At 39.1% G+C, this 72,089-nt stretch overlaps 1 protein-coding gene across 1 annotated transcript; it reads left to right on the plus strand.

Annotated features, from left to right (window-relative positions):
• The first annotated feature begins 392 nt into the window (after positions 1-392).
• Positions 393-862, plus strand: LOC145050280 (uncharacterized). Its single transcript, XM_078998556.1, has 2 exons — positions 393-518; positions 620-862. Exons 1-2 carry the CDS (start codon positions 393-395, stop codon positions 860-862), a joined length of 369 nt encoding a protein of 122 aa, XP_078854682.1.
• The last annotated feature ends 71,227 nt before the right edge of the window (positions 863-72,089 follow it).

A 72,089-nucleotide genomic window follows, 5' to 3' on the forward strand; every position in this document is an offset into this window, starting at 1 on the left:
GGGCCTAGGGATCATACTAAAGTCGCCATAGGTGGACATCATACCCCATACTGTTAGTTGTGAAATCAACACTACCAACAACGGAGCAGAATACGAAGCACTCATCATGGGACTATAATTAGCTAAGGACCTTCAAATCAAGGATTGTCAGGTCCATACCTAAGATTCTTTGCAGATCCTGAAGCTGCAGAAGTCTTAAAGGATATACATGAAGGAGATTATGGCAATCATATTGTGGGAAAATTCTTATGCTACAAAATACTAAGAATAGGATACTACTGGCCAACCATGAAGAAAGACTCCTTTCTACATGATAAAAAATGTGATGCTTGCCAAAGACACAACAACATCCTACATCAACCGGCAGAACCTCTCCATTTTATTATCTCCACATGGCCATTCATGAAATGGGGATGGATATTGTAGGAAAATTTCCACTACCCCCAGGAGGAAAAGTCTTCATGTTGGTGATGACTGATTACTTCTCCAAATGGATCGAAGATGAAGCTTTCTCCCAGGTAATAGACAAAGAGGTAGTATCATTTATTAAACGTAATATCTTGACGAGTTTCGGGATCTCGGCTGAAGTCATATGCGACAATGGATACCAATTTATTAGCAAAAGAACAAGAGACTTTTCCATAAGATGGGGGATCAAATGATAATGTCCACTCCCGTTCATCCCCAAGCTAATGGTCAAGCGGAGTCGAACAACAAAATCATTGTTAACAATTTGAAGAAAAGGCTAGACAAAAAGATGGGAAGATGGGAAGAAGAACTTCCTTTCGTTTTATCGGCAGATAGAACCACTTCCAAAGTAGCCACAGGTCAAAACCCCTATTCCTTGGTGTTTGTGACATAAGCAATAATACCTACTGAAGTAGTGATCCCGACGGCAAGATACTTACTACAATACCAAGAGAATAATGATATGATCCTAGCACAAGATCTTGATACTATTGACGAGCTTAGGGATCTTTCCAAAATACGCATCACTACTCATCAACAAAGAATCACCAAGGCTTACAATAGGAATATAAGGGTCAGAAGGTTTCAAATAGGAGACTTGGTATTAAGGAAAACATTGCAAAACACCAAGAATCCTAGTGCAGGAAAATTGGCACCCAAATGGGAAGGACCATATCTTATAGATGCTAAAGCAGGAAAAGGAGCATACTAGCTAGGAACACTCGAAGGAGACATTCTGCCAAGATCCTGGAATGCCATACATCTCAAAGCATACTACATGTAAGTAGGATCGAATGATCCACAACAAAACCAAGGTACACATGTTCTTTACCTTAAAACTTTTATTATTACTGATTTTTTCTTTGAACACATTACTAACTTAAGAATCAGATTGGTGTTAGGTAGACTAACGCCCACCCTTAGCTAATGTTTTCCATGCAGAAAAACGTACAGTTAAGGTTTTTCACGAGTAGAGATCCTAAAACATCAAGATCCTCACAATTAAAGATCCTGAAATGTCCGATCCTCAAGTTTGAACACCCCAAAGCACAAGGATCTTGACACTTAAAGATCTCAATACTTGGTAAAATCCATTATATTTAACAATGTAATCTCTAAACTATCATGTACACAAGCTAGAGACTGATCATCTCTCCCACGCCTAAGGGCACTTAATCCCCTCTAAGGTTTAAAGAGTTAATTACCTCTTTCACACGAACTAAGATTTATACACCTCACTTGGACGCATGATATCTAACTATGGGATATGGGTAAGGGGATCATTTCACGGTTCAGTGGCTTGGCAAGCCTCTTATCATTGAACAAAAGTTGAGATCCTTAAGGTTTATAACATTTTCATGTTATCCAGAAACCGAGATCATACCCCAGTGATTACTCCAGGTTTATAACATTTTCATATTATCGAGATTTTACCCTACTAACTACTTCAGGCTTATAACATTTTCATGTTATCATGGATTGGGATTTTGCACCAGAAACTACAAAAGACCTATAACATCTTCATGTTGTCACACGTTGGGAATGTTCCCCAGAAAATACGGTCAAATTGTAACATTTTCATGTTACCTACCCGATGAATTATATCACAAGTTGGGATCCACCCTAGAATATTGATGGGTTTTGAGCACTACAACATTCCTATGGTGTACATGCAACCCTAATTCTTTGGATCTACGTTTTTCTCAAGTTATACATGAAAATAATCATCCAAAGCATAAACCCTAATCTAGCATACATTTTTTTCGAAATTGATATCATAAAACAAAGTTAGATGAATACCTTTTCCTTATAGTTCGTAGATCTTGACCTTCTAGGGCTTAGTGCCTCAATCGTTGCACCTCCCATGAGTCACAAACACAAAGTAGCAATTGGAAGAATATGAGAGAGGTTAGGAGGCTCTAAAATCGGCTAGGGTTTCCTCTATGGATCAAGTGGCTGATTTCAAGGATCCAAGGGGTTCCTTATATAGCTAAGATACTAGGGTTTCAGGTAAAACCCTAATCTGATTGCTTAAGCCTTAAGCAGTCCAGTAGATCCTTCCAGAAGGTCTCCTTGGACGAAATCTATGTAAGCTACACATAGAATTTTGTCCACCCCTTCCTAGGGATCCACAAACCCAACTTGCAACTATCATATAATTGCAATATTAGTCCCTGCAATTTAATCAGTCTCTTTTGATAACCAAATTAAATCCAAATTAATTTCTTATCAATATTAATTAAATAATATGATTTCTCAATTAATATATTATTCTTGTAATATATTAATAAATCATAATTAACCTCTTTTTCTATAACTCATCCTATCAAATTGCTATGGTGAAGGAAACCCAAAAGGACCATGCTACTATCGGGTCAAGTACATACCAATTATAGTTATGGGCTTAGACACCTAATCCAACAGTCTCCCACTTGGATAAGTCTAATAACTATAACTGCAAGTATGACTTCAAAATCCGATTAGCAGTCGTAGTTCTCAAAAGCCGCTGTCAAACTCTGACCTAGTCAATGACGCGTCCTTTAGATAAGGGATCATATAATCCTCCGGTCTGCAAGATATCGTGTGGACAATGACATGGAACATAATCATTCTCAATTTCCAATAGTTTGTTTCCTGACTTCTGATTTGTTTGACATAGAACTTAAATGAACACATCAATTCAGTCCTGACCAGGCCCGACACATAAGTCAACACAAAATCATCGAGGGGCCCAATATATCGTTTTTAGCCTCCTAGGATAAAAGGAACATGTAAAATTTGACTTATATACTTGTAGTATTTACTCATTAAATCGTATACAACAACACATTTTATAACATCAAGTTACTGATGCGTTTACGCATTATCGATGCACAAGAAACTTGTAAATAACAACTCATATATCTCGGTTTAAAGATTATACGATATTATCATCTCACAATCACTCGTGATGAATTCCATGAAGTGATTCAAATGAGCGTGCATTTAATCCAATACTCAAATCTTATTTCAAGAGCACTCATGAACGTTGCAACAATCCTTTGCTATGTCTAAACACTTAGAGAATCTACAAACTAATTCATGATAGTCTAACCTCATAACTTACTCCCAAAGAATCATTGACTGTGGATAATTTGAACAATCTAATTATTCTTGATGTAAAACAATAGTAAACAATTCATACAAGATGGTAAACTTTACTCATAAATAAAACTCCTTGATTTAATCATCACATGTCAATTACATTTTACCTATTACAAGTTTCCAAAAGACTATCTAATCACTAAAACTAATATCTTCCTTCAGGCCAATTCTCCTCGCATGTTGTAAGTGCTTAACCCTGATTAGACCCTTTGTGAGGGGATCTGCTGGGTTCTCTTCTGACGATACCCTCTTTGCTACAGGGAGTCCCTCTTCTGAAGCGATATTTTCTGTCGATGTGTCTGGATCTACCATGATCCCTCGGTTCCTAGGTTAAGGCAACCAATCCTTCGTTATCACAGAAAATCTCCATAGGCTCCTTTATGGCTGGTACAACTCTGATGTCTCCAATGAAGTTCTTCAAGCATATTGCCTCCTTCGACGCTTCGCTCGCTGCTATGTACTCTGATTTTCATGTTGAATCAGTCACGGTCTCCTGCTTCGAACCTTTCCAAGTAATCGCTCCTCCATTCAGGGTAAATACCCAGCCCGAATGAGAGCGGAAGTTATCTCTGTTTGTCTTAAAGTTGGCGTCACTATACCCTGTCATTATCAAGTCATCACTCCCACCAGTGTGAGGACCCAGTCCTTTGTCCTTTGCAGGTACTTGAGAATGTTCTTCACTATAGTCCAATGAGCTCTACTCGGGTTCACTTGATATCGACTAACCATGCTTAGCCCAAAAGCCACATCAGGGCGACTACATGTCATAGCGTACATGATAAAGTCAACGGAGGAAGCATATGGCACTCAAGTCATTTCCGCTATATCGGCATCGGTACTCAGACTCTGAGTGTTTCTCAACTTGGTATTGCTTTGTAGTTCCCCTTTCTTGGAATTCTCCATGCTAAAACATTTCAGCACCTTGTCCAAGTAAGTATTTTGACTAAGTCCTATTACTCTCTTACTTTTGTTTCTCAATATCCTTATCCTTAGAATATAAGCAGCTTCTCCTAAATCCTTCATAGCGAAACACTTCCCAAGCCAGATCTTAACCTCCTGCAAGGTAGGGACGTCATTTCCCATGAGCATTATGTCATCAACATACAAAACTAGAAAGCTAACTATACTCCCACTAGTCTTGACATATATAAAGGACTCATCCTTGCTTCTCGAAAAACCAAACTCTTTGATTTCTCATCGAAACAAAGATTCCATCTGGGAGACGCATGTTTTAATCCAAAAATTGATTCTCATGCTTGCACACTCTATTGGGGTATTTGGCATCCACAAAACCTTATGGCGGACACATGTATACATCTTCAACCAGCTTCCCATTAAGGAAAGAGGTTTTGACATCCATCTTCCAAATTTCATAAACATGAAACACAGCGATGGCCAACATAAACCTAATAGACTTGATCTTAGCCACTGGCGAGAATGTCTCATCATAGTCAACCGTTGGGGTTTGAGTAAAGCCCTTCGCAACCAATTGTGCCTTGAACGTATGTACTTTCCCATCCATGTCAGTCTTCTTCTTGAAGATCCACTTGCACCTGACCGTCTTACGACTTGACACATTGTCAACCAAGTTCCAAACATGATTGTGATACATGGACTGAATATCGCTGTCCATTTCCTCTTTCCATTTTGCAGACTCTGGGCCCGCCATGGCTTCCTTGTAGTTATTAGGTTCATCTAAATTTATTAGTATACTATTGTTGATAAATGTATAACTTTCATGATTACTAGAACTTCTTATAGTTAGGGAATCGTCAACCGGTTCAACAGGAATCTCTTCCTCAAGTTGAGTGCTAGTGTTAGAGGTTCCTTCATCACTTAACTCTTGAAGCTCTTCAAGTTCAATTTGCCTCCCACTGTCCTCTTGGCATATGAGTTCTCTGGTGGAACCCCTCTCCTTGCTATAAAGAACATGTTGTCACTAGGTCTATAGAAAAGATATACAAAAGATTTCTGCGGGTAGCCGATGAAAATACACCGCTCACTGTGAGGTTCAAGCTTGTCGTGAGTCTCTCGTCTTACGAAAGCCTCGCAACCCCAAACCTTGATATGTGCCAAATGAGGGAACCTTCCCTATCCACATCTCGTGAGGTGTTTCAAAAACCTTCTTAGTTGGGAATAGATTAAGGATATGGGCGGCAGTCTATAAGGCATACGCCCAAAATGATATAGGTAACGAAGCTCGACTCATCTTGGAACGAACCATGTCTAACAAGGTTCGATTGCGCCTATCAGCTACACCATTGAGTTGTGGTGTCCTACGTGGCGTCAATTGTGAAACAATTCCACATTCCTTAAGATAGTCGTGGAACTTGATACTAAGATACTCACCACCCGTATCGGATCTGAGCATCTTTATCTTCCTTCCCAATTGATTCTCTACTTCTTGTTTAAACTCTTCGACCTTTTCAAAGGTTTCCGATTTGTGCTTGATTAAGTAAATATACCCATATCTACTATAATCGTCGGTGAATGTAACATAGAAGCAGTTAGCATCCCTTGTGGTCGATTTAAAGGGCTTACAAATGTCGGTGTCTATAAGATCCAACAATCCCTCACCTCTTTCACAAGTACTAGTGAAAGGTAATTTAGTCATTTTTCCAAGGAAGCAAGATTCTCACGTGTCATCCGACTTTAAGTCAAATGACTCCAACACTCCATCCTTTTGGAGTTGGGCTATGCGCTTCTTGTTGACATGTCCAAGATGATAATGCCACAAGCATGCCTTTCCTAAATCGTTAGACGAATCGATATGTAACACATTATTTCCGAAGTTGTCTACAACCATCACAGTTTCATATACACCATTACAAGGCAATGCTTCAAAATATAGAGTACCATTATAGAAATCATTAATAGAACCAATTTCATTATTGAATGAAAATGTAAAACCTTGTTTGTACAAACCATGGAAAGAAATAATATTCCTCGTCATTTCTATCAAGTAGCAACAATTATTCAACTCTAAACCAAGCCCATTACTAAGCACTAAAGAATAAATCCTGATCTTGGTGACAGGCGATGATTTCCTATTCCCCATAATCAGGTTTATCTTCCCATGCTCCACATCCCTACTTCTTTTTAGCCCCTACAAATCAGAACAAATGTGAAAACCACATCCTGTATCAAGAACCCAAGAAGTAGCATGTGATGAGTTATTAGATTGAATAGTGTAAATACATGCGAATGAAGGTTTTATCTTTCCATCATTGATGTCCTTCAAGTATTTAGGACAACTTCGTTTCCAATGCCCTTTGTCGTGACTATAGAAACACTTTGCTTCTTTTAGATCAGATGAAGGAGTAGCAGAACCACCCTTTCCTTTGGAACCACTTGAAGAAGATCCATCATGAGACTTCACCTTGTGATTCTTAGAGGGAGCTTTCCTCTTTTACCCCTTCCTATGTCTAATAGCCAGGTTTGGGGAAATAGTAGTAGGAGTGGATACGACAACTTTGCCTTTGAGTCCACTTTAAGCAGTTCTTAACAGACCTTGAAGTTTGCTCAAGGTGACTTCCACCTTATTCATATGATAAGTCATCTTGAACTGGTTATAACAAGGAGATAAAGAGTATAGGATTATATCAATCACTAAATCTTCATCAAAGTTGACATTCAACTTGAGCAGATGATCCACATACCTTTGCATCCTTTGCAAGTGGCTTGTGATGGACTCTGCATCTTTCATCTTGGTTGTTATCAACGAGGCGACAATCTCGTACTTTTATTGACGCACACTTTGATGGTAATTTTCCATCAAATATTGGCACATCTCGTAAGGCCAATAGTCCTCGTAGAACCGCTGGAGCTTAGGAGTCATAATGGCTACCATTATACATGACAACTTTGTCACATATTTTTCGTGAGCCCTATACTCATCTATCTCTTCAGCAGAAGCCTTGGTTTCATCTATCTCTTTGAGATTTTCGTCGATGACATATTCCTTCTCCCCATATCGAGGGGCCATGCGGATGTTGTCGATCCAATCATTGAAATTAGACCCATCGAAAGTGACCCTCCCACAAATTTTCATAAGAGAAAAGGAGCTTGAAGGGTTGGAGTTCGAGGCGGAAGCATTGTTTGAGCTAGACGATTGAAATAGAAAAGGAACAAAGTTTAGATTAGATAAAGAGTCCTTAATATAACACCCAAATGAAATAGTAAGGATAGGACCCAAAACAATATTTCACAATTAGGAAGAAGGAAGTTGTAATCCAATTGCAAAATATTTGAAGGTAGGTAAATGACGATTTACCAATTTCCTTCATGAAAAACAAAACGAACAATTATGTTTTAACATAAATGAAATTCCTAGATTCTTTTGAGATTCATTGAACTTTTCAATGACATGTTTAATCTTGATTATGCCCTTCAGGTTTGTGACTGAGATATCAAGGATCATAAACAAGGTGTGAATAACCATTCAAATCTTCTTGGCACTCTGGAGTCATTTACCACCTAATCAATGTGCCAGTTAACCACAAACACTCTATTGATCTATGATAATTATTGAGCTACCCTTCGCCACCCTTTTTAGTCCAGGTTAGTGTGTCGGTTAACCACACACGCTCCACTAACAACTTTGACAAGGTGCAAAGTGCAATTTCATGGAATAGCATCATTTTCACATTTTTCTTAAATTAACTAAGATTGGGAATTTATGAAAAAATTTAGTTACTTTATAACTTTCATTATACTTATTAATGAGAAATTAATGTCCCATCCTACCCGTTTAGCTAACGACCCTCTACTAGTCAAGGGTGCGGTGGGTAAGAGTGTATACCCAATGACGATCATTTTACAGGCCACTTCCTTAAACACCCCTTATAGACCAGCTTCGTGAATGAGGCCGACGAACAGTAAGACTAACTCATATTACACATATGTAGAAGTATTAAGCTTTTAATATTATAATAGTATAAGGGTTGTATTTTAACTTTTAAAACACTAGGGTTTTAGAATTTAATATTTCAAAGTTAAAAACTTTTTAATCAAAATTTAAATTCCAAAACTTGAGGGCAAGTTTTGAAACTTTTTCAAAAATTATAGATCAAATTTAAAATAATTAAAATAATCATATAATTTTATCTTTATCGAAATTTGACCTAATCCAATTTTATTTGGTAAGATAAACACAAATCAAATTTTACAAATAATTAATTTATCACATAATCTTGTAATTATCTTAAATTTGATTATTATCTTTTAATTAGATTAGGATATCAATTACCATATCAAAAATTCGAATTTTAATTAGTAAAAGAATTTATGGTAATTATACAAATCTAATTTAAGCCAAAATCCGAAAATCTGCTATCTGAATTGTCTCCACATCGTGTCAAGCCATTACACGTCGTGGAGGGTCAACACGTCGTGTTCTATTATGAACATGTCGTGTTCATCAGGCAGAACCATAAATCAATTTTTCTTTTGCTTTGAACAATTCATTAATGCATCAAATATAATAGAAAAACACCCTAAGCTCTGATACCACTGATGGGTTTTGAGCAGTACAACATTCCTATGGTGTACATGTAACCCCAACGCTTTGGATCTAGGTTTTTCTCAAGTTATACATGCAAATAATCATCCAAAGCATAAAACCTAATGTAGCATACAGTTTTAGAAATTGATAACATAAAAGAAAGTTAGATGAATACCTTTTCCTTGTAGCTGGTAGATCTTGATTGACAGTTAATTTGGCTAATACCTCATGCTAACCAACTGGCAGTAGCTCGCTTGCCAGTTAATTTGGCAATAGCTGGCTTGCCAGTTAATTTGGCTAATACCTCATGCTAACCACAACACATGATCCCGACTGGCAGTAGCTGGATTGCCAGTTAATTTGGCTAATACCTCATGCTAACCAACCACGTCCCAAGATCTTGCATTTTTAAGATCCTCAGCCAGACAGATCTTGGCCTCCCAAACGGCCACTGCAACACTGACCTTTGCGTCGAGGATCATCTCCTCCATTTCTTGTATGAGATCCTCCTTTCTCATCCTTTTCCCTGGTAAGCAACTCCACCATCCTTAGAAGATCCTCATTGGTCGTCTTCCACATATTCTCCTGTCCCTGAAGGGCTTTTTCAGCCCTCTTCGCTCGGATCCTTAGATCAGCGGAAACATGATCAGAAACCTGTGATGAAAATATGACAAGTCAGCGAAAAAAAATTTAAAAATGGAGTGAAAATGAAATCTACACTTACATCCTGAGAGAAAGAGAACAAATTTTGGAGCGCTTCCTCAGTTCCAAGGCTCTCCAAAGATAAACCTGTGGATTCGGCAGTTTTCCTCTTCCGGGATCCCGGAGTTTTCACTGTCAAATCCACGGTCGACCTCTTAGGAGAAAGAGAGGACAAACTCTTATCCTTCTTCACTACTAGTTGATCTCCTGACATAGCCGTATCAAGACCAGCAAGACTAAAGCTAGCACTGGAGTGAGTGACCTTCGATCCTATATACAACAAAGGATTATTAAAGATCATTATTACAAACAAGAAAAAACTTAAGGATCCTTATCCGTCGACATGAGGTCTGTAGCGGAGGAGCTTTCCTGCGGGACGGCTTGATCGAATCGGAAGGATCTCTCGACTTCAGATAAGGCCAAGAACTTCTCAATCTTCTCTTCTGAATCCTCAACAATAGGAGCAGGTTCCTCGAACTTGAAGGCTGCAAAGAAGCAAAAAAAAAAAAAGAATAAAATTCCAGGATCACAAGCCAAAGCATTGAAATCCTACCCTTCTTAACCTCATTTTTGGGCAAGAGATCCCCATTGGGAATGGAGTCGCGCTTCACAAAGAAGTATCTCCCTTTCCAAGCTCCATCATTGTGCTTGATTTTCAAGATTAGATAAGATATGAGGGTTTTGATCTAAAGAAGGAAACGAGAATTCCCAAAGGTTGTGAGATCGTATATACAAGTCAACTCAAAAAGGCCTACGTCAAGACCTTTTGATTGATTTATCTGGTCGACCCAATTTAGGATCCTATAGGAAATTGGCATGGCCTAGATATAATAAATCCCATTCGCCCTAAACAATTTGGAGACGATCCCGGGGAAAGGATATCTCAAGCCTAAGGATATATGATACTCAGGAAAGCACACCTAAGTGGGTGAGACAAAATCTGAATGAATTAGAGGATCAAAGGGCCTGAAAACAACACTTAGAGGAAAAGCACCATTGAGTTTTAGAGACTCAATGTCGTCATCGCCAAAAGATCAGGTCTCCTCATAAGAGAGGATCCCCTAGTCAATAAAATCATCATCGGTAAGGGTCAAGATGCTCTTATGAGAGACAACCATTTTTCGACCCATGGTAGAGATATTACAGGCCATGAAGAAAAATTACCTTTTAAATCGCAAGATGGCACAAGAAAATAAAAGAAGAATGGATAGGATAATATGATACTGATTGTAACGCCCATAGATCTGTGCTAGTCAATTTAGAGATAATAGGGGTCGAAAACCAAATTTTGACAAAAGATTATTTAGAATAAATAATCTTAACCAAGTTGTAGAATACGTCGCAAGGGTTCCGTACATATAAAGAACGTTGATATCCGAGTTAAAGCGAAAAGTTATGGTCCGTCGATGTTTTACGGAAAAACGGGCACGACACCGGGAGAAGTAAATATTGAATTTACGATGGAGGAATTTTTAGCCTTATAAATCTAAACTAAAGTTGTAGTACACGTTAAACCGAGAACATACAAAAAAAGAACGCCCAAATCTGACTTCGTATGAGAAAGTTATGAATTTTCTAAGATTTGGCTTAGTAGTGCACAGCCCGAAACTCAAATTTTAGATCGAGCAGTTTTTGGCCTACGCGAGCTAAATGAAAATTGAAGATCTCATTAATAGGAACTCAACGGTAAAAATACAGACGAAAACAGAGTCCGTATGTAGAAGTTATGAATTTTACGCGGACATTTAACAGTATAATCTCCCCGTACTGTTAAATTTATGATCAGTCGAGAATTAGCCGATGGAGTCAAAATGAAAGTTGTAGATCTTATTTTTACCTACGCGTAGATATAAAGGACGTCAAAAACGGAGGTCGTATGTGAATGTTACGGATTTTAGAAGTCGGAAGTGTGCTGTGTGAAAATGGGTGATGTGGCACAATCTTGGCCATTGTTTTCTCCCCAAGTCTTGCCACTAGATGGTGAAATGTGGCACCAAGTTTAGCCATTTTCACCCTATAAATATAACCTCTCCCACCCTCATTTTCTTCACACATTTCCCATTCTTTCTTCTCTTTACTCTCTCTCTCTCTCTAGCCCCGAAACACCCCGAAAAGCCTAAGGAATCTCCCTAGAACGAGGCGGAATCCCTGGAGTGCTCGAAGGTTCCGAGAAGAAGAGCTTTTCAGCTCGGGAACGCTGCTCCAAGCAAATCCCGGTTTTCTATAAAACCCGCTGTAAGTGAGCTACGCCGATGCTATTTTTAATATAGCTTTTATTTAATTATAGTAACGTTATTAGGAACTTATAATAAGTACTTGGGCTATTATTATGGGTTATATTAGTATTGTTTAACACTTATATAATAGTATTAATAGTCAGACTATTAATTAGTCTCGGCGAATAATAGACTAAACTCTAGTGGTAATAATACTAGGTTTCGTCGAAGGAAATTATTTTTAAGCAGCGAAGCGCTGTCTGAATTTAGAGTCACCACCTTATCAGATGAGTGCATGGCCCCTTTCATCTTCAACATAGATATTAAGTATTTAATATAAATTACGTGCTATGTGTGCATATTGTCTGAATACTTGCTGTCTATGTTGGGTGAAATATTTTTATACACATTTTAAATGTTTTAAACTGTATATGTATTTTATATCTACAAAATGTGTTGGGTAAAACATGGGTAGATGTAATAGTTGTTGTGTGACCAAATAAAATAATGAGAGGCCTTGATATAGATGTTATTGATGATCGAGTCATCTAGCAGAGTATAGATCACGACTACGGACTATTCTAGACAGTCCAGTGGAATGCTAGCAGGCTCGCAACCTGTAGGTGTTTATTTGAACTGTGTGCTCACCAGCAGTACTCCATACCCCATGTGGTTGCCTTATTTGACATGAATTGCTGAGGAACCCCCGAAGCATGTGTTGTCACTCCGATGAATGTCCTTAGACTAGGTCCCTTGTGTTATATCCTTTAGTGACATAAAGTGAAGATAACAGAAACGGGTAATCGGGTTTGTTTGGTTTATAAAGTTAATAAACTTATTTATTGTGGGTTGAAAACCCTATGTACTCACCAGGTTTCCCAACCTGACCCACTCAATTTGTTTATATCACAGGTGTTGATATGAAGTCACATTACACTTAGAGATTTAGGAGATATAAATCACTAGTGATAATGACTGTAAGTTCTGTTTATGCTTATGTTTCTGTATTGACGATGACATCCCAAATGTTTTAAAATGAATAAAAATACTTTTATTTGGAAATGCTTTGATAACGTATCTATCATGTTTTTCTGGGAACAAATTCTGCAACATTTTTATTAAAAGAGATACTCTAATTTTTATAAAGCATAAACAAAAATCGGTCTTTTCTGGCCGTGAAAATGGGGATGTCACAGTTGGTATCTGAGCATTAGTTTAAGCGAACTTGGAATATGGATTTGTTTCTAGACGTAAACTTAGAATGCTAAGCAAGGATTGTGAGGAGTGTGTCTAATAAAATTTAGGTAAAGCACTTGAATAGGCACAAGCACTAGCTAATTTAGGGAAAATGCCTAACATGCTTTTATGTGCTAAATGATTTATGATATGCATTGTATGATCGGATCTATGGTCTGTTGCCGACCGGATCTAGAAACTTTACGTGTTTAGTTTTCTAAACGTTTAATTACGGTATTAGAACTGGCATATAACGTTTCGGAGAAATAGGGAGAATTACACGTCGATCGTCAATAAAATCTTTCCTATCTGAATTCTCGTTATTGCACACCGAACGTCTAATTTGGTATATAGATCGAAATGGTAAGAACCCGTAGTGGAGTCGGAAATACAAATGGGAATAGGAATCAACCCCCAGTGATTGAACAAATACCTGTTGTAGCAGATGGTCCTGAGCCAATTACAATGGCTGGAGTACAAGCCATGATACGGGCTATGTTGGCTGAACAACGAGAAGAGATGAGGCAAATTTTGCATGAAAATAGGGACGAACCGACAATGCGAGTTGAACAGCCCGAATTGAACGATGGGCAGTCAGAAGGAGGGAACTACAGTGGGACCGTTGGTCTAGCTAACCCACAAATAGTTCGACAAAACAACCAGTATGAAGGATTTGAGAGGAATGGATGCAAGTGCAAGGATTTTCTGACTTGCAAGCCATTGACTCTCACATGAAAGGAAGATCCGATCAGAGTCATGGATTGGATCTCGGAGATGGAGTTAGCTTTCATGACGTGTGGTTGCAGAGGCAAGTTACAGACTACCTTTGCGTTACGTCATTTCCAAGGAGGTGTTGTGCGCTGGTGGAATACCCTGGGGAAGACTCTGAGCCTCAATTAGCCCCTTCAACTGACATGGGCAGAGTTTTTGGTGCAGTTCAAGCGCAAGTACTGCTTAGCCCAAAACCTGCTCGAGCTAGAGAACCTGTTCCTGGCCTTAAAGAAAGGAAGCATGTAAATTGATGAATACACCAACAAATTCACAGAAAAGATGGAGTTCGCCATGCGTCTTGTTCCAAATGAACTGAAGAAAATCAACAAGTAGGCAAAGGGACTTCCATGGGAGTACACGGTGCTAGTGCGTCAGGTACCTATTTTGGAGGCATGTCTGTGGAGGATATGATTAAGAGAAGAGCTGCCAACAAGACTGAGGTTGGTGAAAAGAGTATGTTTGGGTGGTCTATGAGGCCCAATAAGAAGATCAAGTTTGGTTCAAAAGGAGTTTAGCGGAGGAGGAAACAAAGTGAAATGGTGCGAGAAGTGCAAGAAGAAGCACTTTGGGAAATGTAGCAAGGAAGTGACTTGCTACAAGTATGGGAAGACCGGACATTACGCCAACGAGTGCACCGCCAGTGAAAGGGTGTGTTATGAATTCCGTGAAGAAGGGCCCGTTGCTAAGGATTTCCCAAAGAAGAAAGAGGCGGCAAGACCAAACATTCCACCAAAACTGAAGGCAAGAGCGTTCCATATGATCCTTGATGAAGAAGATGGAAATGAAAGGGATAAGGAATGAGGATCTATGAAGTAGTCGTGTAAATAGTACCACATGGTGTAGCCTATTAGAGGCATAATATAAGTTGAACTTGAACACCTATGTAATTGTTTCAAGGAATAATATAAAACCTTCGTTTTGTTATCTAATGTGTCAAGTTGTTATGTGATTTTCTTGTATGGTGACTTGGGTGAACTACGAGACAATACTTGGGACGAGTATGAGTAGGTGTGAAAGGTAGTAGAGGCCTAAACTAATGGAAGAACAGGACTCACGCTTGGATCAAGGAAAGTCACAAAGTTACTAAGAAGCTAGTAATTGATACCGTTTTATTCAAATATGTCGTTACCATTGTTTCGGTAATGACGAAGATGATGATTGTTATTCTGACCATAGTGGTCATATCGAATTGAGTCTGACTACGATAAGAATGTTACATGGTAGAGGTAGCATCTGACTTAAGTCCGAAGATTGAAATAAAAGATAATCAAAGTGATCGGTAGAGGTATCGCGACAGTTTCTTGTAGCTAGAAATGCTACCATTTAAGATGTGATTAGAACATAAAGAAATGTATAGTCTATTCTGGAAGACTCTAAGAGACCTGAGGCTAAGCGTGGGAACATACGATGATAAGTCATTAGAATATGAAACATCGGTCCATTTTAGTAATAAAATAACTTATCTTAAGTTTGTTAAGAAGAAGAAGTAGTCTCCAGTAAGGATCGAGATTGTGACTTGAAGGTCATAATTTGGAGTCTAACGTGAGATAGGGAGCAAGTGCAAGATCGAGCACCGCTTGCAATTAGGAAGTCTTAGAGTTACATATTCGTTCGAAGAAACATCAAAGTTACGATTATTACTTAGGATGAAGAGATAACGTATGGAGTCATCATGAGAGCCCTGTTTCGTTGATGATTCCGAGACGTAATCATCCTAAGGGGAGATAATTGTAACGCCTGTAGATCCGGGCTAGTCAATTTAGAGATAATAGGGGTCGAAAATGAATTTTTGACAAAAGATTATTTATAATAAATAATCTTAACCAAGTTGTAGAATACGTCTTATAGGTTCCGTACATATAAAGAACGTTGAAATCCGAGTTAAAACGAAAAAGTTATGGTCCATCGAAGTTTTACGGAAAAACGGGCACGACACCAGGAGAAGCAAATCGTGAATTTATGATGGAGGAATTTTTAGCCTTAGAAATCAAAACAAAAGTTGTAGTATACGTTAAACCAAGAACATAAAAAAAAGAACGCCCAAATCTGACTTCGTATGAGGAAGTTATGAATTTTCTAAGATTTGGCTTAGCAGTGCACAGCCCGAAACTCGAATTTTAGATCGAGCGGTTTTTGGCCTATGCGACCTAAATGAGAATTGAAGATCTCATTAGTAGGAACTCAACGGTAAAAGTACAGACGAAAACAGAGTCCGTATGTAGAACTTATGAATTTTACACAAACATTTAACAGTATAATCTCGTCGTACTGTTAAATTTAAGATCTGTCTAGAATTAGCCGATAGAGTCAAAATGAAAGTGGTAGATCTCATTTTTACCTACGCATGGGTATAAAGAACATCAAAAACAGAGGTTGTATGTAAATGTTACGAATTTTAGAAGTCGGAAGTGTGTTGTGCGAAAATGGGTGATGTGGCACAATCTTGGACATTGTTTTCTCCCCAAGTCTTGCCACTAGATGGTGACATGTGGCACCAAGTTTATCCATTTTTCACCCTATAAATAGAACCTCTCACACCCTCATTTTCTTCACACATTTCCCATTCTTTCTTCTCTTTACTCTCTCTCTCTCTCTCTCTCTCTCTCTCCCTGTCTCTCTCTCTCTCTCTCTAGCCCCAAAACACCCCGAAAAGCCTAAGGAACCTCCTTAGCACGAGGCGGAAGCCTTGGAGTGCTCGAAGGCTCCAAGAAGAAGAGCTTTTCGGCTCGGGAACGCTGCTCCAAGCAAATCCTGATTTTCTATAAAACCCGATGTAAGTGAGCTATGCCTATGCTATTTTTAATATAGCTTTTATTTAATTATAGTAATGTTATTAGGAGCTTATAATAAGTACTTGGGCTATTATTATGGGTTATATAAGTATTGTTTAACGCTTATATAATAGTAATAATAGCTATACTATTAATTATTCTCGGCCAATAATAGACTAAACTCTAGTGGTAATAATACTAGGTTTCGTCGAAGGAAATTATTTTTAAGAAGCAAAGCGCTGTCTGAATTCAGAGTCACCACCTTATCTGGTGAGTGCATGGTCCCTTTCATCTTACACATAGATATTAAGTATTTAATATAAATTACGTGCTATGTGTGCATATTGTCTGAATGCTTGCTGTCTATGCTCGGTGAAATATTTTTATACACGTTTTAAATGATTTAAACTGTATATGTATTTTACATCTACAAAATGTGTTGGGTAAAACATGGGTAGATGTAATAGTTGTTGTGTGACCAAATAAAATAATGAGAGGCCTCGATATAGATGTTATTGATGATCCAGTCATCTAGCGAAGTATAGATGACGACCACAGACTATTCTAGACAATCCAGTGGAATGCTAGCAGGCTTGCAACCTGTAGGCGTTTATTTGAACTGTGTTCTCACCAACAGTACTCCATCCCCCACATGGTTGCCTTATTTGACATGAATTGCTGAGGAGCCCCCGAAGCGTGTGTTGTCACCCCGATTAAAGTCCTTAGACTAGGTCCCTTATGTTAGATGTTTTAGGGACGTAAAGTGAAGATAACGGGAACGGGTAATCGGGTTTGTTTGGTTTATAAAGTTAATAAACTTATTTATTGTGGGTTGAAAACCCTATGTACTCACCAGGTTTCCCAACCTGACCCACTCAGTTTGTTTATATCACAGGTGTTGATATGAAGTCACATTACACTTAGAGATTTAGGAGATCTAAATCACTAGTGATAATGACTGTAAGTTCTGTTTATGCTTATGTTTCTGTATTGACGATGACATCCCAAATGTTTTAAAATGAATAAAAATACTTTTATTTGGAAATGCTTTGATAACGTATCTATCATGTTTTTCTGGGAACAAATTCTGCAACATTTTTATTAAAAGAGATACTCTAATTTTTATAAAGCATAAACAAAAATCGGTCTTTTCTGGCCCTGAAATTGGGATGTCACAGTTGGTACCAGAGCATTAGTTTAAGCGAACTAGGAATATGAATTTATTTCTAGACTTAAACTTAGAATGCTAAACAAGGATTGTGAGGATTGTGTCTAATAAAATTTAGGTAAAGCACCTGAATAGACACAAGCACTAGTTAATTTAGGGAAAATGCCTAACATGCTTTTATGTGCTAAATGATTTATGATATGCATTGTATGATCGAATCTATGGACTATTGCTGACCGGATCTAGAAACTTTATGTGTTCAGATTTCTAAACGTTTAATTACGGTATTAGAACTGGCATATAACTTTTCGGAGAAAGAGGGAGAATTACATGTCGATCGTAAATAAAATCTTTCCTATCTTAATTCTCGTCATTGCACACCGAACATTTGATTTGGTATATACATCGAAATTGAAAGAACCCGTAGTGGATTCGGGAATGCAAATGGGAACAGGAATCAACCACCAGTGATTGAACAAATACCCGTTGTAGCAGATGCTCCTGAGCCAATTACAATGGTTGGAGTACAAGCCATGATACGGGTTATGTTGGCTGAACAACGGGAAGAGATGAGGCAAATGTTGCATGAAAATAGGGACGAACCTACAATACCAGTTGAACAACCCGAATTGAACGATGGGCAATCAGAAGGAGGGAACTACAGTGGGACCATTGGTCAAGCCAACCCACCAATAGTTCAAAAAAACAACCAGTATGACGGAGTCGAGAGGAATGGATGCAAGTACAAGGATTTTCTGACTTGCAAGCCATCGACTTTCACAGGAAAGGAAGATCCGATCGGAGTCATGGATTGGATCTCGGAGATGGAGTTAGCTTTCATGATGTGTGGTTGCATAGACAAGTTACAAACCACCTTTGCAGTACGTCAATTCCGAGGAGGTGTTGTGCGCTGGTGGAATACCCTAGGGAAGACTCTGAGCCCAATTAGCCCCTGCAACTGGCATGGGCAGAGTTTTTGGTACAATTCAAACGCAAGTACTGCTCAGCCTAAAACATGCTCGGGCTAGAGAACCAATTCCTGACCTTAAAGAAAGGAAGCAAGTCAATTGATGAATACACCAACAACTTCACAAAGAAGATGGAGTTTGCCTTGCGTCTTGTTCCAAATGAGCTGACGAAAATCGACAAGTACGCAAAGGGACTTCCATGGGAGTACACGGTGCCAGTGTGTCAGTCACCTAGATTAAGGTTGGCGAAAAGAGGACGTTTGAGGGGTCTATAGGGCCAAATAAGAAGATCAAGCATGGTTCAAAGTTATGGGTTTTACAAGATATTCAATTTTCGGATTAATAAGAGGGCGACACGTGTCGCGATATGGTACCACAACTTCCTCCCCAAGGCTTGTGATCTGATACTGACACGTGGCACCCATTACACCCAGCGTAATTAGAGTATCCCTAACGTACTAGGTTGTTGGGAGCCTATAAATAGAAGTCGAATTTCACTCCTTTCCTCACACCATTCAATTCTATTCTCTCCCAAACCCTCCGAAGGTCCCAACACCTTTCTCTAGTAGTTCCTAAGTGTTAGTAGCAAAGCTCCGGAGTGCCAGAAAGCCCCGAGAAATAAAGATTTCGGTTTAGAAGTTTTTCCCGCGCAGAGTCCGGTTTCTCGCTAAACCACCTATAAGTTAAATTATGCTTACCATACTTTAAGTATAACTTATGTTTAAGTTAATTATCGTTATTATGAACCTATAATCAAGATGTATAAGTGATTCCATGTTTTATACTGATTGATCTACTTATGCGAGAGGTGTCTAGAATGGTCACGTTGGCTTGGTTGTTGGATTTTAGAATTCAATGTGGAAAGCTTGATATTTGAATACTAGAACACATTATTAACATCATCCCAAGGTATGTGTTTAGTACTACATGTAAAGGAGGTTGAGATTTTTTTTAATGGTTCCTTTCAAAAATTGTATTTGAAGGTGCAGGAATAAAAGAACTACCTCTGTAAGCATGAAGCTTAGTTGCTTCAAGAAATTTGGGACTTAGCTTTGATATGATTATTGAAGGATAGGAAACATGCTAGTAAAATATATTTTCAAGTAAGAACTTATGAGAATGTAAATTGTTGTGTGTATTATCTTCATGTATTCTGTCGCACCTCGACTGAGGCGGCGAAACATGCGGAGTTGTGCAACTTTGTTCATGGATCATAGGTAAACTGAATATTTAGCGTAGGTGAAACAAAAAAAACAACATTTGTATTTCATCTTGATGTTTGAGTACATGGTTCTTAAATATAACAATATAGTACATGAATTGCCTTGAACAGGTAAGAAGACGTAACCAAAACTAGTAAACTAGATAGCCTAAAATCCATGACAAATCCATCATATAAATTGCTTAATTACCGATTCTATGAGAATACATGTAGTTTTGAGGGTCAACATAAGGCTGGTGAGAATTACAGGTTTTCTGCTAACAGTAGTGATACTTTTAAAAAGTATAAAAAGTATTTTCTTTGTAAGTAAAACCACAGTGTAACATCCACAAAATTTAAGCCAATTTAAAACTTTTTAAGTCATTCCAAAACCAATAATTATTACAAATATGTTTTCAAAATAGTTTAATGTCAGAGTTTCCCAGAATCAAATCAAAAAAACATAAGGAGGTGCATGATCATGCCTCCACCTTCCCGCAATCGTCATAAGTACCTGAAACAATAATCGATAAATGTAAGCTCGAAGGCTTAGTGAGTTACTCCCAAAACACCAACAACATACAAACATAATCGTATGAAATAAACAAACAAGATATGCATAATGAGACTTTAGCCTGACTGGACCGCCTCGGAGGCCTGAATCCTATATGGACCGCTCTCCACGCCTTCGGCACGTCTGGACCACCTCGTAGGGCCTACCGCCCATCCGGACCACTCGTCGGGCCTTCACTCTGACTGACTTGCCCTCCTGGGTTTGTAGTTTATACAGACTGCCCTGGGTATGTTGGCCTTCAGCACAAAGAAGGACCGCCTCAACCTAATCCCCCAATCAATCAAACATGTGCACATAATATCATACACTAGCATATATATCAGTCAAACCGATCTAACAGATAATCAATCATAGGAACATCCTATAACCATGATACAGACCTAACCGGTCACTAACGTAGCATCATCCTATATACCAGGATACCGACCTAACCAGGTCACTAAACATATCACCATCCTAACTACGAGGATGTAAATCAATAAGCATATCATCCAATAAACCCGGATACTAATCCGATAAGGGCCAACATTGGTGCCTCAAAACCCTGTTGATATAGGGAGGATAATTCACCTCGAACGACAGCTAAATCTAAAAATTACTGTAGCTGGTACGAACCGGCTTCCACCAACTGAACCAAACAAACAGACCATTCTTTAATACTTACCCATGTCAAAACCACTCAACACTAATCCCATAAATGGTCCAAGTAACAAAGCCCACATTTGGCCCAAGCCCATTGGGCCCAATCAAGGCCTAACTATATTAGGCCCACTAAGGCCCAATTCATCATCCAAGTCCCATTAGGGCAAGCCCAGCAAGGCAAGCCCAATCATAAGTCTATTAATCTAAAATCCTTAGTCCATTATGAGCCCAAACCAAAGGATAAGTCCAATACCAAGCTAGCCAACAATCAACGAGTCCAAAACTTGCGCAGGAGCTGCTCACGTCTTGAGCACCTTATACTCACGTCGTAAGGTCGTGATTTCAGCCAAGAAACTTCCTTGCATACGTTCTCACGTCGTGAGGCTTCATTCCTCACGTTGTGAGTCCAGATCTGACCAAAAAAATGAGCATTAAGCTCCTAATCCATTAATACCTAACATGGGTCAGTCTAGAGGGTCTTCCTTGACCCAAAGGACCATAAAAATCGAAGTGTTTTGGACATGCATGTCCAATACATGTCCCAACATCAACTAGGGCACAAATGAAGAAATATGGCATCAAATCTCATGCAAGGGTCATAAAACTCTACCAAACTTAAGACCTGGCAATTATCACACTTAAGGGACCTTGGAGATCCCTAAAGTTGGAAACTTTATGGATTCCAATAACACACCTACTTGGATCTAGAGAAATAAGCACCAAAAATCTAGATCTAGGCTTATTGATACATAAATTAATGAACTTGAAACTCACAATAGGTCTAGAAGGTGTCAAAATGGATGATGGTGATTCTTGAATGCAGAATTGATGGACTAGATACTCTTCCTCTTCTTCTTTACACCTTCAAAACTCCACCAAAAGTTGAAGAGCACAAGGAGAGGTTAGGGATAGGGTTTTACTGACTTTAGGGGCGAGTGAGGTTGGTTTGGAGCCCTAAAATGGAGCTTATGGTGTTTAAATACGTTGGAAACCCTAAATGATCGTGGGCTTGGGCTGCAGCATTACTCACATCGTGAGCTCTTAATGCTCATGTTGTGAGCATAGTTTAAATCAATATTTCTGTTTAATCGTTTCTCATGTCGTGAGCTCCAACTGCTCATGTCATGAGCTCCATTTTTCCCAGATCCTTTCCAACTTCGAACGACCATAACTTCTTCATTTCAACTATGTTTTCGATGTTCTTTATATCCACGGAAAGGTGACGAAAAGCCATACACTTCTAGCAACTCATCATAGTATTAAAGCTTCCCGAACGAGAACTCAAAATTCATCAAGGCCCACACTAATATATTACAATTATACTCTTGGCTCCGAAACGCCATCGAACACTCGGACTACTTAGACTTCAAGACCTTCATCCAAAAAGGGCCAACTCCTTTTTTCCCTAATGGCTAAAAATGACCTAATTACAACCCAGGGGATGAACTTGGAAATACATGAAAACCGTTGTGTTACACCTCTCCCCCACTTAAATTCGATTTCATCCTCGAAATCATCCTTTGCCATCCCTGGCAAGCCCGACATCCTAAGGAACACACCCACAAGCTTGAACATACCATGAAGTTTCCAAGGTGATGAAACCCGGCAGAAAGTTTCCTATCCGAAGAAAACAACTACATAATCCGACGCAACAAATCCATCTCTGCTCCACCTGAAAATCTGCAATCTGAAATCTCGAATTTGGTCTGACTCCCCGATAGACCGCCCATGCTAGGCATTGCTAATTCCATTTCCCTTATCCCCTAAACAGACTACTCATCTTTCAACACTTGAGGTTCCTACCAGGATACATAACCACCGATAATACTCTATTGAAGACAATTCTTTACCGAGCAACATAAATTCAATAATCCTTCCAGAGAAAACTAATTATGATTGCAAAATTTCCAAAGATATGATGAACAATTAGAGACAGACTGGGAGATGAACCTTTTTGTGTCGACTGGCCATGGTCCCTTTAACTCCGAACCAATATACCCATCACTGCTAGCTTATCACCACAAACTCCCATGACTGGCCCGATCAGCCTTGGCTCGAATATCAACATGTCAAATCCAATGAACCACCAGGTTGAAATTCTTAGGGTTTGTTGGCCTACCGCCTCAACCCTACCGCTCCCCCGAAGCCTCCGTGCCTATGACTTATAGTTAGCCCGTACCGGGTATCTTCGCCTATTGCATGGCGCAAGACCACCTCAACCCACCTAAATACGATATGTTACCATAAGTAATCAGGAGAAAGAGCTAACCTGGTTCCCAGAACCTAAACTAGAGGGACATTCTAACTCCAACAACCCTCGATTTCACCATCGATGACATCACCTTTCACCTAAAACTCGCGACTCGCACCACAAACCAAAAGATTCCCCCACTTACCTCACTGACCTCCAAAATGCCTGCCTCACACGGATATACTTGCAGTTCCTAATGCAAGTTTCCACTATAAGCCATACCGAAATGGCCATCCATGAATCCATCCTGATTTTCTGAATGATGATACCTCAAATCTTGCAGAAAAGTTCCCCAATCGGTCGATAACAAACTTTTCCCAATCCAAATCCACATGATGCACCAAAACCTTATTGTAACCCTTAACTCTCTGTCATGCCATTACCAACCTCCGTATCTATGAAAGAAGATGATCAACCAAGAACTTCCGTACTTCAACCGATTCCTAACAACAACTCCAAACGAACACAACAATGCTGAAAATCTCCCATGCACGATTAACTTATACAACAAGTTGTTAGCCAAGATTTTTCAGATTCTCCTACATAACCGCCGACAATCCCCAAGGGCATTCCATAATCAGCGAGCATAAATAACATATAGTTCTACAGGTTGTTGTCATAAAGCAACATGGTCACTACCCGACAAAAATCTAACAGAGTACATATAGAGTGTTCAATATGATTGGACCGCCTCACTGGGCCTTCAGCCTATCTGGAACACTCTGAGAACCTTCAGCATGTCTGGACTGCCACTCCGGGCCTTCAGTCTGTCTGGACTGTTCTCCGGGCCTTCGACCTGATTGGTTTGGCCTGCTGGGCCTCCAGTTTATCCGGACCGCCCTGATTCGGTTGAGCATAACCCTGGACCCATCTGAGTGCCCTCTCCCATATTGCATGTTCTCTCCCACTTGGGGTTTCGAACTCTTGATCCAATCCATATTCTATAATACCGTCCTAACTCTGGACCTCATGTTGATTGCGCACCCTCCATGGTCTGATCACTAACCCGCGTATCCACCACATATGCTAAATATCCCGCACACCCGTGCTAAATGTATTGTCGAGCGCTGACAACTAAACAAAACCCTCAACGACTGACGCTCCATCTGATAATTCATAATTCCCCCCCCCCCCCCCCCCCCCGACATGGGACACTAACTACTACCTACTGGATAGAAGTCAACTCGAGCATAGCAGAAAGTCAAACCAGGATATAACTTACCCAATACAACAACATACCAACACAATACAATTTCCCAATATCACCCTGAAGAGTATAGGAGATGTCACACTCTCAAGAATATTCAAATAAGTCCCGACTTCTTCCTACTTGGTTACCCTGACCCTCCTTATGGTATGCAGGTGACATGAACTGATCCCTGTTTGCACTCTAACTGGTAATCCGACCTACCCGAGGATATGGTACCTACTTGCCTTGCAAGATGATCACGCCACATCAACTCACATGCGCTGAAATATTGTTGCAAACCGTTACAACCAACGGACCCCAGGCTAGAAATACCACCAGACCCTGGGTCACAAGCTTGCTTACTCCGGTGAACTTGGAAGAATTGAAAGGGTACATCCTTTGCCATAGATGATAAAATTCCAATCCACCAATCAATCATTATGCTTCCTATCCTCTAAGGAAATCCTTGAACTCTAACTACCTACAATCCTTTGATAATAAAATTCTCCTGATACTTCTAGTGACCTAATAACTGATGAAGTTCCGCCACACATAGATAAAACAAAACAGGTAACTAACCCGAAGTTGTTGTTTACCCATACTCACCGAGATTCCAAGGCAAGAACAATACCGATCAAAGACATTTTGACCATGATATTATTACAGAATGGGGTTTCCGATTACATACCTGAGATTTCATGCGGCTCGACTTTGACCTCCTAAGGAATGATGACTATTGGAATCCGAATTCCTTCCGCCCCCAATGTAGGACAGTCGGACTTGAAATGACCTAGCTGGTGACAATGAAAGCATTTATGATCCTTCTTGCAATCCTGTTGTACATGACCTCTCTCTCCACACTTGTAGCACCTGAATTTGTGATAAGCAAATTCGTGGGTTTCCCCACACTTTCCACACACCTCCAAACTATCAGTACCCAAGTCAGCAGCCCCCAACTCTTCATCCTCTATTGAAAACTTCCACATCCTCTTTCCTAGTTGTGGCCCAATAACCGACACTCCCCTAGTAGTCATCCCAGTAGCAGCGTCTCACAGTTTGCAGGGCCGTAATTTGCTCCTTGAGATTGGCGATCACCCTGGCGGTGACCCGGTTCACGACATCGGACAATTCTTCTTGTAAAATCTGAGATACCTCCACAGGAATACTTTCTCGCCTTTGTTCAACGGACAATACCGAACTATCCTAGCCGGTAGCTCCTACCCCTGCCTCCATTACAGCTGCTGAAGCGGGTGCGGTAGCCATCTCAGCAATGGCTGCATAACGCTTGTCAAAGTACTCAACCATGGCGGTCTTAGTAGACCCAAACACCTCCGGAATCTGACCCCGGACTATCTCAATCACCTCCTCCCGGATAATCTCCCTGACACGATCCTTTATCAATGCTGGCCTATCCTGGCTGCCAGCTCTTGATCTTGACCCGAATTGATCCTCAAATCGTCTCGTAACCACCATACTGGAAATACATACTAGGATGATATCGGACATTCTGTGCAACAATGGAAAACCAACTACCAACAAAACCCTAGGGGTTGTGACTTCCTTTCTATGCGTATGGGTCCTGTTCTTTCAGTAGTACTGGCCTATACTACCTTCTACACCTACCCATATTTGTCTCAAGTATCATCACAACGCCCTAAAAATATATGTATGTATGGCGAGCGATCAATCCTCACTCCTAGAGGAAGGCTAAATATCTCATAACTGGTGGACTGACCCTACACTACCTACCCATGAAATTTTCACAAACCATACAACACTCGTGTATGCTAGTGATACATAACGTTGGATCCTATAGGCTTTCGAATACCTGATCCTACCCTAAGACCTTAATCAGACAAGAACAGGAAATAAGGCCAAGCCAAACATTCTCTTGCTATAAGATCCTAATTATGTAAGGTCGTGATGCATACACTAAACAACTATAGTAATGATGTCAATTTCATATAAGGAAAACCCCTAGGCTATCAGGCATCATGTAATCATGCAATTCTATCATACAACTCCTGAAGATACCTAGCCTAGTACTAGCATGCTGTTCTAACATATCACAAAATCAAATAATCCGTAAGGTATTTTGGGGTCTATTCGTGGTCTTCGACTGATCATACACTTGCATCCCCCTTTATTAATTTGAAAAACTTTTTGACAATCATTTTAAAATTTGTGTCCTTAGTTTGAGATTGGATACACACAAGTGTTTCCTCCAATTCACTCAAACTAAGGCTCTGATACGAACTTGTAACTTCCATAAAATTTAAGCCACTTTAAAACTTTTTAAGTCGTTCAAAAACCATTAATTATTAAAAACATGTTTTCAAAACAGTTTAATATCAGAGTTTCCCAGAATCAAATCATAAAAACATCAGGAGGTGCACGATCACGCCTTCGCTTTCCCGCGATCATCATAAGTACCTGAAACAATAATCGATAATTGTAAGCTCAAAAGCTTAATGAGTTACCCCAAAATACCAACACCATACGTATATAAACGTATCACATAAACAAACACAACACGCACAATGAGCCTTCAGCCTGACTGGACTGCCTCAGAGGCATTCATCCTATCTGGACCGCTCTCCTAGCCTTCGGCACGTCTGGACTGCCTCGTAGGGCCTACAGCCTATCCGGACCACACATCATGCCTTCGTTCTGAATGACATGCCCTCTTGGGCCTGTAGTCCATCCTGACCGCCCTAGGTATGTTAGCCTTCAGCACAAAGCAGGAACACCTCAACCCAATCCCCCAATCAAACAAACATGTGCACATAATATCATACGCTAGAATATATAATAGTCAAACCGATCTAACAAATCATCAATCATAGCAAAATCCTATAAACAGGATATAGACCTAACCGGTCACTAACATTGTATCATCCTATATACCAGGATACTGACCTAACAAGGTCACTATGCATATCACCATCCTAACTACCAGGATGTAAATCAATAAGCATATCATGCAATAAACCTGGATACAAACCCGATAAGGGCCAACATTGGTTCCATAGACGCTGTTGATATAGTGAGGAGAACTCACCTTGAACGACAGATAAATCCTACAATTGTTGTAGCTACTACGAACCGGCGTCCAAAAACTGAACCAAACAACCAGACCATTCTTTAATACTTACCCATGGCAAAACAACTCAACAGTAATCCCATAAATGCTCCAACTACCCAACCCTACATCTGGCCCAAGCGCATTGGGCCCAATCAAGGCCTAACTATATTGGGCCCACTAAGGCCTAATTCATCATCCATGGCCCATTAGGGAAAGCCCAGCAAGGGAAGCCCAATCAGAAGTCTATTACTCTAAAATCCTTAGTCCATTATGAGCCCAAGCCAAAGAGTCCAATAACAAGCTAGCCAACAATCAACAAGTCCAAAACTTGCGCAGGAGCTGCTCACATCTTGAGCACATTATACTCACGTCGTGAGGTCGTGATTTCAGCCAAGAAACTTCCTCGCATACGTTCTCACGTCGTGAGGCTTCATTCCTCACGTTGTGAGTCCAGATCTAACCAAAAAAATGAGCATTAAGCTCCTAATCCATTAATACTTAACATGGGTCAGTCTAGAGGGTCTTCCTTGACCCAAAGGACCATAAAAATCGAAGCGTTTTGGACATGCATGTCCAATACATGTCCCAACATCAACTAGGAAACAAATGAAGAAATATGGCATCAAATCTCATGCAAGGGTCATAAAACTCTACCAAACTTAGGACCTAGCAATTATCACACTCAAGGGACCCTAGAGATCCCTAAATTTGGGAACTTTATGGATTCCAATAACCACACCTACTTGGATCTAGAGAAATAAGCACCAAAAATCTAGAACTAGGCTTATTGACACATAAACCAATGAACTTGAAACTCACAATAGGTCTAGAAGGTGTCAAAATGGATGATGGTGATTCTTGAATGCATAAATGATGGACTAGATGCTCTTCCTCTTTTTCTTTACACCTCCAAAACTCCACCAAAAGTTGAAGAACACAAGGAGAGGTTAGGTTTAGGGTTTTAGTGAGTTTAGGGGTGAGGGAGGCTGGTTTGGAACCTTAAAATGGAGCTTATGGTGTTTATATACGATGGAAACCCTAAAAGATCGTGGGCTTGGGCTGCAGTGTTACTCACATCGTGAGCTCTTAATGCACACATCGTAAGTACAGTTTAAATCAATATTTCTGTTTAATCGTTTCTCACGTCGTGAGCTCCAACTGCTCATGTCGTGAGCTTAGTTTTTCCTAGATCCTTTCCAACTTCGAGTGGCCAAAAGATCCAATTTTTTTTTTGAGATTTCAATATTGTTCCATGTCAATGATAATAAATTCCCAACCTACTCGTTCAACTGACTACACTAGTCACACGAGTACCTTTTCCAACTTTCACACTTATGTTAAGTTCGTAGTTTGGTTAACGGATAAACCACCTTTACCAGCCTTACATAAAAGATGCCTTTCAGGGTTTCTTATCAAATATCTGATCGTATTTAATAGGAAACCGAACAGACACTTTTTAGTCTCTCTTGACTATGAAGAAAGAGGTCTTTGTCTGAGATCGATAGTTTTATGTCTCATGTAAGACATCACATCATCCCACAGATAAACTTAGTGTTATTTCTTTTTCTTTGACCCTCTTGCACGATGATCCGTGTGATTTTCAAAAGTCTTGTTCGTAGTTACATTTAACTTTCAGGTTCACAGTCGTATGCATTCAACGTGATTTCCATATTGCAAAAGAAGATAGGCTGACGCGGAAAATTTTCAAAAGATCAGAATTCAAATGGGCGCGTGAAAATTTCAATAGATAGTTATTCTTACGCCGAGTGACGCATGCCTCTGGCTTGTCATAGTTGTCAAACCGCGCTTTTCCAGGCGACGGTTCAGTACTCGAGATTCTCTCTCCAGCTTTCTCTCACCAAATCAAATCGTATAAAAGGATTTTGACAGTTCATTATTTCTTTACCACTTTCAAAATTTTCTCAATGATTTCTGGCGATTAAAAGGCTCTTTACTGTTCATCTTCTTCAAAGCTTCATCAATGGCGGCTTCATCTAAGAATCAGTCTGTTCAAGATCAAACTGCTCATTCAACACTCCTTTCAGTGAAGCAACATCAAAATTTCATCATCGATTTGGATCTGGTAAAATATGATGCCTTTCTTCTACCTCTGATTGAGTGCTTGAAATACTCTCCTCTTACTATTTCTATGTCACAAGTTGAGAATGTTCCTATCTCGATTATCTCCAAAGCATATACCACTGCCAACTATGTCAAGGACAAGCAACAGATTTACTTCGATATCCATCATCACAAGCCCTAGATTTCCAAGACCCATTTCTGCAATCTGCTAGGGCTCCCACAATCTGACAATCTGATCAATCCGGAAGCCATCTCCAACGCATCCATCTTGGAAATGTTCTATCAAATGGGATACAAGGAAACACTCACTACTGTATCCAAGTTCAAGAAACCCAATCTTCCACCAACTAGGAATGCCCTTTTCACCATCTTGTTCAAATCCTTTTCTGAAAGGGTCATAGGCAATAACTGTGCAAGCAAGCTCTTCATGGGTCTGATGTATGGCCTATACACTCATGAAAACATAGACTACGGTTCTATCCTCTAGGCTCAATTCATTCAGAGCACTCACTCTGTTACTCGTCACAGTGAGATCTCCTGTGCGAGATTTTGGACCGTTGTTGTCAACAGGACTATTAAGCATCTCAAAATTACAGTGATGACTGATGCACTGATGGATTCCATCGTGACATTCCATACAACAGGTATTGTTATGGCAGATAGCTCCAAGTTATCTATCATTGGTTCAATTCCGGAAGCGATGGTTTGTGATGTTCCTCCTTCAAGTAAAATTCTAGAAGGATATCGCGCCCTTACTCCTTCAGGACCTCGTCCTTTAACTGATGAATTCCAAGCCATTTTGGATGAGGCTGTTAAACCCAAGAAAGGGGGCATAGGGCCTAAGAGAACTACCAAGAAATTTTCTACAAAAGAAGTAACTTCTGAGGCTCCGAAACCTCCATCTAATAAGAGAAAGGTTCCTACTACCTCTACTGCTGCACCAAAGTGAAAGAAGAAACCTGCTAGAAGGAGAAAGTCTCTTACTCCTACTCCATTTCATAGTGAAGACGCAAATTCAGATTCTGATACCGAGTCGGAGATTCGCATTGAGGAGGATCCCCCAGTTCGCAAAGAGGAAGATGAACCCATTCGCACTAAAGAAAAAGAACATGTTCGCAATGAGGAACAAGAACAAGTTCGCATTGAGACCCTGTTTTCTAATTGTGAGGTTACTCCACCCCTTAATGAGTTTGTTCCTTCTCCACCTCCCTCACCAAAAACAACTACTTCTAAACCAATCACCATTGCTCCTCTCCCACCATCTGTATCAACTCAAACACCCACACCTATTCCAATTTCCATACCTATTTCACAGATTCCACAGTTCCACCTCAAACCTCTACTGCACCTATAAGTTCAGTCAACGTATCTGATATGGGGGCTAACACTTTAGGTTTTTCATCTCATGTTACACCACCCATCTCTCCCATTCGTAAAGATGAACCGGAAATGAATTTCGGAGATGATGACGCTGATCATTTGGAAGGATTCACTTATAGTCCTTTTCAAATAAGGATTGACAATGAAGAGGATGTCTCTACTCCTTAAGCGGAATTCAAATCTCTTCATGAGAAGCTTGAACAGCTGCTTCTTGCATCCAATGTTTTCACTTCAGAAGATTACTCCAAAGTTGCGGTTGAGTCAATCCTTGAGAGAGTCACAAAGGAACATACTGCCAACACTTCTACTTTGTCCAAGGCAGTTTCTAACTCTGCTGTTATTTGCAAGGATACAACCGAAAAAGTCGATAAACTAATTGCTGACTCTAGGAAATTCATGGAAGCCTACCAGGTTACCTACAACGCCAACACCACAATAAAGAACAAAGGCTATTCAGAATGTTGGTGCCATGTTCCAAGCAAAAAATGAGAACTTTGTTGAACTTCACACCGTGTTCAAGTCCGATCATGAAGCATTCTAGACTTCTATCGATGCGAAACTCATAAAGCTTCAAGCAGACTTGGCAATGGAGAACAAGATCATGGATGCTCTCGCAGTCAAGGAGGAAAAATGTAAGGTGTTGGAAACCACGCTTCACTACAGTAAAAAGAAGTTCGATGATTTGCTAGCTGAGAAAGAAGTCATGCAAAGTTGTATATCTGATGTTAATGGACTGCTCTCTGATATCATTGAGACCCGTGATCCCATGATTTCCATCACAATACAAAAGCATCTAGCCAAGAGGAGAAGGTAGTTCTAAAGTTCAAACGGATGATGACAACTCCCAAAGTTTCAGTTAAATCTCCTGTCATCAGGCCAGATCCAAAGGACAAGGAAACGTTATTCAGTAATGAACCCATTATTGATGATAGTGAAGATGAAGAGAATGATGAAGCTGAGCTTAAAAGGAGGAAGGCTCGCGAGGCAGAGATTGATGAACATACTCGCATCGTGAGAGAGGTAGAAGAAAAAGAAAGAGCTGAAAAGGAAGATCAGGCCACTCTTAACAGCAAAATGCTATTATTTAAAAAGTGGACCCTGAAGCGCATGCAAAACCAAGATGTGGATATGCCAAGTCAGTATTGGTTGGATCCTATTGCTTCCTTTGATGTCCAAAATACACATGATTCGCAGTTAGACCTTACTATCACACCAAAGGCGTTCAGGTTTCGTGCCTTTATAAAGTTTGCTAATGTACCTTTCTCAGACAGCACTGGGGATCAACTGTTGTTTGACTTCTACTTAAAGCATATGAAGCCCTAGTTTGAGACCTGGAGTGCTAGCAAAATTGTAGCTGTGAAGGTTACTAGGCCAATCGAGACTGATAGCTTCCCTAATGCGAAGTTTAAAGTTGCGAGAGGATCTGCATGTCAAGCCTGCAAATTCACTCTTGCAGATCTACCATGCTTGAACCCGCATGACTGGATGGTGATATTCAATATTATGTTGTGATACAAGGAGAAGTATGAACCCGTGTTTTCTCATCTTCAAGTTTTGATCAATTCTTACATTCAGGAAGTTGGATTGATGGATGTGGAAATTGCCCATGTTTTAAGGCAAAACCCAAGTGTTGTTCCAAAAGAAGCTCCGAAAGACTTCTAGAAGCTCAAGCAAGGAAAGATTTACAAGGATGAATGGTTTGTGGTATACATGGCTAGAGATCGTCCAGGAGCAGATCGACGCAAGTTATTCTTTCATCTTGAATACAAACACTTGTTTACTACTTCTTGTCTGGAGTTTATTTTGGAGCTCATTGTGAAGTTTAAGGCCTACAACAAAAATGATGTGAAGTGTTTCACTGATGTGATCACTTGGTACATTCATGTTCGCAAGCTGCTGTTGAGTTTCATTCCCAAAGTCTACAAGTGCAGAAGCGAATCACGAATTAACATGGGTATGGTTTCAATTGACGCAAATGGGAGATTCTTGAAGATATTAGTGTTGCGTCATTGGCCCTATGTTATCTAGTCCATTGTGTATAAACGAGTTGGGCCTGTCCACTCGTATTTAATGCTAGGGTTATAGTATATAAGGTGCATGCATGCTACATATTTCATTTAAGTCTCATAATTATTTTGTAACCCTAATTTACGCCTCTACAGAAACAATTCTTCATCGAGTTCTTCTGAGGCGTTATAGTTAATCATTTAGCACCAGTTTGACCATATTGTGTTCTTTACCTGTTTTAATCTATTCGATCTTTAAGGATTTATTCCTATCGGTTTCGTATGTACATAAAAGTGTAATGTACTCGCTTTTATAAAGAGGCAGTTTCAAAGTAGTGATCATAAGTACATGTATATGTTCTAAGTTATAATCTTTATAAATTATATATATATATATATATATATATATATATATATATATATATATATATATATATATATATGAAAGACAAAACAGGAAAATTAATCTAGAATGTCGTTTCTATCCCTGTTTTAGAAAAATTCTAGAAAAATCATTGGGAGTAAGAATTAGGATCCGTAAACTCTCATTTTTTATAAATTTAGTCTACTTTGTCTTTATTTTTTCCCTGGCCTGAAATCAACACTAACTCACGTGAAAATGACCATTTTTACGTACTGGTCTGAAAAAGGTATGTAATGATATGCAATTTTGAAAAAATCATAATAAATTGTATAAAGATCGTATGAACGTGTGCTAGTAGTCCCTGAGAAGGTATCAATATGAGCTACTTGTATTCAAAACCGTTTTGAAAACTATAGGGCTTAAGATGGTAAAAACAGGTGTTGAATGGACCCCAAATTTTCACATAAAATCATAGCATTTTATACTATGTTTTTCAATAGTGTTTTTGTATAGAAAAAATATATGCGAACATGTATTCTTGAAGTTTTGTTTCGATTGGATACAATTAGAGTATAATTAACGAAGAACAATATAACTAAACAAAGATTGAACATAAAAAAAGAACACCAGTAATCATAAAAGATGTCTTTCACCAAGAAAGGGGTGTTCTCACCAAGAAAACAAAGGTCACAAAAATGGTCACCAAGACATACATTAGGGTTTCACCATAATGTTAGATATATATATATATATATATATATATATATATATATATATATATATATATAAAACTATTCTTGTAAATCCCTTCAATAAAGGGATTGTAGCTAATCTATAATAAGAAATGACCCTTATCACCAAAAATATCAGATTTGCTATCTATTATATACATATTCATATAAGTGCCTAATATACAAATATTAAAAATGATCATTATATTCACGCTGACGTTGATAAGGTCTTGCGGCATTAGTGTTGGTGATAACGTTGGCGTTGGCGTTGGTGATCAGCGTATAATGTGTTTGGCTCATCAGATCATAATGTGTGACCTTAAAATCTCCCGTATCTAATGATTTCAAAAATAATCCTCAAAAAAGTCATCAAAGTCATCTTGGTCATCATTTGAGTATTTCTCAGCTTCAGTCAAGATCTTAGGCTTTAACCACTTGAGGTCATCAAGATGAAGATTAGTCAAACGGTTCCTTAGTTCAAAATAGATCACCACATGATATCAGCTTTCTAGTTCTTTATGTCGCATCCCGTCCAGAAAGAGATTGAAGAAATGCTCGGTGGGAGCCCCAAGAAGGTCTTCAGTACATTAAACGCACATTTGGTTCTGGCTTTCAATATCGAAAATACAATGTTCTGGTTCCCATATTAACATGTGTTAAACTGGCTCAACACCTAGTGGCAGCGTGTTGATGTAGCGAGTGCCATATGGAAGAGGAAACTTAGTGTATTTTGACATTTTAGTACTACTAGTTCTTTCCAAAGAGGATGGTTGGGATGGACCAACTGAAGGAACTCTGTTCAGCTTCTTAACTTTGTTGATTAGGGTTTGAATGGCCAACTTTACCTCTTGAGCATGAACACCTTTGTGTTTAGAGATTATCTCCTGAATTTGTATCCACTTGATATAGCCATATCTAACTGACTAACCAATTAACGACCAAATATGACTTCAATGTATTCATACTCAACCTTCTTTCTCACCAGATGCAACTTCAGTTATTCATTTTAGGGATTAGTGCATCTGACTTTGATGATGGGATCAAGTTGGTATCCTCTTCTAAGAACATTCCCAAATTTCTTCTGCATGATTCGATCATTTAGCTCAGATCCTCTGTTTCTTTTGGCTACGTGAACATTAAAATGTTGAATGTTGGTTTGTTAAGCATTTGCTAAAGCAAGGTATAAAACAATTTTGATAGACTGACGTTCCTCTTTTCTTCTTTTAACCAAGGAATTATGTTCCAACATGATTTCTCTAACTTCTTCAATAGTCATTTGCCAATCTGCAGCCAAATCTTCCATGTCAACTGTCATCCTACATCTCTTAGTAGGAGGGGCTGAAGAACCAGTAGCAGCAGAGGACTTGCAGCTTCAACGTCATTTGCTCACCCTGAAAAGGAAGTCTTCTTCTTTTTAGGATTGAGCTACTCATCATCAGACTCTATCTCACTGTTGGTTCCTTGAGGAATATCCCCTGCAAAATATGTATATGGGTAAACAACACTGAAAGGAACAACAACGTTTGATATAAACCCCTAATCAAGAAACCCTTGATACTCATCATTCTCATATTGATCACCAGCATATGGGATAGGCTGGTCATTGTCACCAGCGTTTGGGATGGGCTCATCATTTCTCTCTTGTTCAGCTACAACAATCGAAGTCACCATTTTCTCTTGATTATCATGCTTTCCAGATTCAGACATTTTTGAAAGAGATGAATTTGTTGCAGACACCATTTGCTCTTGATTTTTCTCCCCTTTTTGGCATCATCAGTTTGGGGAGGAGAGTCGGATGGGGGAGAGGGAGTGCGAAGAAGGGGATGATATGGTGGAGGAGGAAGCGGATGAGGACTTGATGATTGATGTGGATTGCCTGGAGAGGTAGGAGGTGTGTCCTCAATCATCACATCATCATCATCCAAATTCATTAATCATTTTATATTAGCCACAGATTTCTGTACTTTGGTCAGTATTTCTCCTAAAGATTGAGTCATATGTACTAATAGAGAGAGTTGAGAGAGCACAGTAGTTCAAAAGTTGGAACTGGATTCCCCCGGATACATAAAAGCAATCTGCAGGGGAGTTCACATTGGAAGAGCAGTTGCAGCTTGAGGAGAAGGAGACGTTGAGCTTGGAGGATCCACATATTGAATCTGTGGATCAGTTGTTTCCATTTGAGGTGGGGTTGATCCACGTTGTACAATATTATCGGTATAGGGAGTGGATGAAGAAGTAGAGGAGAAACGAATGTGATTTTTTAATTTTGGAGTAGAATTCATTCGCTGAATAGAGGCATCTCCATTACCAGTGGCAAGTTCATATTCTTCATATTTAATGGTATTCTTCCTAATCAACGTCTTCTTCATCATCAGCGCCTTCCTCGTTATCTTCATTATCATTCTCATGATCTTCTTTTTCAGAGTAAGAGGATTCAACAATGTAGGGCTTTTTAATCCAATTTTCCATTCTCTGGGTAATATGTTGATCTGCATCAGATGTAGTAGCATTGATGATCTTTGAGGAGAGGGCAGGAATGGGAATGATGATTCCATGACTGATATTGTAACCCTCTTCATTACAAACCAAAATTAGAGGAAGCCACCGAGGAGAAGGAACATATGTTGACTTGTTGTTCCCAGTGATACATTCAATAAATTTATCAAAAAAGAGTTGAGCAAAATCCAGTCTTTTTTGCACACCATGGAATAACGAGTTCTTTGCTCAAATAGGTTCAATTGATCTAAGCTCCTAGTTTTGTGTCCATGGAATTTACCAATCACCCATGATAAGTACTTCCATACTACACCATAACAATGACAGAGAGTGGATTTGGATGTATCATGAGTGGTTTCGTGAAGAGAAAAGGTATACCATAATGTTGCACGAATGGACTTGCATCTTTCTTCAGAAGGAATTTCATAATAGTTTTCTAATCGAGGAAGACGAAGAGCAGTTCAAATAGATTATGCATTGATAGTAACCCTAGATTGACTATCTCCAATGGTTCTAGTAATGGTTTGAACACTAGAATCAATAGAGTAGGAATATTAAAATTACATACTTGTTGAGGGTAGAATATCTTTGGGAAGTCGCAAAAGGCATATCGAAGAGAGTAGGTTATTATGTAGTTGATGAAGTCTTCAATTCATGAGTTCATGAATTGTTTCGGGATAACATTAGTTAATGCTACATTGTTTTCATGAATGAAAATGGGAGAATATGGGGGCATGTGGCCCTTTGACGACATTAGTGTTAGAAGCAAACTTGTATAGAACCTTGGACATGATGAGATCTTGAGGAAGTTGATGGCTGAGAGAGCCTTTTCGAAAGAGAAATTAAACTGCTTGAAGGAATTATGAAAGTGACCTAGGATAGAATTTTTTTTCAATTTATCTGTAAATTTTCTTTCCTTTTACGTAATCATTATTGAAGAGATCGGTGCCATAAAAATATTGTAACTCAAGATATTGATGAATCTTTTAATCATCATCCAAGAGTTACCATTGTGATAAAGGAGTTACATCAGTGAGACATAGCATCATCGGCAATAGTCATCAGTGGAAGAAATCAGCGTATTAGAATTGGAACTGGTAAAACAACGAGTTTGTGATGTCTCCTGATAATATGGGTTTAAACAATCATTCACCAACATAGTATTACGAGGTCTCATCGGTGTATGGCTTTATATGCTAACTCATTAACCACTTTTGTTAAATGAATAAAGGGAAATAATGGAATGATGCGTGTAATACATTCCGATATGAAATGTACCCATCGGCATAGAGTGTTGAAGTATTATCTCTGTATGGCTAATATAATGAATCATTAACTTCTTTAATAGAATAATTGTTGCGAAAGAACGGTAGGTGCATGTAATATATCACAGACAATGATATACCCATCGACATGGATTTTTCAAATTCTCATCAGCGTCTGGCTTCATACGCTGAATCATAAAATTCTAAAGATAAATATACGGTGATAATGGATTGGTACTTGTGATAAGATGTGGTGTTTTAGCTTTAACATCAGTGCATATTTTTCTAGCTCTCATCAGCATATGGTACATTATATTGAATCATAAATTTTTAAAGAATTTATGGGCAAGAGGGGGTTGGTATGTGTGACAGTCTACGATACATAGACTAACCATCAGCACATAGTTTTAAACTTTCATTAGTATGTGGTATATCATAGTGCGCAAAGTTTAATCAAGAAGAATTTGAGTATATAATAAAGTGGTTTAGTCACGTTGAGGTGGAATCACCGTGAATCATAACCAGTGTCAGTTCATCAACTAGAAGTGGTTCAACTTCCATATCATAAAGTTGGGTTGCAATCTACAACTTTGAAGTTCACCGTCAATTCATTTAAAATAGCAGAGGACAAAATAATAAATAATATAAGAATAAAAACAAAACAGTTAGTCAAATAGAAAAATATTCTAAAAGCGATATTTGTTCAGCTTTTTCAGAAACAAGATAAAGACCTAATTCATCAGATCTTTTGATTTGAAAGGCCATAAATGAAGTTCCTTTTTCTAAGAAATCGATCCCTCAACATTGTCTATAAGATAATAAGCAAACAAGATCATAAATATCAAACTAAAACACAATTCATAGCAACCAAAGAGATAAAAATGACTTTAATCTTTGATGTATTGCAGATTGATTCGAACCTTCATGTTCCCTAGAACAAAAGAAGAACATGAACCAGTCTTTCTAACCAACGAGTTAAATGGATCCAATATTTGTAACCTTCCAGTTATGAGAGTCAACAAAACAAAAAATCGAAGGTTTCATATATTATGATCCATGATAGAAGCGATGGGGGGGGGGGGCTCTGTCTTGTTGAAGAGTCTTTGAACTTCAGATGGGAATCGGTGTAGCAGTGACATTGTCTATAGAAATTAGACGTGCTACGTTACTTAACTTCACTTTATCCCACTTCAAAATAGATAGGTTGTCCAAGAAGGAAGAAATATGTGCCCAGAAGAACACATTTTGACATAGTTCTCTCTTATCTGCCCTCACTGATGGGATGCTTTGTGTCAATCAGCATGTGCATCAACGTCAGTGGTAGCATTAACTAGCTCAACTTAGAAGATTCTGCACTAAAGGAATGGCACACTGATCTTTTCCAGAGCAACAAATCAGTTCATGTTAGTAGGATCCTAAGATATAGAAGGTGAGAGATAAGAACACACATTGGTAATGTTAGTAGCAAAATTTACAATGTATACTTCTTTGGTAAAATAAAAGTTAAAAAGAATTTTTGAAGCGGAAGTAAAGTAAAAATTTTAGAAGCTTATGTTCAAAAATTTGAAGGTAGCGAAGCATAATCTTAAAGTCATAAATTAACATTTTCTAACACATGTAAAATCAACGCATATAAATGGTGTTGTTCCTGAGTGCAGTGAGCACAATTTTGTTCTTCAAGTCAATTGTAACAACCCGAAATTTTCATTTGTATAATTTCCACATCCAAACACTTCAAATATTAGTCAAATATATTTTAATACATTTTTGGCCGGATTTAAACCCGTTTGGTGCTTTATTTTATTTTTCGTAAAACAATTAAATAAAAAGAAGTGACGTAATTAGTGGCGTGTAATAAACCGGACAACCCGACACCTTAGCTAGGTGTTTACGGCCAAACAAGGGAGTTTGGGCCGTAAACACCCTTCTCCCAAAGAACTCATTCATATAGCATGAGTTTACAGCTTGTCCTCACTTTTACCACTCCCCACTCAAGAACACTAGCTTTTTCTCTCAAGTATCATCACCTTCTTCTTCCAAAATCCGCCAAAAATGTAAGTTTTCTTCCTAGATCCTTTCAAACAACACTTAATCTAATGTTTTTATACCTTCTCATCTATGGATTTCTGATTTTTACATAGATCTTCAAAGGATCTTCAAATCACCAAGAACACATTTGTGTTTTTGGGTCCTAAAACACCTCTACAAGCCTCCTAGAAGTAAGTATACTCTTTCTAACTGGTTATTTAGTTAGTGTGCTTGTTAAATCCATGGAATGAACTTCAAAACCCTCAAGAACACATGTTTACGGTTTGGGAATCTCCCAAAACCGTAAACACCCAAAACCATAAACACCTTAAAGGGTGTTTTGGTGTCCCTAACTCCTTGCTTAGCATGTTTAATGGACTAGAAACTTGTATGAATGAGCTTAGGACCACAAAACACGAAGGAAATGATGTGCCCACGGGTTTACGGCCGTAAACCCTTATGTTTACGACCGTAAACCCTTGTGTTTACGACCGTAAATTCCCAAGGAGTGGTCCAAGGACCGCAAACTCCAAGGGAGTACCCTTTTGAACCCTAATCACTTCTCAAGCCTTTGATTTGACCTGAGAACCCTTCCTAGTGACACAAGAGACCTTTAAACACACAAACTCACCATTCCCATGAGTTTACGGCCGTAAACTCATGGGGGAAATGGCCTCTCAACCGTAAACTCATATTAGGGAGACCATTTGAAGTGTAAACTTCATAGTGAGGGCATATAATCTTTAGAAGCAACCCCTAGCACTCCTTGCACTTCAAGCAAGGTGATTTCATGCATTAGAGGGTCTTTACTTACTTAATTGGTGATAAAACGACTAATTAGACACCATTATGTGTCACTACATGTTTCATAGGATCTGTGGGTGTGTTCAAGTCCTCACTTGACACCTAGCATCCTACCCGACATCCCATCCACTCCACTCACTACAGGTGAGTTCATACCCCTAAATTAACCTTTCAAATGTTTTTAAATGCTTTTATGGGGGGGGGGATACAAGTTGAATCCCCCAAATTATAATATCAATGAGATGTGACTTGTAACTTGCAATCATAAAGTATTTCTATACTTTTAACTGCTGTGCCATCAAAACTGCTTTACATGTTTATCAAACTCACTTTTCATGTTAAATTTTTATAAAAACTATTTCCAAACTCTTTTAAACTTCTTATATTCCCAAAATATATCTACACCAATATATTTATATTAGTAAGACTTGAAGGTCCTAGGACTGATAGCACGCCTTATTTCCTGTTCTTGTTTGATTGTGGTCTTAGGGTATATTGTTATCTGTCCGACTGTCATTGAATTCTTAGTTATATATTCTATATATTTGTGTTGGATATGATTGTCTTCACTCAGTTCAATACTATTGTGTATCAAAGATATACTACAACATGCTTTTTAACTATAATAGGTATAGTTAAGGTTTAACGCTCCTTACTACCATTACTATGATACTTACCATAGTTAGCACTATTATGAGTCTCTACATGTTAAGTACTATATAAGGAGAATACTATATACTATACAAAAGAACACTAAACATGTAATACCAAGAAGCACCCTATACACTAATACAAGAGAACATACTATAACAGAATGTGACCCACTATTCCTCTATACGCCACTTTACTGTGCCTTCGCCGTGTAACCATAATCTCTTGGAGGGAGAGCAGGCTCTACGTGTATAGATCTATACAGGGTAGACACTCTCACATCCCGACTGTTGGCTACAGTCCGAGCCGACTAGGCCCAGGGATGACAAAATGTTACCACACTAAATGTAACATGGAGGGTCATTGGACTTTCGATCGCCTATCCGCATGGTTACATATAAATTCACATTCAGATCCCTAAATTAACAAATTAAGAAATAAAGGTAAAACAGACTCTCCGAGGTGTATTATATACTTACCACTACCTAGAGTCTGCAGTTTATTTACCATTCAGCCGGCAGCAACACTGCTGGAATATTACGTTATCTTCCCATTTACTCTACATAAATGAAGTCCAAAACTATATTTTTATAATTGAGAGTCTAATTGGGAAAACTTTTACACACTCAAAGGATCAAACCTACAAGTAACCAAGTCTTGACAGAAGACTAGTTTTACTAGAAAATTTAGGATTTTCTAAAGATTCACACTATTTTCAAACTTGATAACAACTTTTACAATATGCGATTAAAAACACTTTTGTACACGCAATGACAATAAATGCTTATGAACTCACCAGCTTTATGCGGATACTCGTGTTCAAAATAACTTGTATTCTCAAGTCATCAGTAGACAGGTATAGGTGCAGCTTTTAAGAAGACGAAGCACATACAAGACTCCTCTTTATTTTAATTATAGTTTTTGGTGTCTATCAAACTGTACAGAAAACGCTTGTATTAAAATTACTATATTAATGCAATGGATGTTGTTGCTTGTTTTTACTATTATGCATTGTTATGATACTGTACATGACGTCCTCCACCCCAGAACGTATTCCGCCGTTCTCGGTTTTGGGGTGTGACTGATTGGTATCAGAGCATTGTTTATAGTGAATCAATTATATCCACCCATAAAAGATATACGAACTATAAACACATCGGGATTAAAACACTCTGACCAAGAATATATACTTTTAAATAATAAAATATTTAACTAAGTATATATATACTTCCATTAATACAAAGGATCAGTATCATACTAGAACAGAACAAAAGTATTAAGATTGTTGAACAACACAATTAGACTTAGAGACATATTGTCAAGCCTGGGTGAATGTACCTGATCAAATACGTTTTCCTAGGAGTGACTAGCATGTGCCTAAGAATGGTTGTGGTGTTTCAACAAGTCTAAAAAGTTACCCACACTACCCCAAGAACGTTAGAACGAGAATACTATAGGAGTATTATGCAATTCAGTGATTTACATATGTGAGAACTAAAAGGGCCGTTGCTAGTTGGGCAATAGTTGCTAAATGGATACCCTACAGTTACATGTGGTTAAGGCGCTATAAACTTAGAATCTGTGATCTTTGCTCTATTTCCTGTTCCTTGTTTGGTTGTGGATTTAGAGTTAAGGTCACTTATTTGAAGGTCTATCCTGTCTCGATTACATGTAATTGGTATGGATTATGTAAGTATTGGGTCGACTAACAATGATCATCTATTAAGTATCCTAGATTAGTACATCTATTAACCGTTCTTTCCCCATTCTCACGTAGATAACATGGCTGGCTTCCACCATCCCGATGATCCGTACTATCCAAACCAAGGCATTGGAGGATGGCTCGAGGAAGAGTCAGAAGACGATCACCCGATCCCTTTGGATGATCACCATGCAGAAGGCTTTTCGGATAGCTCTAGCTCCGAACCAGAAGTCAACAACCTACCCACTGTAGCTCCGAACCCCAACCATCGTCCAACATTCCAAGCTCCCACTCCCATGTGGGCAACAACATTGGATCGATGGAGTGATGAATAGGGCCAACCCTTACCTTTCAATGGAGACCGAAGCTTTTACAACATAAGCGAGGGTGGCTCAGCTGATCGAGCCCTACCCATCATTGTAATGACCAAAAATTTGAGCCAATTTAAACATTTTATTTCATTCAAAAACCATTAAGTTCATACATCTTATTTTCAAAATAGTTTAAACATTAGAGTGTCCCCCAGAACCATATCACATGAATCATAAAACATGAGGAGCAGTACGATCACGCCTTCACCTTGTCACAATCTCCTGGAGTACCTGAAACAATACACTGAACAATAAGCCCGAGAGCTTAGTGAGTTACCCCCAAAATACAAACCACACACAAACATACTCATAACATATCGCAAATAAAACAACCATGCACATCGGGTCTATAATGTGATTGGTCCGCCCGCACTGGGCCTTCAATCCTCTTCGGTTCACTCTCTGAGTGTACAATATGACTGGTCCGCCCACACCGGGCCTTCAGTCGACCTGGTCCACTCCCCAAGCCTCGGCACGTCTGGTCCGCCCTCTTGGGCCTTCAGCCTATCCAGACCGGTCGCTGGGCTTTCGGAATATCCGGTCCGCCCTAGGTATGTTGGCCTACAGCACAAAGCAGGACCTGCCTCAACCCAACTCCCAACAGACAACCATATACACAATAAACAATTAATCGTATAACGATTCTTAACCAGACAAACAGTCTAACAACTCACATAGCATATCAGTAACATAGCAACCATCCTAAACCAGGATGTATCTAACATATCAGTAACATAGCAACCATCCTAAACCAGGATGAAATCTAGCATGCCAATAACATAGCAACCATCCTAAACCAGGATGAAATCTAGCATATCAATAACATAGCAACCATCCTAAACCAGGATGAAATCTAGCATATCAATAACATAGCAACCATCCTAAACTAGGATTCCGACCTAACCAGTCACTAGCATAACATTACCATATATACCGGGAACCGACCTTAACCAGGTCACTGACGTAACAAAATCATGAACCAGGATGCAGATCTAGCAAAGCAATAACATAACAGAAATACCCGGATTTCCATCCGATAAAGGGCCGGCCTTGGTGCCGTAGACCCTATTGATATAGTGAGGATAACTCACCTGCAACTGTCGGCTGAAGAAAAAGATCATGCTGCTCCACTCATGGACACGAACTCCCCCACTGGTCAACACTAAATCACTGTACTCAATAAATGCCAAAAATTACCAAAGTGCCCCTGGAAGTCAACTGGTCAACTTTTGGTCAAAGTCAAAGTCCTTAGTCAAAGTCAAACTTCCTGACTGACTCTACTCGCCGAGTCAACCCGCTGACTTGTCGAGTCCCTACACTCAGAAACTCCCAATCCACGACTCAACTCGCCGAATCGCCCCAAGACTCGCCGAGTCCAACAAACTCTGAGTCCTTTCTCGCTCAACTCACTGAGTCGTCCCTCGACTCACCGATTCACAGCTCAATCAAAAAGGTTAGGACTCCACGACCAGACTCGCTGAGTCCAAGGCAACATTCAACATACTCGCCGGGTTGTTGTTCCAACTCGTCGAGTTCCTGCCTATCTTCATCCAACTCCCTGAGTCCACCCATGCGACTCGCTGAGTATCTCCAGTTCTTAACCCATGCAGTGGCTTTCTAAGCCATGCTGGGGCTCAAATCTATAGGTCTAAACTTCTTCAAGCTATCCCTCACATAAAGTTGCAAACTTTACGTGATATCAAGGGGATATAAACTGAAAACACACTAGGTCTTGGGTTTTAGACAAAAGGGGCTTCACCAATCATCCAAGGATTGAAACTTTATGAACTGAGGACTCCCAAGAGGTTCAGATCTAAAGTTTCAGCTTCAGATCTAGCTTCTTTAACATTTCCCTTAACCAAGGATAAGCCTAGCCTCCACATGTGAATGACTCTTGAAGAAAAGGTGAAAGTAACAGCTTAATACCTCACAAATGTGTCCCAAACTGGAGTGGGTTTTGGATCCACACGAAATCCTTGATGGTTACCTCTTGCTCTTCAAGTCTCCTCCACCAAAATCACTCCTCAAAGCTCCAAACACTCTCCAAGATCTCACTCACGGCTATTAGGGTTTCTGGGACTCAAAGGGAATGTAGAGAGGCTGAAGAGAGGGTATTATGTTCTTTATATATAGCACAAACTCCGGAATACGGTTTTTCTCATTCCAGCACCAACTCGCCGAGTCTGGCCTTCGACTCGCCGAGTTGGTCACTTAACACATGACCAGAATCGCGACTCGACTCGCCGAGTCTATCCATCGACTCGCCGAGTCGACCTTCCTCATTTACAATAAGGACCCTGAACTTGCACTTCAGAACTCGGGGTGTTACAGTCATGGTCTGGAGGATTGCTAGGAACGTCGAGCAAGGTCATGCAGCTATCGGCAGAGTTGTGGAAATTGATGCCAACTCTAACCTTAACACTGTCCATATCCGCCAGCTGGAAGAGGCTATGTATAGGACTAGGAGGACCAATGACGCTCTGCAACAATAGCTAGCTGCATCCCGAGCCGAAGTTAGGGAACTCCGAGCGCGTCAGAGAGCACAAGAATGATATCTTCAACAAGTTGTATGCTAACTGGCTGAACTTAGGGTTCACCCAAGGGATACCCGTTTCCAGTAGAAGATGTCAACTTATCTCCCTCTTTTGTTTAAGGCATAGCCTTTTCTTTTCTATGCTCGGTAGAGCACTTGTCTGTAAACATTTCTAACTCTGAAAGTACCTTACCTAGACTCCTAGACTGCCAACATTTTCCCTTATGGTTTGATGTAAGACCTACTGTTAGGTCTCTTTTCCCAAACTCATAGTACATCATTAATACTAGTAATATTCATAGTTACCTACTCTGTTGCTATGACTCTATCTGATAGTTGGACTATGTCGATTTAGTCCATGAAATACTCTGATCATGTTTGCAATTAATTCTTACTGTTGTCATCATCTCTATAAACTTTCAGTAAAAGATGCCTCCCCGCAAGCGCCCGAACAGAGGCAAACCTGCGACTCCAACTCCACCTCCACTACCTCCTCCTCTGCCGTTCGATCCGGTGCTGTTTTAGACACCTGTGACTGCAGCTATGGCCCAAATGAAGTCTGGCGATGCAAGTGGAGCTGGAATGGGCACCAACTCTAGACATGGTGAAATCCATGCACGTACGCAGGGGTGCACCTATAGGGATTTCATGAACTGCAAACCGGTATTCTTTAATGGGACCAGAGGGATCCTTTCTCTGTCCCAATGGATCAAAAGAACTGAAGCCGTCTTCGAAATGTGCTCGTGCCACGAGGAAAGTAAGATCAAGTTCGTTGCCGCCACCTTCGCTGAAAGGGCCCTGACATGGTGGAATGGCCATGTCAATTCACTATCTTTGGTAACAGCCAATGCCATGGGTTGGGATACACTGAAGGACCTTCTGAGAAGGGAGTACTGCCCTAGGGGTGAGGTTCATAAACTCGAGAAGGAACTCTGGAACCTCAAGATGAAAGGGACAAACATAGTGACTTATACAGCCAGGTTCTACGACCTGGTAACCCTATGTCCCAACATGAACCCTTCTGAAAGCAAGAAAATTGAACGTTACATCTGGGGGTTTGTGCCCCCGTATCGAGGGAACGTTCTATCATCACACCCTACGACCTTTGACAGCGCCAAGGAATTGGCCCATAGGTTGATTGATCATGAAGTTCCTTCCACCCCATCAACAACAACAACAACAACTGCCACTTCACCGATCAAGACATCCGACAACAAGAGGAAGCGGTGGGACCAAAAAAAAGTCAAGTCAACTCAATCTTCCTCCAAAATCCAACAAATTGTGGCTGTCCATGCTGTCCCTACTCCTGCTACCCCTGTACCAGCAAAATCCTATGCTGGAAACCTGCCCAAGTGCACAAAGTGCCCCTTCCATCATAACGGCCTCTACCGTGAATTGCATTGCACTAACTGCAACCGGAAGGGCCATACCTCCCGGTTTTGCAGATCTCAACCCAAACCCATTTCTCAGGTCCCCGAGTCGGGAGTAAGCCAGGCTTGTTATGGCTGTGGCGAGGTAGGGCATTTCAAGAAAAACTGTCTGAAAGCTGGGAATGCGGGAGGAACAAGGAGACTACTTGCTATTGGCCACAATGAAGCAGTAGTATACCCCACAGTAGTCACGGGTACGTTCCTTCTCGATAACTCTTATGCTTGTATCCTATTCGATAGTGGGGCAGAAAGAAGCTTCCTAAACCAAAACTTTAACCACTTACTTAAACAATCCCCGCGACCATTAGAAGAAACCTTCGTCGTAGAAATGGCTAACGGAAAGACAGAGAATTCTAAGGAAATTTACATAGGTTGTACCCTCATGCTAGATAATTATTCGTTCCCAATCGACTTGATACCAGTATCGTTCAAGAGTTTCGATGTCATCGTGGGCATGGACTGGTTGAGTCTCCATCATGCCGATATCCGGTGTTTCGACAAAGAAATCCGTCTAAATCTACAAAATAACGAAACCTTATTAATCTATGGAGACAAACCCAGTACGAGTCTTCATATCATCTCGAGTATGCAAGCCCATAAGTACTTGCGTAAGGAATATAATGCATTTCTTGCACACGTCGTCGATACAAGCTAGAAAACAAAAGACCTAAAAGACTTCCCCGTAGTACGCAACTTCCACGACGTCTTTCCAGAAGAGCTACTAGGTTTACCTCCCTAACATCAGGTCAAGTTCAGAATCGACTTAATTCCAGGAGCTACCCCCTAGCCAAATCGCCCTATCGTCTAGCGCCTGCTGAGATGCAAGAACTATCCGGTCAACTTAACGAGCTGCTTAGCAAGGGCTTCATAAGACCAAGTTTCTCTCCCTGGGGAGCACCGGTCTTGTTCGTAAAGAAGAAGGACGGATCGTTCCGTATGTGCATCGATTACAAAGAACTTAACAAGCTGACGGTCAAGAATCGATACCCTCTTCCTCGTATAGACGACTTATTCGACCAACTGCAAGGGGCGAGTTACTTTTCCAAGATTGATCTTAGGTCCATGTATCACTAGTTACGAGTGCTTGAGAAGGATGTCCCAAAAATAGCCTTCCGAACTCGTTACGGACACTATGAGTTCGTAGTGATGCCGTTCGGACTAACCAACGCGCCCGCGATATTCATGGATTTAATGAATAGGGTGTGTCGTCCTTACTTGAATCAGTGCGTCATCATCTTCATTGATGACATACTTGTCTACTCTCGGAGTAAGGAGGAGCATAGCGATCATCTACGACGAGTCCTAGAAACCCTACGATCGGAGAGGCTATACGCGAAGTTTTGTAAGTGCGAATTTTGGATTTGAATAGTCGAATTCTTAGGGCACCTGGTTAGCGAAGAAGGTATCCACGTGGACCGATCCAAGATTAAAGCTATTGAGAACTGGTCAGCACCGAAGACGCCTACATAAATTCGTCAATTTCTAGGCATCGCTGACTATTACCGCAGATTCATACAAAACTTCTCTCGAATCGCGAAACCCCTTACAACATTGACCAAGAAAGGCATGGCCTTTGACTGGGGAGAGAAACAAGAGAAGGCATTTCAAACCATGAAATGAGCCTTATGTATCGCACCAATACTATCCCTCCCCGAAGGGACAAAAGATTTTGTGGTATACTACGATGCATCCAATCAGGGGCTTGGTTGTGTCCTGATGCAACGAGGTAAGGTCATCGCCTATGCCTCGAGAGAGCTGAAGACACATGAAGTTAACTATACCATGCACGACCTTGAATTAGGAGCGGTTGTATTCGCTCTAAAGATCTGGAGCACTACCTGTATGGTACGAAGAGTACGATATACACTGACCACAAAAGCCTCCAACACATACTCAACCAGAAGGAGCTCAATATGAGACAACGACGGTGGGTCGAGCTACTCAATGATTATGACTGCGAGATTCTTTATCACCCGAGAAAAGCCAATGTAGTAGCAGACGCCCTAAGTCGAAAGGAATATTCTGGTCGAAGAGTCAAGTCATTAATAATGACTATCCATTCGCATCTATCCGCACAAATTAAGGAGGCTCAGCTTGAAGCATTGAAACCTGAAAATATAGCGGGAGAATCCCTGCGAGGAATGGATAAGAACTTAGAAGTCAAGGGTGACGAAGCCTTATATATCATGGACCGAATCTGGACACCGCGACACGGTGGTTTCAGGGACTTGGTCATGAAGGAAGCCCACAACACTCGATATTCCGTTTACCCAGGTTCAGATAAGATGTATCTAGATCTTAAAAAGTCATATTGGTGGCATAACATGAAAGCAGAGATTGCTACCTTTGTGAGTAAATGCCTTACTTGCGCAAAGGTCAAGGTCCAATACTAGAAGCCATCAGGTCTACTACAACAACCGGAGATACCTGAATGGAAGTGGGACGGATCCCTATGGATTTCATAACCAAGCTACCCAAGACAACAGGTGGGCTTGATACCATATGGGTCATCGTCGACAAATTGACCAAGTCCGCACACTTCCTGCCCATCAAGGAAACAGACAAGATGGAGAAAATCACAAGAACATACATTAAGGAGATCGTATGACTGCATGGTGTCCCTATATCTATTAGCTCCGATAGAGATAGTAGGTTTACTTTGAGATTTTGGAAATCACTGCAAAACGCCTTAGGGACGAGGCTGGACATGTGTATAGCCTACCATCCGCAGACTAACGGACAAAGTGAGAGGACTATCCAAACTCTGGAAGATATGCTGTGAGCATGTATGATCGAATTTGGTAATGCATGGGATACCCACTTACCCCTTGTCGAGTTTTCCTACAACAATAGTTATCACACGAACATTAAGGCAGCTCCATTCGAAGCCCTCTATGGCCGAAAGTCCAGATCCCCTCTGTGCTGGGCTGAAGTGGGTGACACTCAGTTAGCTAAAGGACGTGTTCCTGACAGTGCTCTGACAAGTCCAGAGATCATTCGTGAAACGACCGTGAAGATCGTACAGATTCGTGAACGATTAAAAGCCGCTAGAGATCGACAGAAAAGCTACGCAGACAAATGAAGAAAACCTTTGGAATTCCAGGTGGGAGAACGAGTCCTTTTGAAAGTCTCACCCTGGAAAGGCACGATACGCATTGGGAAGCGTAGAAAGCTGAATCCAAGATACAAAGGACCTTTCGAGATTCTCACAAGAACATACATTAAGGAGATCGTATGACTGCATGGTGTCCCTATATCTATTAGCTCCGATAGAGATAGTAGGTTTACTTTGAGATTTTGGAAATCACTGCAAAACGCCTTAGGGACGAGGCTGGACATGTGTATAGCCTACCATCCGCAGACTAACGGACAAAGTGAGAGGACTATCCAAACTCTGGAAGATATGCTGTGAGCATGTATGATCGAATTTGGTAATGCATGGGATACCCACTTACCCCTTGTCGAGTTTTCCTACAACAATAGTTATCACACGAACATTAAGGCAGCTCCATTCGAAGCCCTCTATGGCCGAAAGTCCAGATCCCCTCTGTGCTGGGCTGAAGTGGGTGACACTCAGTTAGCTAAAGGACGTGTTCCTGACAGTGCTCTGACAAGTCCAGAGATCATTCATGAAACGACCGTGAAGATCGTACAGATTCGTGAACGATTAAAAGCCGCTAGAGATCGACAGAAAAGCTACGCAGACAAATGAAGAAAACCTTTGGAATTCCAGGTGGGAGAACGAGTCCTTTTGAAAGTCTCACCCTGGAAAGGCACGATACGCATTGGGAAGCGTAGAAAGCTGAATCCAAGATACAAAGGACCTTTCGAGATTCTCACTAGAATCGGTCGTGTAGCTTACAAACTTAACCTACCCCACGAACTCAGTAACATACATCCTACCTTCCATGTCTCAAACTTGAAAAAGTGCCTATCCGACGAGACTCTCGTTATTCCACTCGACGAGATCGAGATCAACGAGAGCCTTAATTTCTTGGAAGAACCTGTGGAGATGATGGACTGAGAGGTCAAACGAACGAAACAAAACCGCATCCCAATTGTTAAGGTTCGCTGGAACGCCATGCGAGGACCGGAGTTCACTTGGGAGTGCAATGATCAAATGAAACTTAGATATCCTCATCTCTTTGTTTAGTTGTGTTGTGATAACTTAGCTGGTTGAATTCTAAATTTCGGGACGAAATTTCCTCTAACGGGGGGATGATGTGACAACCCAAAATTTTCATTTGTATAATTTCCACATCCAAACACTTCAAATATTAGTCAAAGATATTTTAATACATTTTTGGCCGGATTTAAACCCGTTTGGTGCTTTATTTTATTTTTCGTAAAACGATTAAATAAAAAGAAGTGATGTAATTAGTGGCGTGTAATAAACCGGACAACCCGACACCTTAGCTAGGTGTTTACGGCCAAACAAGGGAGTTTGGGCCGTAAACACCCTTCTCCCCAAGAACTCATGCATATAGCATGAGTTTACACCTTGTCCTCACTTTTACCACTCCCCACTCAAGAACACTAGCTTTTTCTCTCAAGTATCATCACCTTCTTCTTCCAAAATCCGCCAAAAATGTAAGTTTTCTTCCTAGATCCTTTCAAACAACACTTAATCTAGTGTTTTTACACCTTCTCGTCTATGGATTTCCGATTTTTACATAGATCCTCAAAGGATCTTCAAATCACCAAGAACACATTTGTGTTTTTGGGGGTCCTAAAACGCCTCTACAAGCCTCCTAGAAGTAGGTATACTCTTCCTAACTGGTTATTTAGTTAGTGTGCTTGTTAAATCCATGGAATGAACTTCAAAACCCTCAAGAACACATGTTTACGGTTTGGGAATCTCCCAAAACCGTAAACACCCAAAACCATAAACACCTTAAAGGGTGTTTTGGTGTCCCTAACTCTTTCCTTAGCATGTTTAATGGACTATAAATTTGTATGAATGAGCTTAGGACCACAAAACACGAAGGAAATGATGTGCCCAAGGGTTTACGGCCGTAAACCCAAGTGTTTACGACCGTAAATTCCCAAGGAGTGGTCCAAGGACCGCAAACTCCAAGGGAGTACCGTTTTTATCCCTAATCACTTCTCAAGCCTTTGATTTGACCTTAGAACCCTTCCTAGTGATACAAGAGACCTTTAAACACACAAACTCACCATTCCCATGAGTTTACAGCCGTAAACTCATGGGGGAAATGGTCTCTTAACCGTCAACTCATATTAGGGTGACCATTTGAAGTGTAAACTCCATAGTGAGGCCATACACTCCTTAGAAGCAACCCCTAGCACACCTTGCACTTGAAGCAAGGTGATTTCATGCATTAGAGGGTCTTTACTTACTTAATTGGTGATAAAATGACTAATTAGACACCATTATGTGTCACTACATGTTTCATAGGATCCGTGGGTGTGTTCAAGTCCTCACTTGACACCTAACATCCTACCTGACATCCCATCCACTCCACTCACTACAGGTGAGTTCATACCCCTTAATTAACCTTTCAAATGTTTTTAAATGCTTTTATGGGGGGGATACAAGTTGAATCCCACAAATTATAATATCAATCACATGTGATTTGTAATTTGCAATCAAAAAGTATTTCTATACTTTTAACCGCTTTGCCATCAAAACTGCTTTACATGTTTATCAAACTCACTTTTCATGTTAAATTTTTCTAAAAACTATTTCCAAACTCTTTTAAACTTCTTATGTTCCCAAAATATATCTACACCAATATATTTATATAAGTAAGACTTGAAGGACCTAGGACTGATAACACGCCTTATTTCATGTTCTTGTTTGATTGTGGGCTTATGGTATATTGTTATCTGTCCGACTGTCATTGAATTCTTAGTTATATATTCTATATATTTGTGTTGGATATGACTGTCTTCACTCACTTCAATACTATTGTGTATCAAAGATAGACTACAACAAGCTATTTAACTATAATAGGTATAGTTAAGGTTTACCGCTCCTTACTACCATTACTATGATACTTACCATAGTTAGCACTATTATGAGTCTCTACATGATAAGTACTATATAAGGAGAATACTATATACTATACAAAAGAACACTAAACACGTAATACAAAGAGGGACACTATACACTAATACAAGAGAACAAACTATAACATAATGTGACCCACTATTCCTCTATACGACACATTACTGCGCCTTTGACGTGTAACCATAATGTTCTAGAGGGAGAGCGGGCTCTACGTGTATAGATCTATACAGGGCAGACACTCTCACATCCCGACTGCTAGCTACAGTCTGAGCTGACTAGGCCCAGGGATGACAAAATGTTACCACACTACGTGTGACCTGGAGGGTCAGTGGACTTTCGATCTCCTATCTGCATGGTTACATATAAATTCACATTCATATCCCTAAATTAACAAATTAAGAAAAAAAGGTAAAACAGACTCCCTGAGGTGTATTATATACTTATCACTACCTAGAGTCTGTAGTTTATTTACCATTCAGTCGGCAGTAACATTGTTGGAATATTACGTTATCTTCCCATTTACTCTACATAAATGAAGTCCAAAACTATGTTTTTATAATTGAGAGTCTAATTGGGAAAAGTTTTACACACTCAAAGGATCAAACCTATAAGTAACCAAGTCTTGGCAGAAGACTACTTTTACTAGAAAATATAGGATTTTCTAGAGATTCACACTATTTTCAAACTTAATAACAACTTTTACAATATGCGATTAAAAACACTTTTATACAAGCAATGAAACTAAATGCTTATGAACTCACTAGCTTTATGCTGATACTCATTTTCAAAATAACTTGTATTCTCAGCTCATCAGTAGACAAGTACATTTGCAGCTTTTGAGAAGACGAAGCACATACAAGACTCCTCTTTATTTTGATTATACTTTTTGGTGTCTAACAAACTTTACAGAACACGCTTGTATTACAATTACTATATTAATGCAATGGATGTTGTTTCTTGTTTTTACTATTACGCATTGTTATTATATTGTACATGACGTCCTCCACCCCATAACGTATTCCGCCGTTCTCGGTTTTGGGATGTGACATCAATAACCTTCCCTTCATTGCAATCAATGAGAACTTTTTAACCAACATCACAAAGTTGACTGATTGAGATAAGATTACTTTTAAGACCTTTAACATACAACACATTCTTCAGCTTGAACGGCCTGCACTCAAATGTTCCAACACCCATGACAGCTTCTGCACTGTTGTCACCAAAAACTACAATCAGACCATCTTTCTACACAAAATCTGCTAAGAGGGAATTGAGACCGATCATGTGTTGTGAGCACCCACTATCAAGAAACTAAGTATGTTCTTGATTCTGACTCGATTCTTGGACAACTTGAGAGGTATCAACGTCACACATGTTGAGATCACCATCAGGGGAATCATTGATAAGAGCCAAAAGACCCTTAACATTTATCACATCATCTCCATATGTTTCCTCTTCTTCCACCCATTATTTACATTCATATTGCTTTGCAATGAAGGCTTTTGGCAAAGAGATGATGTAAATCCCAAAATTTGCTTGATGTATCAATCATATCCACTTGATGGTGCGGAATCCTAATCAAGTGGATGATGCAAGATCAAATTTGGAAGAACGAGAAGAAGAAGAAGATGAATCTATGATGTATTGATGATAATATTGATGCTCCAACACAAGATTCACACACACACACACACACACACACTCTTCTTCTCTCTAACTTTCTCTCTCTACTATATGACTATGAATGAATGCTCTTCTCTTGATAATTTTCTCAAAAACACTCCTCTAGCACCCTATTTATACTTATGGACCAAAACTCAAGCCCAAGACCAAAAACACATGCGTTTTCGGTCCAAACTACAAATATCTAATATTTTCGGTCCAAGACTAAAAATAATAAATTCTTAGAAAAGAAAATTATAAACCATATTTTTTACCCAACAATCTCCCCCTTTGGTTTATAGCTTTCTTTTCTTTTTGACCCAACAACCCCCCCTAAATAGGTAGTTGGCTTTTCTTGTCAATCTTTATTTGGAGCTTGGCTTCAACTATTTGTCTTCTATTTCATCACAACTTCAAGATAAACAACTAAATCTTTTAGGTGAATGACTTTATCTTGAACAGTTGTTCTTTTCTTCAAAATTTGACTTTGAACGCATGTTGGATGTGGAGGCTTCTTGAATGGATTCTTGAAAATCTGTGCTTTTAGCTTGAGAATCTTCAGAGAGAATAACAGAGAACGAATCTTCTGGATCACTTCACTAGGTACATAGATAGCATAAAATTGATTGAGTAGGCTTGAATGCAATTTGTCACATAATGTTTACGTCAGCTTCACCTTGCTTCTGGGGTTGAAAGATTGTATGTTGAAAAGTGATCTTCACTTCTAGTTCCTTCGAATGAATGTTCTTGAATGATCATTGTTGTGCCTTGAGAAGTAACCATGACTAAAAAGTCCTTGTGGATCATAGAAAGAATCATAAAGACCCTTCTCACCACATTTGTTCAAGGATGAATCCTTGGCTCAAAAAGAGACTTCTCGCAGTATCTGTGTGAACTCGGAGGAACGCACTGCGATTTGTTGAGTATCGGAGAACTACTCGTGGCTAGTTTTGATGTTAGCCCCTGTATATCCTTGATCATAGATCTCAATACAGTTATCAAGTTAACATGGCCCTTGGTGAGATGTTCAACGATACCTGTTTCCTTGTTGGGTGAATCGGCCTGGTGGCGTGACAGTTCTTAGATTAAGAAAGCTGACAAGACCAATCTGAAAATTTGTACCGTTTTAGAGTTTCAATTCCTTAGATACAACAATTCTTAAAAGAAAACTGCCTGACTAGCATTTTGTATAATGTCACACTGGGTATGAGCCATTATCCATTAATTCATGGGGGAAATCTAGAACATATAAAATGTTCACTGTCAATTCATTAATAAATCATTTTGGATTTTGGGTTTCACTTAGAGTCATGGTGACAACAACATCTAAGATCATAAACATAGAGTTTTTGGTAACCGTCAGCCGAGTTGTTTTATACTCGAACCTCAAGGGGTACCGGTACGTGGAAATGATTTGATGAAGAAAATTTTAGATATGGGTGAAGAATGGTTGGGTGTTTCACATTGGTCATGGTGAAAATGACCTTTGACTCCTATTAAGACTGGTATATGTCTCAATATGAAAGAGTCTATCACCATCATTTGAATTTTCCGTCAATTCCTTGTGAAAGTAGTGTGAAGTGAAATGACCGTCAATTCCTCTCCACTTTCAGGTTTCTTCTCCTTGCTCAGAATATTTCGATACATTCTCCTTGAGTCTCATGTTCTCCTGAATTCACTTTTCAAGACAAATGAAAATTTTTGAGGTAAACATAAAAAATAAAAGTAAACTAAGCACACTAAGAAATAAAAATAAAAGTAAAATACGCTCAAAAACAATATTTTTGGATTTTTGATTTTTCTTAAAGACAAATAAAAATATTTTTGTATATTTTTGAATTTTTCTGATTTTTGTTTGATTTTTTTTAATTCTCCCCCTAAATTTGTGCATATAAGAATATATGAACAAATTTAATCAAAAACAACAGAAAAATACAAAATGCTTTTGGGATCAAAGTTGTCAAGCAATTTAACATGCCCTTTATCACTAAATCTCATATCATTTCCCAAATAATACCTACATAAGAAAAACATATTTTTTAATTTTTGATTTTTCTAATTTTTTGTATTTGGATTTCTCCCCCTTAAATTGAGCACGGGGAAAAAATAAAATAAATGCGCAAAATTAGAAGAAATTTATTGGAAGAACCCCTTTCTCTAAACTTTACAATATTATTACTCCAAAAACATGCTACATGCTTATCTATAATTTACAATAGTGTTCTTATTACAAAAGACTGGGTGCAAATCGACTATTTCGAATTTTTATAGAGTTTTATATATTACATAACTTCCTAGGAATTTATACACAAAATACAAAAGCTATAATATTATCTATTGTACATCTTCTACCAGTACATGACTATACTGGATGCTTATCACCTACAATAATTAAACACTGAGAGGGATAAGCGGGTGATGCTTAGTGAGTTCAATAATAGTTACAATATAATATTATGCCATATACATATCAATATGATAGAAACAAAGAGGGATAAAGAACAACAAAGGCAAATGTGTATCATATGATAGGCTTTCCATATCAACGAATAATCTTATTTAAAGATTTACAATTAGTGAGATACAACAATTTCGATATGATATACATAATTAAGACTTTAGCCCATGTGGCATAGAAAAGACACGATTTCTGAATTAACATTTTGACTAGCAATTTATAGGCTTTCAACCCTGCCTAGCCTTCTACCAATGCCAAAGTGATGCTTAATCATTCACATCATGGTTAAAGGCTACATACCAATACCCAAGTGATGCTTAGTCATTCACTTTGTGGTCAAAGGTATAGCACATTATCATAATAACACGGGAAAGCACGTTGCACATATAACACATAACATACAATTTTCCCTATAGTGAAATCACCGTGAAATAACCGATTGATAAAATGATAATTTGGGCAACACTTCGTCTCTAAAAATGACTTTCTTTGAAGAAACTGGGGATTTTTGTTGAAAACCAGGCCTTGCGCGGGCAGAGTTTCAACTTGAATAGATTATTTTCTCGGGTCTTCGGTCCGTCGGGACTTGCTTCGGGTGTCGGAGATGTTTCCTAGGCTTCGGGGGTGTTAGGGTAACTTGAGAGAGAATAGGGGTGTAAAAGTGTGAAAATTCTAAACAAAATTCGGGCAGCCTCGCATCCTATTTATAGGGGACCAAAGCACCTAACTAAGTTGGGCGTAATTCTTCGGTACGCGGGGCGTACTTCCTCACAAATCTATTTGTTGGGCGTAACTTCGTACACTAGGCGTACAAAGTGGATTAGCTCGAATGCGTAAAGGCTATGACACATGGCACTCATGAGAAAGATTAGGGAGGGTGACGGACTCCGGACCACTTACACGAGTACGATGGGCGTATTTCGGTACGCTGGGCGTACTCCTTTGGACCAGCCTTGAAGTTTGTGCCCGAAACTTCAAAAATTCGCAAATTTCGCAAACGAACTCCATTTTTGACGATCTTTATATCCACGCGTAAGTGAAATTGTGCTCTACAACTTTCTTTTAGACTCTGTCGGATAATTTTGACTTCATTTTTAAAGTTATATTTTTAACACGCTGGGACAGGAAAAGTCCGTTAAAAACTCATAACTTCTTCATCCGACGTCTGTTTTCGTCTGTCTTTTTACCGTTGTACTACTATTGACGAGATATTCGATTCTCGTTTAGGTTGTGTCAGCTAAAAATCACTCGATCTCTATTTCGAGTTTCGAGCTGTGTACCGCTATGTCGAATCTTAGAAAAATCATAACTTCCTCATACGAAGTCAGATTTTGACGTTCTTTTTATGAAAGTTCTCGGTTTAACGAATAATATGACTTTCATTTAGATCACTAGGGCTAAAAAGTAGTTTATTGTAAACTCACTTTTTACGTCATATGGTGTCATGCTGTTCTGTTGCGAAACATCAGTAAGTCATAACATCTCCGTTATAACTCGGATTTCAGTGAGGTTTTCGCCTAAACGTTTCTAATGAGATAATTTACAATTGTCAATAACATTATTTTTTACTTATTTTCCAACTAAAATTTTACATTTTCGTTAATTTCAATATTTAACTTTTGATTGGAATCTCATAACACTTCCAATACTTCCCGAATGATTCTAAACATAGTTTTACTTCAAATCTCATAAAACTATCTTGTTAGAACTCAACAGTCGAAATCATATATTATTTAATCATATTTTCTTTTAAGCTATCAAGCTTACAAAACACTATAATTATACATGATTATAAACGTGTATGTTACAAATACCTCCTCCCTGTGAGGATTTCGTTCCTGAAATCACAACGATTTAAACAAATGAGGATCTTTCGCTCTTATCTCAATTTTATTTTCCCAAGTATAATTTGGGCCTTGATGGTGTTTCCACTTGACAAGCACCAACTCCACTTCTTTATTACGTAGATTAGTCGTTCTTTCATTTACGATCTCTTCAGGTTCTTCTACATATCTTAATTTATTATCCAGTTTCACCTCGAATAACAGGATCATTTCATCATATATGCTTAAATATTTACGTAGATAACTCACATGAAACACATCATGAATACCTTCAAAATCTTCAGGCAATTCCAAGCGATATGCTTGCTTACCATTTCTCTGGATGATTTTGAAAGGACCAACAAATCTAGGACTTAGTTTTCCTTTCTTCCTAAATCGTATAATGCCTTTCCATGGGGATACCTTTAGCATTACTAAATCACACACCTGGAATTCTATGGCTCGTCTCCTCTTTTGTGCATAGGACTTCTATCGATCCTGGTCCGCTTTCATTCTATCTCGTACAATTTGAATCTTGTTAGTGGTGTCTTGAGTGATTTCAGGGCCTCCAAGGATTTTCTGTCCTACATCACGCCAACATAATGGAGTACGACATTTACGTCCATATAGTGCTTCATATGGTGGCATTTTGATTGAAGTGTGGTAATTGTTATTATATGAAAATTCAACAAGAGGTAAGTACTTATCCCAGTTGCCATTGAACACCAAGATGCATGCACGGACCATATCTTCTACTGTTTGGATTGTTCTCTCCGTCTGACCATCTGTATGGGATAATAAGTTGTGCTGAGAGCAACTCGAGATCCCAATTCACGTTGCATACTTGCCCAAAAATGAGAAGTAAAGCGAGTATCACGATCGAAAATAATCTTTAGTGAAACGCCATGTCTCGTAATAATTTCATCTAAGTATACTTGTGCATATTTCTCCATTGGAGCTGTTTCACGCATGGCAAGAAAATGTGCACTCTTAGTCAGTCGGTCGACAATTACCCAAATGCTATGATTCTTTCTCGCAGTCTTTGGAAATTTGTTAATAAAATCCATGGATAGCTCCTCCCATTTCCACATTTTTAAGGGACATTAATACCTTCTCGACTGTCGTATGGCTTTCGGTGTTCCGCTTTGACTTGTAAGCATATTAAGTATTCCTGCACGTATCTTCCAATGTCTCTCTTTAATCTAGGCCACCAATAAACAATTTGTACATCATAATACATTTTACTTGTACCAGGATGTATTGACAGTTTAGACTTATGGGCCTCATCAAAAATCTTCTGCCTTAATCCACCCATCTTGGGAGTCCATAGCTGATTCTTAAATACTTTCAGTCCGCATGGATCATCAAGAAAAATTTCAGCATAATGCACCATCCCTTCCCTCTTCACATTTTTTGGCTTTAAGGCCTCTACTTGCCATTTTTCTAGTTCATCAAGAATAGTGAACTTTACGGTAGTATGGGTAATAACATAACATACACTATTATGATAAACCTTCCTACTAAATGCATCGGTAACTACATTGGCCTTTCTAGGATGATACAAGATTTCACAGTCATAGTCTTTGATCACCTCCATGGCTCGTTATTGTCTCATATTCAAAGTTTGCTAACTGAATATATACTGGAGACTTTTGTGGTCGGTACACAATTGGCATTTTGTACCAAAAAGATAATGCAATGAGTTCGAGGTCATGTGTGGCATAATTCTTTTCATACTCTTTCAGTTGTCTTGAGGCATAGGCTATTACTTTAACACGCTGCATCAATACACAACCGAGCCCCAACCTTGAAGCATCGGTATACACAGAAAAATCATTATCACCTTCTGGGAGTGATAAGATCGGAGAATGAGTCAAAAGATCTTTTAGAGTTGAGAAAGCTTTTTCTTGGGCTCCACCCCATTCAAACTTTACTTCATTTCGTGTAAGACTTGTGAGAGGTACAACTATGCGTGAAAAGTCTTTAATGAATCTCCAGTAATACCCCGCGAGACCCAAGAAACTACAAATTTCAGAAGCATTACGGGGCGCTTCCCAATTATGAAGGGCTTCAATTTTGGTAGGTTCTACTGATATACCGTCACCAGAAATCACATGGCCGAGAAATTGAATTTGACGAAGCCAAAATTTGCATTTTGAGAATTTATCATATAGTTTCTCTTTCGAAGAAGTTATAATATTTCACGAATATAAATCGTAAGATCAGCTTTAGACTTGGAATAGATTAGAATATCATCAATGAATACTATGACAGATTTATCGAGCACTGCACGGCATACGTGATACAGCTTATCCATGAATACAGCAGGAGCATTTGTCAAACTGAATGGCATGACAAGGAATTCAAACTGCCCATAACGAGTACGGAAAGCAGTCTTCGGTACATCCTGCTTGTGTACTTTCAACTGATGATAGCTAGACCTCAAATCAATCTTTGAGAAATAGCTAGCAACCTAAAGTTGATCAAACAAGTCATCTATGTGAGGTAGCTAGTGGATACTTATTCTGGATAGTTACCTTATTTAGCTTGCGGTAATCAATACACATTCGCATCGATCCGTCCTTCTTTTTGAAAAGTAATACTGGAGCACCCAAAGAGAGGTAATATGTCGAATAAAGCCCTTGTCAAGTAATTCCTAAAGTTAAATCATCATTTCTTTCATGTCAGCTGGTGCAAGACGATACGGAGTCTTTCCAATCGGGCCAGCACCAGACACATGATCAATTCGGAATTCTACTTGCCTGTCAGGATGAAGTCCAGGCAAATAATCGGGGAAAACATTAGGATATTCATTAACAACAGGAACCTCATTTATAGTTTTCTTTTCCTCTTTTAAGATATCAACTGTATCGGCCAGATAAGTAGAACACCCCTTTGATATAAACTTACGAGCTTTTAGGAAAGAGATTATTTTAAAGATTTTAAGTCATTGTTCACCGTAGACATAAATCAGATTCTCTCTTTCAATAGGAATGCATACCATCTTTTCATAGCACAAGAGTTCTGCACAGTTCTTTAACAACCAATCCATGCCGAGAATAATATCAAAGTTGAGCAAGGAGATAGGAATCAGGTTACCAAGAAAATTATAAGCTTCAATTTCTATGACACAATATCTATACACTTTATCAGCAAGTTATGATATACTTCCCGCTGTATCTACATGAAACGGTTGGGCGAGTGCATAGCAAGTAATTTTAAAGAACGCGCAAATTGATGAGACACAAAAGAATTTGAGGCACCAGAATCAAATAAGATGCGAGGAGGTCGAGAATTGACGAGAAATGTACCAGTCACAACATTCGGGTCTTCGCGTGCCTCCTTTGTGGTAATCTGGAATGCACGACCTTTAGCTTTTGGCACCTTCTCCTTTTTAATTGGAGTACTCTTTGGTTGTTGAACATAATCTTGACTTCTCGTCGGTTGTTGAAAAAAAGCTTGACTTCCCACCATTTCGCTAGTAAGAGTAGGGAGATGCGCTTCCTGTGGCTAGCAACACCACAACCAAAGCATGTAACATTCTTCATCGAGCAAACGGACTTCATGTAGCCTATTTCTCCACATCCATAATAGACCACTAATCCTTTTTCTAATCTGCATTCTCCCTAATGATTATTTCCACAATTTCGACACGATGACGATTGAAGAGAAAACGATTATGACCTACCGTGGCCACGAGAGGCATTATGAGATGGTACTTGTTTGCAAGGATCAGATCGAGCGGATTGAGCTAATGGAATAGAGGAAACATGAACAATTCGATCAACGTGTGGATGCTTCGGAACAGAAAGAGTAGCACCACATATCTCTAAGTCATGTTGGCGCTTTCAGGCATACTCAACAGCTTTATCAAATGATAGAACATCTCGCTTGCTCATGAAATCGTGGATTTCTTATGGTAATACTTCCATGAATAATTGAATTTTATCTTCTTCAGTTGGAATATACTTTGTAGCAAACCGTGCTTTCTGATTGAATTGAGTTTCGTATTTATTCACGAACATTCCTCCTTGCTTAAGTTCGAGGAACTCTTTCTCCAATCTTCTCCTCATGTCTAGAGGATAATACTTTTCTAGCAAGCGAGTTTTGAACATTCCCCAAGATAAATTCTCATGGTCATACTCTTTGAGAGCTTCAAATGTTGTTTCCCACCAGACCAAGGCTTCTTCGATGAGCATTGCGGAAGCATAATTAACCTTGTCTTCATTAATCACATGAGAGATACGAAATACTTTTTTTTGTGTTCTGGATCCACGTAAGAACAACAATGGGATTAAGGGCACCTGAAAACTCCGTAGCACCAGTACTCTTGAAAGTTTTTAATGAGGGAGGTTTCGCCTTCTCTCTTGAAGATTCTCTGAGGGCCTTCTCTTTACCCTTATCATTATTCTTTTTATGTTTTTCAAGGGTCTTCTGAATAACACTAGTATGTTTACCCAAGATTCGTTCCTCACGGGAGGATACTGGAATATCTCCTTCATTAGGATGAGGATCTCCACCCACTTCTGGTGTATGGCTATCTTCCTGTTCAGCCATTGTTCTGAAAATTTGGAGTAACATAGTATTTTAGAATATTAGGATTTATTATTACCTAATACTTTTCTTAAGTCTTTCCTCTTGTTTGTATCCATATAATCACAATGAATGCGTTCATATATTGAACTTCTGACGGTTTAAGTCTAAATACCAATCTGTGGTATTTAGTTCACTTAAACTACTGCTCTTATACCATGACTGAAAGAACCACTTTCTATAAACTTTACAATATTATTACTCCAAAAACATGCTACATGCATATTTATAATTTACATTAGTGGTCTTATTAAAAAAGACTGGATACAAACCAACTATTAAAAACTTTTATAGAGTTTTATATACTAAATAACTTCCTAGGAATTTATACACAAAATACAAAAGCTATAATATTATCTATTCTACATCTTCTACCAGTACATGACTATACTAGATGCTTATCACCTGCAATAAGTAAACAATGAGAGGTATAAGCGGGTGACGCTTAGTAAGTTAAATCACAGTTACAATATAGTGTTATGCCATATACATATCAATATGACAGAAGCAAAGAGGGACAAAGAACAACAAAGGAAAATGTGTATCATATGACAGGCTTTCCATATCAACTAATAATCTGATTCAAAGATTTAATATGAATGAGATAAAACAATTTCAACATGATATACATCAATAAGACTTTAGCCCATCTAGGATAGAAAAGACACGATTTCTGAATTAACATTTTGGCTAGCAATTTATAGGCTTTTAGCCTTGCCTAGCATTCTGCCAATGCCAAAGTGATGCTTAATCATTCACTTCATGGTCAACGGTTTCATACCAATACCCAAGTGATGCTTACTCATTCACTTCGTGGTCAAAGGTATAACTCATTATCATAATAACACGGGAAAGCACATTGCACATATAACACATAACGTATAATTGTCCCTATATTGAACTCACCGTGAAATAACCGATAGATAAAATGATAATTTAGGCAGCACTTCATCTCTAAAAATGACTTTCTTTGACGAAACAGGGGATTTTTGTTGAAAACCAGGCCTTGCGCTGGCAGAGATTCAACTTGAAAAGATTTTTTTGTCGGGTCTTTGGTGCGTCGGGACTTGCTTTGGGTGTCGGGGATGTTTCCTAGGTTTCGGGGGGTGTTAAGGTAACTTAAGAGAGAATAGGGGGTGTAAAAGTGTGAAAATTCTAAACAAAATTCCGGCAGCCTTGCATCCTATTTATAGGGGACCGAATGATACTTCGGTACGAGGGGCGTACTGCCTCACAAATCTCTTTGATGGGCGTAACTTCGTACACCGGGCGTACAAAGTGCATCAATTCGGACGCGTCATGGCTAAGAAACGTGGCACTCATGCGAAAGAATAGGGAGGGTGACGGACTCCGGAGCACTTACACGAGTACGTTTGGCGTACTCCTTCGGACCAGACTCGAAGTTTGTGCCTAAAACTTCAAAAATTCGTAACGTTCGCATACGAAATCCGTTTTTGATGTTCTTTATAGCCATGCGTAGGTGAAATTATACTCTACAACTTTCGGTTAGACTCCTTCGGGTAATTTTGAATTCATTTTTAAATTTATATTTTTAACAGGCCGGGACAGGAAAAATCCGTTAAAAATTCATAACTTCTTCATCCGATGTCCGTTGTCGTCTATCTTTTTACCGTTGTACTACTATTGACAAGATCTTCGATTCTCGTTTAGATTGTGTCAGCTAAAAATCACTCAATCTTTATTTTGAGTTTCGAGTTGTGTACTTCTATGTCGAATCTTAAAAAAATTGCAACTTCCTCATACGAAGTCATATTTTGACATTCTTTTTATGAAAGTTATCGGTTTAATGAATACTACGACTTTCATTTAGATCATTAGGGCTAAAAAGTAGTTTATTGTAAACTCACTTTTTACGTCATATGGCGTCGTGCCGGTTCTGTCGCGAAACTTCAATAAGTCATAACTTCTTCGTTATAACTCGGATTTCAGTGAGGTTTTTGCCTAAACGTTTCTAATGATATAATTTACAACTTTCAATAAACATTATTTTTTTACTTATTTTCCAACTTAAATTTTTACATTTTCGTTAATTTCAATATTTGACTTTTGATTGGTATCTCATAAGACTTCCAATACTTCCCGAATGATTCTAAACATAGTTTACTTCAAATCTCATAAAACTATCTTGTTAGAACTCAACGCTCGAAATCATATAATATATAATAATATTTACTTTTAAGCTATCAAGCCTGCAAAACACTATAATTATACATGATTATAAACATGTATGTTACATTTGTCTTTGAGGTGAATCATTTTAAGTAAAACTAAAGAGTATCGAAAGAATTCAAACCGAAAGTCAGCAATTTAAGAAGCAAGCAGCAACGAATTTTGCCTTAGCTGTGTTTCAATCTCGGAACAGATCCAAAAATTCTTCACATCATTAAGCACAAACCCCATATGTGATCCTCTTCTTTTTCTTCCTTTCCCGCAAAGGACAGATAATCTCACTTAACTTTCTGAATGTTGTACAGTTGAGAGGTGTCCCCTACCATGTGCTTGGAACAACCACTATCAACAAACCGAAGACTGATGATAAGCCTGCATAACTGCTCCAGCACAGAGCGGGATCAGTTGATCTTTGGAACCCAATCCATTTTGAAACTCGGTCGAACTTTGTCATCCTTGCAAGGTACTCTCTCCCATGATATATCTTGTTTATCACAAACAGAAGATGCAGAAATGTTAGAATCATTAGATGATTTGGGAGTGTGAACCTTTGGTACCCATCTGTAGTCAGGTTTAACCCACTTCTTGTTTGATCGGTTAGGTGTCTTATCACTTGCTATGAAACTTGAAGTCGATTGCGGAGATGACTTTAACCTAACCGGTCTTCATTTCACTGAAGTATCTATTGATTTTGGCTTCTTGGCTAGCATTCCTATATTGTCTTTGAGATTTTGATTCTTGGACTTCGGAGTTGGATTCTTGGCCTACTGCGCATTCGAGTCACCATTGCACGATTGTGGCCTTGAAGTGTTCCTTTTGGAGAATCTCCCTCTTGGCGCATTCTGCCATCCTCGTACGTAGTAGGGAATGCATGCATGATTTGGACAATTTCTGGCAATGTGTCCAGGTGTTCCACAGTGAAAACATGTTTGTTTCTTCACGTACGAGTTGTTTCTTCCTGCCCCTAGTGGCGTTCCTATGCCTTGTCTCTGATTTTTCCCACAAGCGCACTTGCAACAGGACGTCTGTTTCACTTGTTTTGGTGTCCTACACTTGCCAATAGCAGGTTAGTCAGAAGTAACTGAGTTAGAAGCAACAGATTCAGAGTTCAAGGAGACATTGGTTTGACAGTCAGTAGAATTAACAGAACTAGAATTAATTATGTTCACCTTGTTCTCTTCTTCCACTACTTTACCTGCACATGAAGTAGAAACATTAGAATCTTTCATCTCAACACCCTCAGTTGGCCCAAATTGTTCAGTCTTAACTGAAGCTGGTACAGGGGTTTGGCCATACTGAACATGTATTTCTTCCTCGTTGGTCTCAACGGTGGGTTATAATTGTCATTGAAAGGTGGTGGAACACTATGATATCCTAAACCCTTAGTTTGATTATCGTTAAATGTTAATTGTTTTTCTATCATGGATGAAACTACCTCACTTGACACATCAAATTTCTTAAAGTTGAATTCAACACCTTTATATTTAGCTTTTAATGCAGCATGTCCGGTAGTCAAGTTAGCAAGCTGTTTCTTAACATAGGTATAATTCGCACGTTTGTTGCTATATTCTTCTTGAAGTGTTCTAAAGTCCTTGGTTTTGGCCTCTAGTTAAGCTTTTAAAGGTTTTTGAAATTTCCTAAGAGTATAACCTTCGTACTTAAGGTCCTCATTTTCTCTTTTTACTAAATCAATTTGATCTCAGAGAAATTTAATAGTAGTTTCACAAGATTGAGAGCATGAACCTTCATTGACCAGGATTTTTGCGAAACTCATTGTTTACCAAAAATGCCCTTTGACTTGAAACTTCAAAAGTCAAGCTTAAAAAGTCAAACTTGAAGAGTCAAACTTAGAAGTCAAATCGAAAAGCTAAAAGTAAATATTTGAAGTTAAACGAGAAAGTCAAAGTTTAAAGTCAAAGATCAAACTTGAATGTCAAAGTCAAATTTTAAGGTCAAAAGTCAAAAATAATAGTCAAAATTAATAACCAAAATTTTGGGCTGAAAATCAAATTTTAAAATTTAAAAAATTGATTTTTAGGCTAAAAATGTAAAAATTCCGAAAATAAGAACCGGAAAAAGGGAGATGTTAAACATCTGGCTTGCTAGATCAAATGGTAAAGGAGTGGGTTGACGATGTGAGAGACCCGGGTTCGTATCTTGCAACCCCCCATAATTTTTTATTATTCGTTGCCGCTGAGAACTAGACCAAAAGTGCTAACCGAGAACTAGATCGCAAGTGCTGACCGCAAAAGAATGTTGTATTGAACACGTGCGTGAACTCCAAAGTTGAAAACGTTGCTTGGCCGAACACCTGTTGGGCTGAAGATCCGAGGACCATAATTTTTGATTATTCGTTGCCGCTGAGAACTAGACCAAAAGTGCTGACCGAGAACTAGATCGCAAGTGCTGACCGCAAAAGAATGTTGTATAGAACACGTGCGTGAACTCCAAAGTTGAAAACGTTGCTTGGCCGAACACCTGTTGGGCTGAAGATCCGAGGACCACAAATGAGTTGGGCTAAGAACTCTTCGGAAGCCGAAAACGCCGACGAACCCTTATCCGATTTTATGGCCACCGTCGAGGTCTGACTGAAAACGTTAAACCCTAGCCGTAAATGAGCATGAAACCCTAGCCGCAAACGTGTTTTCGACTACAAATGAATGAACCGAAAACGCGATTTTGGCCGAAAACTCCGAGGAAAGCTTGTTGTTTCTGCGAAAAGGCCGCTGGAACTCGCGAAAAAAACACATTTTTCACCCTTGTTTGCTCCAAAACTCGATCAAAAGCTTGTTTTTTTGAAAAACACAAAGAGCAAACCCCTAATATTTTATCAAACACTACCCAAAAATGCAAAATCCTTCAAGAGAAAGTGCAAAAACACTCCAGATCTTGCCAAAATGATTGATACAATCCAAGCTCTGATACTAACTTTAAGTCCCAAATTTTGCTTAATGTATCAATCAGGTCCACTTGATGGTGCGAAATCCCAATCAAGTGGATGATGCATGCTCAAATACGGAAGAATGGGAAGAAGAAAAAGAAGAAGAAGAAGAAGATGATGATGATGATGATGATGATGATGATATATTGACGATAAGATTGATGCTCCAACACAGGATTCACACACACACACACACACACTCTTCTTCTCTCTAACTTTCTCTTTCTATAATATGATTATGAATGAATTCTCCTCTCTTGCTAATTATCTCAAAAACAATCCTCTAGCACCCTATTTATACTTATGGACCAAAACGCAAGCCTAAGACCGAAAACACATGCGTTTTCGGTCCAAACTACAAATATACCAATAATATTTTCGGCCCAAGACTAAAAATAATAAATGCATAGAAAAGCAAAGTATAAACCATATTTCTGACCCAATAGATGTTCTCCTTCTTCATGTGGGCCAATAACTTCTTGTACATGAATTCATAATTCTCTGGGCTTTGAGCTTCTTTTTTCTCTTTGCTATCCTTGGAAAAATGGTCAAGGATTCCATAGTTAAAACAATTACCTGAGTTTCTTTTTTATGAAGTAGATCTCCTTGTTAAACTGCCTACCGTAAACTGAGCTCTACGAACTCCATTTGATCTGCTTTTTAGTAATGTTGACAATAAGTGCAGCGCTGGAAATGAGTTCATAATTAATTTCATCATTACTTGCTTCACCTTGATCAGATTCATCGAGGTCACTGATGAGTTTCATTGCTTCCTTTCGAGAGACCAAGGCTACAAACTTCTCTTTGTTTGAGTCATTCATGATTTCTTTACGAAGAGATTTGGTCTCTTCATAATTTTGTAGATTTCCAAAAAAAGAGTTGAGATCAATGGGATTAATCTTCTCACTTTTCTTAAGAACATCATCATAAGGTTCCCAGCTTTTCCAAGAGATTCCAAGATCTTTAACATCGACTGATAAGAGTGCTTGACGGCTGCCAAATTGTGCATATCATTCACCAAACAATTAAAAACTTTAAAGGTTTGACTTAGAGATTCACCTTGTTGAGTGAAAAAATGCTCAGATCTTCAATTGAGGTTGTTGATGGTTGTAGCTTGAACTTCCACAATGCCTTCATAAGTCACCGTCAATATCTCCATCATCTCTTGAGCTGATTCACAGTTTTGAACAAGATGATACACATGGAAGGGAAGAGAGTTTCCTATGGCTTCCCTATATTTCACATTAATACTGATAAGTCTCATGTCGTCCTCATCATAACTAGCCTTTGAATTTTGCTTCAAGGGACCAACAAGAGCGTTGTTCATCGTAGGTTGATACATAGAAATGCGAGGATCCTTCTCAATAATGTTATGAATCTCATAATCCATGGTTTCAAGAACAACCATAGCCTCAGACTTCCACATGGTAAAATTTTGCTCATCGAATGGATGGATCTTTTTGAGAGCAGACAATTTGGGATTGTAAGAGGTCGACATAATTACTTGAGTGTACCAAAAATCCTCTCTCATACCAATTGAAGGTTTGTATCGATCGGATACACTTCAAGTATAATTAACAAAGAACAAACTAAATAAACAAAGATTGAACAAAAAAATAAATAAGGAACACGAGTAATCACAAAGATGTCTTTCACCAAGAAAGGGGTGTTCTCACCGTGAGAACGCAGGTCATAAAGAGGGTCAACAAGACATACATTAGGGTTTCACCCTAATGTGGAATATATACAAAACTATTCTTGGAAATCCCTTGAGTCAAGGGATTGCATCTAATCAATAATAAGAAATGATCCTTATCACCAAGATATCGGATCTTCTGTTTATTCTATACATATCCGTATAACTACCTAATATAAAAATATTACATAAGATTATTATCTTCACGCTGACGCTGATAAAGTCTTGAGGCGTTGGCACTCAATGTATAAAGTGTTTGACTCATCAGATCATACAGTGTGACCTTACGATCCCCCCCCCCTGAAATATATAAAAACTATAAAAAGGGGTCTTAAGCACTCACCTTAATTTTGTGGATTTGGTTTAGACACGGAGATGTGGTTGTTTCCGGGAAGCACCGCGAGAAACACAAACTCACAACAATCTAAACCGGAACTGTTTCGGACTCCAAATAAACCCAGTAAGCACAATGAAAAAACCGAGGATAGAGTTTGGAGCACCACATAAAATATCACACAAGAAATGGGCATTAAGGTGGTGGTTTTTGATCGCCAAAACAATGGGGAAGAAGGGATGGGGTTGTAGTGCTTTACGGTGTCCATGACCTCATCTTGCTGGGTTGTTTCTAAGCAAGAGGGAGAGAGTGAAAGAGAGGAAGAGAGATGTTGAGATGTTGGCTGGTAAGTTGTGGGGAAAAAGGAAGGAATGACTTCATTTTATAGCCCAACAGAGTCTCTCATGCACCATGCAAGTCATCCCTCTTAGGAAAGTCAAACACACAACATACATCATGCTTGTACTATGAAGGAGAAGTTTTCACTCAAACAAGGAGAGGGGGAAGGTAGCTTTTAAGTGGGGAGGAAGGAGAGTCCAAGGGTTGGTTGATTTTGACCACCTCTTGGTGATGTCACAGTTTCAATAATGCTCTAAAAATACACCTATGTTTATGTACCCAAATCTGAC

Source organism: Lactuca serriola, chromosome 5, assembly GCF_051521515.1.
Source record: "Lactuca serriola cultivar US96UC23 chromosome 5, Lser_US96UC23_V15, whole genome shotgun sequence".
Lineage (NCBI taxonomy): Eukaryota > Viridiplantae > Streptophyta > Magnoliopsida > Asterales > Asteraceae > Lactuca > Lactuca serriola.

Excerpts from the sequence above, each read along its gene's own strand:
- LOC145050280 (XM_078998556.1), top strand. The coding sequence starts at position 393 with ATGGCCATTCATGAAATGGGGATGGATATTGTAGGAAAATTTCCACTA. Across the intron at positions 519-619 it reads AAGATGAAGCTTTCTCCCAG|CAAAAGAACAAGAGACTTTT; the intron begins GTAATAGACAAA and ends CCAATTTATTAG.